At 38.3% G+C, this 72,089-nt stretch overlaps 2 protein-coding genes and 1 long non-coding RNA gene across 6 annotated transcripts; 2 read left to right on the plus strand and 1 right to left on the minus strand.

Moving 5' to 3' along the window:
* The first annotated feature begins 5,731 nt into the window (after positions 1 to 5,731).
* Positions 5,732 to 35,849, plus strand: LOC140503334 (sulfotransferase 2A1-like). Of its 4 annotated transcripts, XM_072607217.1 has the most exons (7): positions 5,732 to 6,058; positions 8,265 to 8,494; positions 12,944 to 13,070; positions 14,715 to 14,809; positions 18,225 to 18,405; positions 29,825 to 29,905; positions 35,179 to 35,847. In XM_072607217.1, the coding sequence occupies exons 1-7, from the start codon at positions 5,926 to 5,928 to the stop codon at positions 35,193 to 35,195; spliced, it is 864 nt and encodes a 287-aa protein (XP_072463318.1). In that variant the 5' UTR covers positions 5,732 to 5,925; the 3' UTR covers positions 35,196 to 35,847. The 4 variants fall into 4 exon arrangements, with proteins under 4 accessions (XP_072463318.1, XP_072463321.1, XP_072463317.1 ...); XM_072607220.1 differs by lacking the exon at positions 29,825 to 29,905 and having other exon boundaries at positions 35,179 to 35,849; XM_072607216.1 differs by lacking the exon at positions 35,179 to 35,847 and having other exon boundaries at positions 29,825 to 32,233.
* A 136-nt stretch (positions 35,850 to 35,985) lies between these two features.
* Positions 35,986 to 55,706, plus strand: LOC140503335 (uncharacterized). The gene is made up of 3 exons (XR_011966775.1): positions 35,986 to 37,845; positions 41,706 to 41,773; positions 55,363 to 55,706. It is a non-coding gene; the product is annotated as an uncharacterized lncRNA (long non-coding RNA).
* Positions 55,707 to 67,766: 12,060 nt separating this feature from the next.
* Positions 67,767 to 71,388, minus strand: LOC140507326 (binder of sperm protein homolog 2-like). Its single transcript, XM_072615440.1, has 5 exons — positions 71,319 to 71,388; positions 71,180 to 71,215; positions 69,939 to 70,079; positions 68,951 to 69,114; positions 67,767 to 67,922 (listed from the first exon to the last, which is right to left on the minus strand). The coding sequence occupies exons 1-5, from the start codon at positions 71,386 to 71,388 to the stop codon at positions 67,767 to 67,769; spliced, it is 567 nt and encodes a 188-aa protein (XP_072471541.1).
* Positions 71,389 to 72,089: the final 701 nt, after the last annotated feature.

The raw sequence follows: 72,089 nt of genomic DNA on the forward strand, positions 1-72,089 counted from the left end.
AGACCATAGTGTATACAAAGTTTTATAACCCATTGGGCATAGTTCTACATTGCTTTCCAGAGTGTAGGGATCAGTTCACAGCTACACCAAGAATTATTCTGATGATTCTTGAACGTACCTATCCTGACCCAAGCTCTCTGTTAACCTTTAATCTTGCATCTCCAAGTGTCTGTCTGATATCTTTAAAAACAAGTGTAATAAGTATCTTAGAACTGTATTTAACAGAGAACTAATTCTCTTTCTTTCTACAATATTACTGTAGAGGACAATACCATTGGTTCAGTCTCTTAGACCCTCAACCTAAGTATCAGCCTGGATTCCTCACTGTCTCTCACAGCACCCATGTGAAGTTTGCATATTTCCTGACGTTTTCACCTTTGCAACATCTTTTCTCTCCATGTCCTTCTCTCCTCTGACACACCCACCACCCTGGTGTAGATCCTCTTCACCACATGATTAAATTATTGCAGTAGCTTTCTATTGAGTCTACTTGTCTCAAAACCCTCATCACACCTTCAATTAAGCCAATAAAGTTTCTTAAAAAAAGAAAAAAAAGAAAGAATTGTAGAAACTTTCTCCTAAAGTGCATGTCCAATAGCGTCACATATGCTGTGTCCCCCATCCAACCCTAGAAGACACCAGTGGTTTCCTATTTCCTGGAATAAAAAAAATTCAGTTCTCTCTTTGCCATTTAAAGTCCTTCATAACCTCACTCGTTTTTACCTTTCCAGTGTTCTTTCACTTTATTCCCCAACATGTCCTCTTCAATCCAGTGACACTAAATAGGTCATTGCATCTTAGTTCCAGGAATTTTCTCTGGCTTTCTCCCATGTCTACTCTGTTCTGACTTCCTTTCAGTCTTAACTTAAATCTTATTTGCTACAAAAAACCTTCTTTAATCCAGCTCAATAGTCTTCTTTCTGTGAAATATCTCCTATTTTTCTGATATTTACCTTGATTTTTTTTTATTTGTTTGCATGTTGTCTTCCCTATTAGATCACAAACTTCTTGAGGGAAAGGCCTGTCTTTTCTTTCTTTTTGTATCCCCATTGCTTATTACAATGTCTGAGCCATAACTGATGCTAAAGAATTTTTTATTGATCAATTAATTGCGTGAATGAATCACAGAAGTAGGAGAGAGAGAGAAGGTGAGGTGACATGAGGTGTGGGGTGAAACATCTGACACTCATGGTAACCTTTGACTAACTCATCATCAGAAATGTGGATTATTGGTGTTGAAGATGGAAAGTGTTTTTCCTAGACCCAGGAAGGGAACAAAACTAATGAAAAAACATACACATGCTTGATGTTCATCAAACACTATGCTCTTCTCTGGGGATAAAAACAATGAGTCAGTCTCTGCCCTTAACTAGCTTATGTGTTAATTAGTGAAGAAACCACTTAGAGGGCTGAGGTGGTCAAGGAGGAGTACTTTGTTCAGGGAAGTCACAGGGATGATGAATGGAGTCAGACAGCAACAGATTTCCAGGTACTCACTTACCTCAGCTATATAGGTAGCACAGAGATTGAAAATGTGGGCCTAGACTGAGGATGATGAGTTCAAATTTAGCCTCCGACACTTCTTAGGTATGTAACGGGATGTTGCTGCACCACTCTTTTCCTCAGCTTTTTTTCAACTATAAGATGCAGAGAAAACAGTAGCTACTTCTTAGGATTGGCGTTTGCTTCAAATGAGATAATATTTGTAAAATGTTTAAGCTTCTCTTGAATACTCACTAGGCACTTCAGTGAGATTTATTCTCTTTTACTTCCCTCCTTTTACCTGGTCTGTTTTACCTATTTAAAACATGTCTTCTTAAAAGTCCAAGGTGGTAAAAAAAACCAAAAAACCAAAAACAAAAACAAAAGTGTTGATAACAATCAGCCTGGGGAATGGGTAAAAAAAATTAAAGAATGAATGGAATGGTAGGTGATGGGCCCATAAAAAATGAGGAACAGAAGGATTAAGATAAATGTAGACAGAGGAGAAAGAGGACTCCCCCTTTTCCTCCTTAATGTGAAGTGTTTTTTTCGCACGTATATTAAGAATTCCATTCTGGTGATCTTTTCAGAATTATGCTCAGTTTGGCATAGTAAATCATCCTTAGTTGGAAGCCTAGATATTTGTTCTTTTAGAATATTATATTCCATGATCTTTGCTAATTTATGACAAAAGATACCAGGTCTTTTCAGATCTTTCTTGTCTTTCCATGCTACCTGAGCTTCTTCTTTCTTTATGTTTGTAGTACTTTTTCTAACATTACGGGAATTTTTATACTCTGGCCATCACATCCCTCAGACTTCTCCTTTTGAGGTTCCATTCAAAAGATAATCGCTACTGTATAATTCCTTATTTTCCTCTTTTTTTTAAAAATAAGTCTCTTCAGTTTCAACTTAGGATTCTTTCAAAAACAGTATTTAGTATTTGAAACCAAAATCATGAAATTCAGGGTGTCCAATGATTCTCAAATTCTTTCTCCACGATCTGTATTAAAGGTGAATTTCTTTTTTAAATCAGTTTTTTTGAGAGGTCCAGAATCACTTGAATCAAGCATATGTATCTCTCGCTTAGTTCAGGGGGAAAAATTTGCACCCTGAAATTTAGAGAAAGTACAGGGAAATCGAAATGAACAGACATGGCTTCTGACTGTCTGACATAATAAGCACATACACCATATCTCAACAGACAGATCCAACTATCCAAGCATTACAAACCTTCATAGTTATCAAAGAGAGAAGCACTAATATCTGGGTTTTTAAAGCCAGTGAGTTGCTTAGCAGCTTCCTAGAATCTCATCTGGCACACAAACCTTCTTCCAAAACTTAGCACCAAGGTAAAATCTCACCCTCAGAGTATTTATACATATGTTTTAGAGCCAGAGGGCATCACGACCCTTGAGAAGCAGTGACTCATTAGAAAATTAACAAAAGGTGTGGGCCTTCCTACAAATCTTCCCAGGCCCATTACTGCATATGGGATATCTTTTTTAACCACCTGAATATAATTAATAATAAATATGTACACATGTCTATCTATCTATATCTATCCACACATATATATGTATACATACTGTTTTTAGTTAAAGAAATGCTTGTTTCCGTACTTTACTCCTAGACAAGACTCTTGCTTGATAAAGGTAGGACTCAATCAGAGATGCTTGATTATACTAAAACAAAAACAGTAAAAGATCCTACTTTGCTCACCATTACAACCCAACCTTCCAGGATTCTTGGTTTTACAATCCAAATGGCCCATGGATCCTGTAACAAAGAGAGGCATTACACACTGAGATCCCAAACACAGGTGATTTAACCCGGCCACGTGGGCAATTTGTATCTGAATAGGCTTTAGCATCTCTTTAGTAAAGACAACATTGTTCCCACAAAGTAATTACATTTGCAGAATATATAATATAACATCATTCTCTGAGCGTGAATCTTTGGGGAGCGAGTAACCAGCTCTTCCTTCCTCAATTCAAAAGAAAATATCCAAATAAAGTCCTCTTAGAACTGTGTCCTCCCCACCTTGCCATTTGATAATATTTAATATAAATGTTAGACTTTAATAAGGGTCAAAGTTTGAATTAAGAAGAGCCTGGACCTAATAGTCTCCTTTGTTTAACTTAGAGGATACCTTTTGATGTCAAGCAAACAAATGGGACTTCCTTACCAGACCCTTCTTCTGGCATCTTAGTGATAAGGCCTGGCTTGTAACTCCAGCTTTTGTTAAACTCTGTTAAGATAAACAACTTCAAAGGCCTGTTTAGGACAGGATGTCTGTTATCTGGGTGATGGGACCTTTTCCTTATCCTAAAATCACAGGGACATGCTACAGGAAGAAGATGCCCAGAGCTTGGGATCATAAAACCCAACTGACACCACTTTGTTTGCAGTGTGTTTATCTAAGAGAACTCCTTCCTCATGACAAAATGTACTTAAGACAGTCAATTTCTGTACTGTCAGCCAGTTCTGATCCTGGCTCCATAGCGCTATGTAAACCGTTTTCTTTATGGGGAATTGATTAATTAATTAAATCATAAAATGTATGCATTTAGCCTGTTGCCTTTTCTTAACAAAGTTTTCAGGTCAACACATTGCAGGTACTCTCAGGTATAGGCTCTAATGAGCCAAGTCCCACACTTAATAATGCTCCAGCCCTGACTTAGAAGTCCTGAGGGGCAGCTGTGCAACAAAGCCATCAAGGTGGAGTCCTAGGGAGTACAGGGCACTTCCCCCCAACCATTGGCAACCGCACTCCATGGGTCCCAAACTGTCCCAGAAGAATGCTTTAATAAAGTACACTCAGTCCCTTGCTTCACAGTAACAATCTTGCCCCAGGGCTGGACTCTGAACTCCTGGGGACCTCTTCCTCCAGCAGGAGCCAAAGTGGGCAGGCAGATCTCCACTCCAACTTCCACTCTGGTTCTACCACTCACCTTTCCAAGGTTGGCAAACTCCTAGTTCTCTACTTCTGCTCTCACCTCACCTAGGTCAAGACACAGGCAGTTCTCTGCTTCTGCTGGGCCATCACCACCTCCTGTGGCTCCAAAGAACAATAGCTGCCACTTCTAGGAAAGAACAGACAATTATCCTAGTTCCCCAAACCCCATACTTTTGTTTAAATTTACTCAGATCACATCCTCGTCCCCATAATGCAATAGTAATTACCAGACATACATGGGCATTCTGCTATCACAGGTTCTTTGAATGGCTTTTCTAAAAGTAAACCAACTTGAAGAGTCAGCAATCACTTTAATCGAGCACATGAATCATTCACTTTGTTCAATACCCTGAACTTCAGAGAAAATAGGAAGAAATATAGATTAACATACATGGCTTCCAATTGTCTGACATAAGCAATACATACATCATAAATTAACAGATAGCTCCAACTGTCTAACCATAAATACATAGTTACCAGAGAGAGAAGCACTAACATCTGGGTATACCAAGCCAGTGGGTCTCATCTGGCACACAAACCTTCTAAAACTAAACCCTTCAAATCAGAATTTTTTACACTTGCATTTATTTCAAAATGTTTTGAATTCTTTTTAGTATTTTTTTTGCTGACTTACGGACTTATTGAATTCTATTTTGTAATTCTGTCTTGTGAAATTTTACTATCTAGTGTCATGCAAATTTCAGGAGGAATTCAAAATGGGATAGGTCAGAATGCCTTATTCATATACACAGCCAAATGCACCATAATAGAGGAACAACTATTCAATTAGGGCAAAAGTTGAATATGGCCTCCATTGCCTCCCTCCACCCCATCTCATCGGAAGATGATAAGTATGATGCCCTCTGTCACTGAAAAGCTTCACTTTTTTAAATATACATCATCTCTCTCTAGTTGACTTTCCCTACAAGTTATATCCATTTTTCTTCTGAACCCCTTAAAACCTACTGACCCCCACTTTTGGCTAGATATTATACTAAGCTCATGCTTCCTCTCCTTACTCACAAATTTTAGGCAGGAGTGTTCATTTCTTCCCTTTGTTTTCATTATTTCCTCCATAGCAAACTATTCCTCTTAGTGCAAATTAAATGCAGGTGAGAGTGTCACCTTATTTGTTCCTCTACATTTTCTAAGATGAAATTATCTCTACAGAAATTAAAGGAAGTTTTCTACCTTGGAATATGTCAGTATATTAAACTATTTACCTAATCTTGTCCATCCCTTCCTTGGAAAATTTCCCAGACATTCAGTTCCTGGTACTTTCATTGCTCTTACAATCTCAATTTTAGACAGTTTCTGTCGTGTGCATCTCATCCTGGTTGCATGAAGACAGCGTGTTTTGAAGGGTGTCAGACACTGGAGCACCCTTGATAGGGAGTTGAGGACAAAAGTCCCAGCAGGTTGGATTCAGGTGAGATTACAAAGAAGAAAGTACAGAAACCTCATCTTACTCATACTACAACGACATGTCATCAAAATACATAAATTTTGAGGGAATCAAATTCCCCTGGCTTTCCAGTATAAAGTCCCTCAGCTTTTCTAAGGATGAGTTTGTGGTGAAGAATAATGATGTCATTGTAGTGACTTACCCCAAGTCAGGTAAGTAACAAGGATGGGTCCAAGGGAAGGTGTTTGGGGAGAAAATCTCATAATGGCTCTCCTGTAGTGTTTTGACTTTTTCTTTCTACTAATTAATATATTTTTAGCTTTTACCATCCTCTTCCACAAGATTTTGAGTTCCAAATTTTCTCCCCATCTCTCCCCCCTCCTCCTCAAGATGATGTGTATTCTGATTATCCCTTTCCCCAATCTTCGCTCTCTTCTATTACCACTCCCCCCATTCTGTTATGCTGTTTCCTTCTCTTTTCTTGTAGGGCAAGACACATTTCTATACTCCACTGCCTGTATCTTTTTTCTTTTTTGCATGTAAAAACAATTTTTAACATTCATTTTTCAAACTTTGGGTTCCATATTCTATCCCTTCCTCCCTTGTCACATACCTTCATTGAGAAGGTAGCAAATTTGATGTAGGTTATACATGTGTAGTCATGCAAAATATTTCCACAATAATCATGCTCTGAAATACTAACTATATTTCACTCCATCTTATCCTGCTCCCCATTTATTTTATTCTCTCTTTTCACCCTGTCCCTCCTCAAAACTGTATGCTTCTGGTTATCCCCTCATCCCATATGTCCTCTATTCTATTTCTCCTCTTCTATTATTCCCCTCCCTCCTCCTTTCCTATAGGGAAAGATAGATTTTCATACCCAAGTGAGTGTGTATGTTATTATCACCTTCTGCTAAATGCTATGAGCATAAGGTTGACTCATTCCAACTTACGTTTTCCCTCTTCCCCTCTACTGTTAAAGTCTTTTCTTGCTTTTTTTTGTGTGAGATGACTTTACCCATTTTACCTCTTCTTCCCCTTCTCCTCTCTCTCATCCCTTAATTTCATTTTTTATATATCTTCATAAATTTGTTCATCCTTCCTTTCTTTTGAGCTGTTTCAATTCTGCTTGGATCATAGAGAACAGCACTTTCTCTAATGTGGCCACACCATGCTAAACAATCCTGTGTCAGTATTCCCCATGTCACAAAGGAGTTCCAAAGTTCTTAAGAGAGAGCTTGAGAGCATCCTTGCATTGCTTCTTCTGACCACCATGTGAACATTTGCCCTCTGTAAATTCTTCATAAAATGGTCTTTTGGGCATCTGTATATTTTGCATTCCAACAACTTGGTCAGTCCATTGGAGTTACACTCTCTGAAGCATAATGTGAATGCTGGAGAGTATGATCTTCAGTTTTCTCTTTTAAAATGTCAAAGAAATCATTGAGGTCCATTTTGACCTCTCCTATCATGATCCTTCCTGCTGAACTTTGTGAATTTGTGTATGAACTCATGAAGTCATGTACTTTACTGATAATTCTTATCTTGGGTTTTGTATCCTCTAGATTTATGGCTATTTCAGGTACTATGTTTCTCTAATGCTACTTCTGTAACATTTAGCTTAAGGGGTACGGAGAAAAAATCTTTTTCCTCTTTTCCCATCTTCTTTATTATAAAGTCTTTTAAACTATATTCATGAGACTCCTAGAAAGTCCATTCTTACTCCCTGTGTTTAGATATACTCTATCTTTGGAGAGTAGTCTATTAACCCTATGTTATAGACTGTGATCCAGAAAGCCAAATTTTATTCTTCTAAGATAGAAATTCATTTCACAAGTTACTTTTTCTCATTAGGATCTCTTAACTTCAATATTCAATACAAAAGGAAGGACAGTCAGTACTCCTATGATCTTTATATTCATGCTTAAGATGTCCTAACAATTGGGCATCTTGTTTAGGTTCTTTCTGGCAGAATTGGCCAATTTCACCTGAACTGCCATCACTGAGTAGTTGCCATCCATTGGATAAGTCTGGGGATGTTCTCTGTCATGGTTCTGCATATGTGACCCAGGCAGTTACTCTTTGATTTTGTTTTCAGTTTTCCAAACAGGTGCTTCACCATATCTGAGCAGAGAATCCACAACTTTTATTAATCTTCTCTTCTTCCTCTCCCCCTTTGCAAATTAGTTCAGATATCCTGTGGCTTTCTGATGACAATATTGGAAGACAAGAACTTTTTTCTTCCATTGAACATCTAGTTCTCTCTTCAGGAATAAGCTCTAGTTCATTATTTTCCCTCTTCCTTCTTTCTTCCTACTTTTCTCCATCTCCCATTGAAAATTGCTTCTGGGCTTAGATATCACATGCAAAAGAGCCCTTATTAACATACTTTCTCTTTTCTTCTCTCTCCTTTAGGAAGCAATTGGGTCATTGAGATAATCAGCCTGATTTACTGTAAAGGGGACACCACCTGGGTTCAATCTGTCCCTCCCTGGGATCGATTCCCATGGATAGAAACAGAAGTGGGCCAGAAGCTGTTTTTCAAGGAGTCATCTGGCAAAAATGAAGTAAATGGACCCCGGTTTTATAGCAGCCACCTCCCCATCCAGTTGTTCCCCAAATCCTATTTCCACAGCAAAGCCAAGGTGAGCAAAGTGGTCTTCTACTCAGGGAGCTGGATACTGGTATGCTAATATCTAGAAGGCTAGAAGGTGAATGCCTGACATATCTCTTTCAATGACTGAAAGCAAGTGGAGGCCACATCAGGGGAGAAACCAAATTCATTTTCTTACCCCACCTTTCCATCTATCACATATCAACATAGCCCTTTAATTATGTTGGCCCTTTATTTTATTCCTCTTTGTATCTCCTCACGGCTTATGGCTTACAATCATTAATGGCTTCATACCATTGCCTGCAGAATTATCCACAATTTGCTTTTAAGCTTTGAATGCCACATTAACTCTCTCTACTCACTACCATTCATTAATTCAGCATTCTAGAAATCATTCCAAATGGCTTTCCAGAATGGCTTGAGGAACTCATAGTTTCATTGGCAATGCATGAATGTACCTGATTTCCTAGACCTCTCTAATATTTTTCATCTTCTAGGAAAATTAAACTATTTCCAATGTATCCTTACATATCTTGTTTGTGCACAGCTGCACTTTATTTGTATAATTGCCATGTTGAAGAAAAAAGCCAGAAAAAGAATGTGAATAAAGTGCTTCAATCTACATTCAGATTCTATCTCTTCTTTACACAGATTTGGATAAAAATTTTCATCCCTAGTCCATGGGAATTGTCTTGGATCAATGTGTTGATTTGAATAACTAAGCCACTCACAGTTGATCATTACATAAACTTGCTGTTACTGTATAAAATGTTCTCCTGGTTCTGCTCACTTCACTTTGAATCAGTTCATATAAGTCTCTAAAGGTTTTTCTGAAACTATCCTGCTCATCATTTCTTATGGCATAATAATATTCCATTGCACTCATCTACCACAACTAGTTCAGTCATTCCAAAATTGATAGGCATCTTCTCAACTTGCCACATCTCTGAGACTACAAGAAAGAACTGCTATAAATTTTTGTACGTATTCTTTTTTTGATTTGATCTCTTTGGCATAAACACAGTATAGTGGTATTGCTGTCTCAAAAGTTATGCACACTTTTATTTTCCTTTGGTCATTATTTCAATTTGCTTTCTAAATTGGTTGAATCTGTTCACAACTCCAATAGTATGTCAGTTTCCCACATCCTTTGAAACATGTTATTTTTCTTTTCTGTCATATTTTCTAGCCTGATACGTATGAATTGGTGTGAAAGATTTGTTCTAATTTTCATTTTTCTAATCAATACTGATTTGCAGTGTTTTCTTTGACTATTTATAGCTTTGATATCTTCTTTATGAAAACTGCTTGTTCCTATCCTGTGAACATTTGTTACCTGGGGAATGAGTTGTATTCTTACAAATTTGACTTAGTTCTCTATATACTTAAGAAATAAGGCACTATTTTCAGAAACAACATCATTTCCCCCTCCTCCATTTTTCTGTGTCCTAATATTGGCTGCATTGGTTTGGTGTGTGTAAAACCTTTTTAATTTTAATAAAATCAAAATATTTCTTTTGTAGCCTGCATTGTTGTCTAAGCCTTGTTTTGTCTATTGACTTATTCATTCATATAATAGGCAAAATTTTCCATGTTTTTCTAATTGGCTGATGTCTAAATTTCATACCCATTTTGACCTTATCTTGGTATGCAGTGTGTAACATTCATCTATACCTGCTTTCTGCGAAATGCTTTCTTGTTTCTCCAGTAGTTGTGGACTGATATTGAGTTCTTGTCACAGAAACTTGGATTTTTGTGTTTATCAATGTATTATTGGATTTGTATTTTGTATTTAATAAAGACCATATTACTAAGTTCATTTATTATTATGTGCCTAATCTGCTACATTGTTGCACCAATCTATTTCTTAACCAGTAACAGATTGTTTCGATGATTCCCACTTTTTAATACACTTTGTTATTTGGTAGTGCTAAACTACTGACCTTCCCATTTTTTTTCACTGATTCCCTGGACATTCTTGACCTTTTGTTCTTCCAGATTAATTTTGCTCTGAATTTTTCTAGCTATATAAAATATTTTTTGTACATTTATTTGTCTGACACTAAATATATAAGTTAATTGAGGTAGAATTATCATTTTTGTTACATTGACAGCTTGCCCATGAGCAATTAATATTTTTCCAATTTCTGTATTTGACTTTATTTATGTGAAAAATGTTTTGTATTTGCTTACATAATGCCTGGGGTTTTCTTGACATGTAGCCTTCCAACTATTTTATCTTTTCTTCAATTATTTTTAGAGGAATTTTGCTTTCTATCTCATCATGCTTGATTTTCTTGGTAATATGCAGACATTCTGATGATATTTAAATGTATATTTTATATCGTGCAACTTTGCTGAGCTTGTTTATTGTTTCAGCTAGTTTTTCAATTGATTCTCTAAGTTGTAGTATAGTCTACAAAGTGTAATAGTTTAATTCCTTTTTGCCTATTCTAATTCCCTCAGTTTATTTGTCTTTTATTGCAACAGCTAGAATTTCTACTGTAATATTAGATAATAGTGTTGATGAAGGGTATCCTTGCTTTATTCCTGATCATATTGGGTAGGCTTCTAACTTGTCCTCATTACAGGTAATCTTGCTGATAATTTTAGTTTTTTTCTGTTGGTACTGTTTTTGTTCAGTCAATTTAAGTCATGTTTGTGACTCTTTGTGACAGCATTTAAAATTTTCTTGGTAAAGAAAATGGAGTGTTTTGCCATTTCCTTCTCTAGTTCATTTTACATATGAGGAAGTGAAGTAAGCAGGTTAAGTGACAACATATAACCTACAATTTTTTCAACACTAAGTCGATCAGTTGTCCCATTTTTGGTTCTGCTGCTTCTTGGTCTCATTCCAATTTCTTGGTAGACAAATAAGATGTTTTGTACTCCCTTCTCTTTGAAGGGCTTGCTACATTTTGTTGTGATTAACACAATGAAAGATTTTTTTTATAGTCAATAAAACAGAGGTAGATGTTTTCTAAAGCTCCTTTACTTTCTCTAAATTAAGTGAACACTGGTTCCAAAGAGAGTAAAAAACAAAAAAATTGGAAATACCCTATACATACAAAAAGATTTATAGGAGCTCTTTTGTGGTTGCAAATAATTGGAAATGTAAGGGATGTCCATTAATTGGGGTATCGCTAAATAAGTTATGGCATGTGATTGTGATGGAATACTATTATGTTATAAGATATAATTGGCAGGATGCTCTCAAAACTAAAATGAAAGACTTACATGAACTGTGGCAAAGTGAAATGAGCAGAACCAGGAAAACATTTTACACAACTACAGCCATATTGTATGATGATCCGTGTTAATGACATAGCTCTTTCCAGGAATACAATGAAACAAAACAATTCTTGAAGACTTAACTGTGAAAAATACTATTCATTTCCATGGAAAGAACTGATGGAGTCTGGATGCTCATGGAAGCATGCCTTTCTACACTTCTTTTTTCTTTTTTTGATCTCTGATTTCTTTCACAACATAACTAACATGGAAATATGTTTGTCTTCTCTGCACATGTTAAAAACTGTATCAAACTGCTTGCCTTCTCAAGAAATAGGGAGGGAAATGAGGAGGTTACAGTTTTTCAGCTTCAAGCATTTGACCTAGAATATTGGTCCTGCATTTCTTCAACTGCATTTATTGACTGCCTATATCTTTTTAGCTCTCATGCCTAATTGAGGGCAGGGAGTGACTTAGCCATTCAAATCAATCTTTGTTTCTTAATCTAATCAAAGAGTTTCAAACATCATAAAGCGATATAAGGGAGTAAACCATTGCCTACATACATCTTATGTACAACCGGTGATTGATTTATTTGAAATTTCTGATCTATTAGTGATTGAATGAATTGAGGTGAGGTAATACCAGGCTTATACTTATGCATGAAAGTGTTCATGTTTATTGTTGTTTGCCAAATTCATAATAATAGAAAGGAAATTTTAAATGTAAAATGAAAAAAGGTAAGTTCAAGGCCAACTGAATACTGAAAGATTCAACTTCTGGGATGATGTCAAACACAACATCAAATGTATGGGCCTAGAGTTATCAGAAAAGTCACCAATTCCTTAAGAGAAGAAAGATATAAGGAGAGATAAGAAGAATGGGTAGAAACAGGAAGCCAGGAGAAGAGAAGGTGCTGTAGGTGGGATCCTGGTGAAAATAAGTGGAGAAGGAGGAGAGACCAGCAGATGGTCAAGATGAGGCCACTGGCCACCCCATAAGGAGAGGGGCAATTCTGCACCAGAGAAAGAATTAAATGTAGTACACTGTACCAGGACTTAGGGTAGGAATGTATGCATGACAAGTGCAGACAGAGATTGTACCATTTCTATTGGAAGAGACTGGTAGTGACCAGAAAGAAGGTGTTAAGTAAACAATTACAAGGAGCCAAATTGGCTTTAAAAAATTGGGTGTTGTGAGAAGGTAAAATTGCCTTGGCTGTCTATAATAACCCTTATTTCTATTTCAGATAATTTATGTCATGCGGAATCCTAGAGATGTGGTCGTTTCTTTTTATTATTTCACAAGAATGGCAAAATTTTATGAGCATATAGAAAGTTTTTCTGAACTGTTGGAGATGTTCTCTCAAGGAAATGGTGAGCACATCAAGAGCTAGAAGCTTTATTCCTCTTTAGAATAAAAGCCATGTTTGTTTCTAGAAGGTGTATGTCAAGATAACAGATGAGGGAGGCAACTACAAGACTAGCCCCATTTTCCTCATATATAAGCAGACCCACAGGTTCATTTCTCCTGCTTTAAGTTGTGAGAGATTCCTTTGTATGGATCTCCCTTTTTTCCCCAACACACGCTGCCTCAGGTTTTCCTTCTATGTATGCCTCTGATGTATCTCCCACCGTCAGAGTTTGGAGGGACCTTTAAGTCCAAGTTACTCATTTTTCATATGAAGAGCCCATGGTCTAGAAATAGGAAGTGATCTTCCAAACTTGGCAAGCATTTATTAAAAGCTTACTATGTGCCAGGCACTATACTTAGTACTGGAAATACTGAGAAACGCAAAAAAAAAAAAAAATTATAATGATCCTTGTTTTCAAGAGTCTTACAATCAAATGAGGAAGAAAACACAAAAGCACCCATGTACAAGTAAACTATAGATAAGGTAAATTAGAGATGATCAACAGAGAAAAGGTACTGTCCCCTTAAGGAGGATCAGGAAAGTCTTCTTGTAGAGGGTGGTATTTCATCTGGGAACTCATGGAAACGAGCAAATTCAGGAGGAAGGGTTGAGAAGAAGAATTGCTAGCCTTGGGGACAAAATTCTAAAAAGTCATGGAATAGGGAGATGGAAGGTCTTCTCTGTGGAACAGCAAGGAAGCCAGTGTCGTTGGATCACAGAATATGTCAGAGTAAGTAAGTCAGAAAGGAGGAAGAGGCTAGGTTATGAAGCCAAACAGAGGGTTTTATGTTTAATTCTAGAGGAAATCATAAGGAGCCATTGGTGTTGAATGGGATGGCATGAGGGAGGATGATGAACTGTGGAAAACTCGACCTGATGAGACTTCTGCGTCAAAAAGAGACATTTCATAACATTTTAATGTTCGTTGCCTGTTCAAAGACACTTAAATATTGAAGAACTGGGCAAGTTCCTTGTCTCATGATTTAAATCCAGGGCTCTTTCTCCTAAAATATGACAAACTTCAAGTTCTAACCCCTGCTCTAGATATTAAAAGTCACCCTCTCCAGGAAACTTTCAATGATGCTCTTTCCTTTAAGTAGAAGTCTTCATATAATTAATGTGATCTCTCACATTATTAATTCTATGCCTCTCTTGTGGAAATCCTCAATGATTTTTTTATTGTAGTTCCATGTATCCTGACTCTGTTCTGCCCCTATTTCCAGATTCAAGAGGGTAGGTTCTCCATTTTTTTCTTTGCATTTTCACAAATTTAACATGATATATAAAAATGACTACTTTAGTCATCCATATGCCATTTTTTTGACTCTGAAAACCTGGACAAATAATTTTACCTACCTGTCCCTCAGTTTCCTAATCTATAAAACATGGCTAGACTGTATGTCTTTAGAGAGCCTTTTCAGTTCTAGAGAAATGTTCTCATCTTTATATTTTTGTCACAAAAACCTGATCAGTGGCAGACTCAAACAAAACTTTGCCACTGAGTAGAACCTGAGTCAATATTTAGTGAATGAATGCAATATTATTGAATGTGTAAATGAAGGAACATTCCTGGTTAAGGGGCCTCTCTTTTCTTCTGCCTCCACAGTCCCATTTGGATCTTGGTTTGACCACATCCGTGGCTGGCTGTCCCTGAAAGACAATGAAAACTTCCTAATCTTGACTTACGAGGAACTTCTGCATGTAAGTGCTCGATCTTCCCTTTCCTTCCCCTCATTTTTATCTTCCTTTGCTCTTGTCAGCTTTTTTCTTCTACCCTTTCTTTCAACTGTTTGATCCACTCTCCTTAGACACTATCCTTTACTTTCATGTCTATCTTACCTTTTGTCTCCATCTCATTTCTCTGATCTACCTTTGACTTGTAAAACACAAGAGTAGAGAAAATTTTGGTGCTGTGAGTACTGTTTCTGTTTTCCAGAAATCCAATGAAGTGGAAGAAAGGAGGTGGAATATTTGTCCTTTTGACTACAATTTCATAAATATAACATACTTTAAAAAGAAACATAGTAAACACACAGACTAATGAGAAGCAGAACATAGTTAATTTTTAAAAATCATTATAGAGTAAGAATTAAAGAAATATAATCACCTAGCTACAATTTGATAGATTTCTCACTAACAGTCCAACTTTTCTCAATCAAAGAGAATACTATCTAATTCATTCAGGACATCTCTTGAAGATAGACCCTCCTGAGCAACCTCAGGACATCTCTTGAAGATAGACCCTCCTGAGCAACCAACATTCATTTTGCATATATATATATATATATATATATATATATATATATATATATATATATATATATATACATATACTTTTATGTACATATGTATACACATAATCACAATACATATATACACACATACATATACATATATATACACATATACAGACACACATAAACATACACACAGATAGATATATAGAGATATATACATTAGTTGTCAGTATCTTCTCCTGGAGGTCAGAAATTTCCAGTTCACTCTGTCTAAGCTTTTAAAGATTGTTGCAGGTAAGTTCACTTCATCTTCTCAGCACTTCTGATCAGTAAAAAGCCCTTTTTGCCTCTCCTGGACACCTTTGATCTTGTACTTTCCTTTCTTTCTGAAACTACTCATCTTTCACATTTTCTTATCTCCATTTCTTTTACCTCTCCTTCTTTTGAAATTATGATTTCCCCTCCTTCCTTTCTCCCTTCTCAAATCCTTTTATTCTCCCAAAATGTCTTATCATAGTACCTCTTGCTATGCATCATTCCTTCTGAATCAAATGTCCCCCTTTGCTGTGACCTTAATTCTTTCATTCTATACGAACTCTTTGAGGTCATGAGTCTTGCTCTTGTTTTTGTTTCTGCTCCTCCATATGCTGCTTATCATTAACAAGTTGACATTACATTGTCCTCTACTCTTAAATCCCATGAGCCCTCTTCCTGTTGTCATTTATGGATTGCCAGACACATAGCCATTATTTGCCTCCTATACGTTCATGGTATCTAATCTCAGCTCATCTCTCACTACAGCATCACAATTCTTTTATTCTTTCATAACTGATTCTTTAGGGCACTCCTTACAGAGAATTCTCACTTGAAGCTTTTCACTAATCTCTTTCTCTCAAGCAAGAGACTTGGTTTCATACTTTACCGGAAAAATGCAAGCCATTTGACATAAGATTTCCTTTTTTCCCTCCTCTACATCTCAAGAAACCCTTGGTATCAGCCTCCCCTTTACTTTGATCTCAGATGAAAAAGTGGCATTTGTTCTTATGAAGCATTTCAGCTAGGTGGTGCAGTGGATAGAGCACCAGTGCAGGAGTCAGGAGGACCTGAGTTCAAATCTCACCTCAGACCCTTGACACTCACTAGCTGTGTGATCTTGGGCAAGTCACTTAACCTCAATTGCCTCATCCTGGATCATCTCTAGTCATCCTGATGAATATCTGGTCACTGGATTCAGATGGCTCTGGAGGAGAAGTGAGGCTGCTGACCTGCACAGCCCTCCCTCACTCAAAACAAAGTCAAGTGCAAGTCATGTCATCATTTCTCTGATGGCATGGTCTTCTTTGGCAATGAAGGACAAAAACACACACACATTTCCTCACTTATACAGTTGGTCTAATCGTCTTCAACAGATAGCATTTCTCATCTTAATTCTCCCTACCTACTATTTCATTCTTTGCTTCCTACATTTATCCAGTCATTTAACCCTGTTACCCACAGTTTCCTCATGTGTAAAATAAACTGGGAAGGAAATGGCAAACCACTTTAGTAGCTTTGTTAGGAAAACTCCAAATGGGGTCATGAAGAGTCAGGCAAACTGGAAATTTTTTGTAATTGTTATTCTCTCCTGAAGCCAAATTTGACGAAAGCAAAGTTCACTTATTCCCTCTCACCTTCCCCTCCATTGTAAAAGTTCTTTCTTACCTCTTTTCTGTGAAATGATTTACTACATTTTTCCTCTCCCTTTCTCTTTCTCCTAGTACATTACTCTCAACACTTAATTTTCTCTTTTGGATGTCACTCCTTCATAATCAGCTCACCCTGTGCCCTCTGTGTCTATCTGTCTCTGTGTGCCTCACTGTCTCTGTCTTAGTCTGTATGCACACACACACACACACACACACACACACACACACACACACACATTTGAGTAATTTTTAAAGGTGTTTTTGAGGGTCTTGGCTGATGAGCTCTACCAGGGTGAGAAGCTTCTACTCCACCATTTTGGCTCTGCCTCAAGCGTACTGCTTTTGAAGAAAATTGCATTTATCAGGATTCTTTCCCTTATTTTGAAACTGGTCTGGCAGGTCAGGAAGAGATACTTGGTGGTTTTGAATTTCAGTGCCCAGAAGCACTCAAAGTTCTTACCTTTATGTTCTTAACAAACTGTTTTTAATTTTTCCTTCCCGAATATGTTTCATTATTGAGGGAATGTCCTGATTTCAGATTTTGTTATAACACTCTCAAAATTTTTCTATAATTCTCTATCTCGCAGTCAGGCTCCTAGAAAAAGTTGTCTAACTTTGTCTCCTGCATTTCTTCTACCATTATGCACAATGCCCTCTCATAAGGGAGACCCTTCCTGATGTCCCCAACTGGTAATATGTCCTCTTCTAAATTATTTTTTATTTTGTTTTTAATTTGTATGCTAAAATGCATACACAGTGTCATACTGATGTCCCTCAGCATGTAAGTTCCTTCATATTAAGAACTGTTTCTGTTTTCATTGTATTCCCAGTCCTGAACACAATAGAAGCATAATCAATCCTTGACAATCCATTATCTCCTTTTCTTTCTTTTTAACTCTTCTATTCTCCTTCTACTTCAGCGGCTCTTCCTCTTTCTTTTCTTCTTCTCATCCTTCCTCTTCAGTAGCTCCTCTTACTTTTTTTCCTCTGCCCCTTTCCATCTAATTCCCTTTCCTATCCCTTTCTCTTTCCTATTTATTTCTATTTCCTGGGCTCATCCTCCTCTTCCCCTATACCTTTTCTCACCCCTCTCATAGTCTTAACCCCTCGATTCCTCCTCACTTTGATTCTTCCCTGTTAATTGTTGGGTTTTTCTGTCACTTCTTTCTCTCACATTGAGGTGTCTTTCCACAGGATATGCTGAGAAATGTGGATAAGATTTGTCATTTCTTGGGAACAAAGCTCAAGGAGGAAGAAATAAACTTAGTGATAAAGAATGTTTCCTTCTCTATCATGAAAGAAAGGAAAATGGCCAACTATTCAACTGCACTTGACTGTTTCATGGATCACAGCCAAGGAAGCATGTTAAGAAAGGGTGAGTAGGAGCCCTAAAGATAAAGAAGCAAAGAGTGTGGGCATCTTTTCATATTTTTGCTGAAGTCAGAAAAGAGGGTCTGAATTCAATAGCACAGGTTGAAAGAAAAAGTGATAAAGATGTTTCTTACATCTATACTACATATTAGAGAGCACAAGAATCTACCCATGGATGGGAGGCAAGGGTGATTCAGGAACCTATCATGTATTTACTCTTTTAGTAGACCTGTTCTTTTTGGGGAAACTTTCCCAAAAGTCTGAGCAGAGCATCCCAAGTGTCACTGCTGCCCCAGTATTTATTATGATTGGATGCAGTCATTTATATAATAAATGGTGAATGGCTGAAAATGAAATGTCCTCTGATCACCTAATTCTTGGTCCCTGCAGATTCAAAGTGTCTCATCCTCCTTCAGCCTTTCCCTGAACTCCTGAGGTGGAATCTATTGAATCCAGGACAGTCTGTCAATTGACTTTCTTGTCACATTCCTGTGGGAATGTCCTGAAGTAAAAATTTGTAACATCCATAGCTGAGCTCTTTCTCCATCCATCATTCTTATCTTGAACTTCCTCATTGTCATCAATTGAGATAACTGATTGACTGTCATTGCTTATTAATCAGGCACAAGTGTCTGGATCAATTGCTATAATTCTCTAACAAACTGGTCACTTGGGTCAATCAGTCACTTTTCCTTTGACTAGCATTCTGTTTAATGGAAGATGTTCCAAGTATTCCATGACTTCATTATCTAGGAGAGTTGTAAAAAATTGAAGAAAAGATTCCTGCTCATTTGACCCCAGCCTTTTCCTGAAAATTGCATATCCTTCCTATGTAAATTTTCCAACATGGGTATCAGAATGTTGGTGTGTTGGTGCAAGTTGGTGAGGGCAAATCCAACATCTTGGAGGCTTTCCAGGAAAATTCTAATTCTCTACCTTTGTTCCCTCTACTTCTCTATTACTTCAGTTGCACATACCAGCCAAGAATCAAAAGGTTCATCCTTTAGAGTATGGAGACAAGTTTCTGAAGAAAACTCCTTTTAGCAATGACTTTTTATAGACTTCTCAGTGTTATTAACAGGCATTTTGACAGTTTACATAAATTACCTAACTATTATAGCTACAAATGATGCCTCTCTCTATCTCTGTCTCTCTGTCTCTGTCTCCATCTCTGTATCTGTCTCTCTGCCAGAAGACTATGGCAGACTCTGTTTGGATGTAATGGATGTGTTCTGGCTAGAAGCAGTCCTATTCCCAATGCCCACTTTCATCTTTTCCTTCCTAATTGGCCACTGAACTTTCAATCCCATTCTTACAAGAGGGCATCTAGAACTCACAATTCTTTCAAATCAAGTACTATATCACCGTCACGATGTTCCCCTGGGTCAGTGTTCCTATTACATCTTAAGGACTGCTGGTCCTTGCCATTAGTGCTGAATCTGAACCATTAAGACAAGCAATTCTTTTCATGTGATGAGCCCTAATATCTCTGTTTTTTTCCCCAGTGAGAGGATGAATTCCTTGAGAAGAGTAGTCACTGCTGAAATATGTACTATACAATATCTAATCTCCTGCAAAGTCAAAGGAAAAACTTCAATTTTACTTTGTAATTTACAGTCAGCTTTGTAGCATGGTTAATAAGGGATTTGGCAGGGTCAGAATTTATTGAATATCAAGTGCTTCCTTGAAACAAGAAAAACAATAAAAGATCTTTAACAATTGCTTGTATTGCTACAACACATAACTTAGTTAGACCAAATTCTCCAAATAGTAAATGAAAGGGAGGATGGAAGAAAGGAAGGAAGGAAAAGAGGAAAAAAATGATCTCAGATGTTTGCCCAGCAGGTGGCATCGATTTCCCAAAACCCTATTCATGAAATCAATTTTGTAGGGTAGGAATTGCATGGCAAGTTCATCTATTTGAAACCCAGACTGTTGAACTTCCATTAAAAAACTCACTTTCTTACTGAATTTCTTCATTATTTGAGGTTTTTTTCATAATATTTTCATTTATTTCATTAAATATTTCACAAATAAATGAAAAACTTATCACTCATCTTTTAAACACTGAATTAAAAATTGTCTCCTTCTCATTCATTCTTGACCTCTTCCTTCATAAGGCAAAGAGTTTTATAGAGATTACATATGTGAAATCATGCAAGACATTGGCCCATATTGTATATTTCCTTTTTAAAAAAAGAAAGCATTCCCAAAACACCCAAGAAAAATAAAGTAAAAAAAAAGTTTTCTTTGATCTCTACTCAGAGTTCATCACTTCTTTCTGAGAAGTTACATAGATTTTTTCCTTATGTCATTTAGTAGTGTCTTGTAAAACTGTATTGGTCATAACAGCTATCATGCACAGTCGATCATCATGCAATGTTGATGTTATTTTGTGCAATACACTCCTAGTTCTGCTTATTTTCCTTTGAATGAGTTCATATAAGGCTTCCAGATTTTTCTTTAACTATCCTGGACTTCATTTTTTATAGCACAATGATATTACATCATATTCATTTACCGCCACTTGTTGAGCTATTCCCCAAATGGAGGGATATTCCCTCCATTTCCAATACTTTGTCACCACAAAAAGAGAACTATCTGTACTTGTGTACATATACATCCTTGTCTTCAATCTCCTTGGGATGTAGACCTAGTAGTATTTCTGGATCAAAGGCTATACATCCACAGTTCATAGCCCTCTGGCCATATTTTCAAATTGCTTTCTAGAATGGTTGGATCAATTCATAACACAACCAACAGTGCAATAGTGTTCCAATTTTTCAGTGTCTTCTTTAATTGTTGTCAATTCCCCCTTTTTTCATTTTAGTCTATCTAACTGTGGGGTGATACCCCACAGTTTCTTTATTTGAATTTCTTTAATTAATTGTGATGTGGAGTATTTCTCATATTAAAATGGATAGTATTGATTTCTTCATCTGAACACTTCCTGTTTATTTCCTTAGAATATTTAGCAACTGGGGAATGTTGGGTGTTCTTAGCAATTTGGCAAAATTGTTTAATTATTTGAAAAAGGAGGTTTTTATCAGAAAAAAAAACGCTGCAAAATTTTTATTAAGTTTACTGCTTTCCTTCTAATCTTGGCTGCATTGATTTTGTTTCTGGGAAAAAATTAACTTTCATGTAATAAACTTTCTCCATTATATGCTCTCTGTCTCTTGTTTGATCATAAATTCTTCCTTTGTCCTCAAACATGGGAGGTAAAATTTTACATCCTTTTCTAATTGGATTGTATCACCCTTCATGTTTAAATCACATACCCATTTTGACCTTATTTTGGAATTCTTTGTGAAATGTTGGTCTATACCTACTTTCTACCAAACTGCTATCTAGTATTTTTCAGCAGTTATTTGAAAATAATAAGTTCTTGTTTAAAAAAATGGACCTTTGTATTTATAAAACACCAAATTACTATGGTCATATAAAACTGTGAATTGTGGACCTAATCTATTCCACAGATCAGCCCATCTCTTCTTAGCCATAAGCAGATGTAATAAAATTTGAGAGCTGGTATGACTAGGTCACATTCACTCACATTTTATTTTTAGATTCCCTTCATATTCTTGACATTTTTTCTTCCAGACAAATTTTTTATTACAATTTTTATCAGCTCCAGAAAATAATTTTCTGTAGTTTGATACAACTGACACAGAATAAATAAAGGAATTCTGGCTGAATTTTCATTTTTTATTATTTTCACTGATTCTACCCATGCACAATTACTGTTTCTCCATTTGTTACATCCTACTTTGTGTGAATATTATTTTATTATTGAGTTTGTATAGTTTCTCAGTTTGTCTTGATAGCTAGACTCTACTCATTTCATCTTGTCCACAGTTACAATAAATGGCATTTTTCTTGATGTCACTTACTTCTTGACTTGGTTTTCAATAAGTAGAAATGCTGATGATTTGTATAGGTTTGTTTCATGTCCTCAAAGTAGTTGTTTATAATTTTAGCTTGTTTGTTTTTAGATGAGTCTTTAAATATACTATCATATCATCTGCCAGGTGACTGGTTTTGTTTCCTCATTGCCTGTTCTCATTTCTTCCATTACTTTTTCTTCTACTGTTGCTATAGCCAGCATGTCCATTACATATAGTATACTTGTATGAATAATAGGGATGATAATGTGCATTATTTTTACTAACTAATATATTTGTTTTCAGTTTTCTACAATTGCTTCCATAAATCTTGGATTTTCTTCCCCTCCCTCCTTTCTCCTTCACACTTCCTCCCTCCTTCTCTACCCAAGATGGCATGCAATCTTATATGGATTCTACACATATATTCTTACTAACTACATTTTCACCTTAGTCATGTTGCATGGAAGAATTATGAGGAATGCAAAAAAGCATGAGAAAAACCAAAATAAAACAAAACAGAAGAGAAAATAGTCTGCTTCATTCTGCAAACCATTTCCATAGTTCTTTCTCTGGATGTGGATGGCATTTTGCCTGAAGATTCTATTGGGAATTTTTTAGGTCCTTGCAATGCTGTGAAGGGTTAAGTCTATGAGAAAAATTCCTCTCACACGGTGGTTGTTGATTTGTATAAAGTTCTCCTAGTTCTGCTCCTTTCACTCAGCATCAGTTCATCTAAGTCCTTCCATACATCTCTGTAGTCTTCCTGTTCATCATTTCTTGTAGCACAACAGTATTTCATTACATTCATATACCACGACTTGTTCAGCCATTCCCCAATTGATGGGCATTCCCCTGATTTCCAGTTCTTGGCCACCACAAAGAGAGCTGCTATAAATATTTTTGTGCCTGTGGAACCCTTTCCCATTTTTATGATCTCTTTGGGATACAGTCCTAGAAGTGATATTGTTGGGTCAAAGATTATGAACATTTTTGTAGCCCTTTTGAAATAATTCCATATTGCTCTCCAGAATGGTTGAATCAGCTCACAGCTCCATCAACAATGAATTAGTGTTCCCACTTTCCCACATCTTCTCTAGCATTTGTCATCTTCCTGTTTTGTCATGTTAGCCAATTTGATAGGTGTGATATGGTACCTCAGAGTTGTTTTGATTTGCATTTCTCTAATCAATAGTGATTTAGAGCATTTTTTTATGTAACTATAGATAGTTTTAATTTCTTCTTCTGAAAACTGCCTGTTCTTATCCTTTGACCATTTATCAATTGGGGAATGACTTATATTCTTGTACATTTGACTCAGTTCTGTATATATTTTAGAAATGAGGCCTTTACCACAAACACTAGTTGCACAAATTCTTTCCCAGTTTTCTGCTTCCTTCCTAATCTTGGTTACATTGGGTTTCTTTGTGTAAAACTTTTCAATTTAATGTAATCAAAGTTATCCGTTTTGCACTTCATAATGTTCTCTTTCTCTTGTTTGGTCAAAAATTTCTCCATTCTCCCTAAACTTGACAAATACATTATTCTTTGCTCCCCTAATTTGTTTAAAGCATCAATATTTATACCTGAATCATGTATTCATTTGCACTTTATTCTTCTGTATGGTGTCAGGCCTTGGTCTATGCCCAGTTTCCACCACACTGCTCTCCTGTTTTCTCAGCAGTTTTTGTCAAACAGTGAGTTCTTATCCCAAAAGGTGGTATCTATGGTTTATCAAACACAAATTTCTATATTTATTGACTATTGCATTTTGAGTACATAACCTATTTCTTAGCCAGTACTAAATGGTTTTGATGATTGCTGCTTTATAATACAATCTGAGATCTGGTAGGCCTAGGCCACTTTCCCTAGCATTTCTTTTCATTAGTTCCCTGGATATTCTGTACCTTTTGTTGTTCCAGGTGAATTTTGTTATTATTTTTTCTAGCTCTAGAAAATAATTTTTTGATAGTTTGATTGGTATGGCACTGAATAAGTAAATTGATTTAGGTAGAATTGTCATTTTTAGTAAATTAGCTGGGCCTACTCATGAGGAACTGATGTTCTTCCTCTTACTTAGATTTAAATTTGTGTGAAAAGAGTTTTGTAATTGGGTTCATAATGTCTCTGGGTTTGTACTGGCAGGTAGAGTCACAGATATTTTATAGTGTCTACCATAGCTTTAAATGGGATTCTCTTTTTATCTCTTACTGTTGGGCTTTATTAATAATATATAGAAAGGTTGATGATTTCTCTGGGTTTATTTTGTGACCTGCAGCTTTGCCAAAGTTGTTTATTATTTCAAGTAGTTTTTTGCTTAATTCTCAGAGATTCTCTAAGCATATCATCCTATCATCTAAAAAGAATGATAGCTTGGTTTCTTCTTTGCCTATTCTAATTCCTTCATTTCTTTTTCTTCTCTTCTTGCTAAAGTTAACATTTCTAGTACCATATTGAATAACAGTGGTGATAATGGACATCCTTGCTTCACCCCTGATCTTATTGGAAATGAATCTATCTTATTCGCATTAGATACAATACTTGCTTTATATGGTTTTTGATGGGTACTGCTTATTATTTTATGGTAGGTTCCATTTATTACTATACTCTCCAGAGTTTTTAATAGTTTTGTCCAAAACTTTTTATGCAGCTATTGAGATAATCATATGTTTTCTGTTAGTTTTGTTGTTGATATGATCAATAATGTTGATACTTTTCTTAATATTGAACCAATTCTGCATTCCTCATATATATCCTAGCTGATCATAATGTATTGTTGTGAGAAGTTGCTGTATTCTTTTTGCTAATATCTTTTTTAAAGCTTGTGCATCTATACTCATTAGAGAAATTGGTCTGTAATTTTCTTTCTCTGTTTTGGCTCTTACTGGCTTAGGTATCAGAACCATATTTCTACCATAAAAAGAATTTGGTAGGACTCCACGAATTTTCCCAAATACTCTATATGTTATTGAAATTAACTGTTTTTTAAATGTTTGATAAAATACACTTGTAAATCTATCTGGCCCTGAACATTTTTTTTCCTAGGGAGTTCATTGATGGCTTGCACAATTTCTTTTCCCGAGATGGAGATAAGCATTCAATTTCCTCTTCTTTGATTCTGGGAAATTTATATTTTTTAAAATGTTCATCCATCTCACTTACATTGTCAAATTTATGAGCATACAGTTGGGCAAAGTAAATTCTAATTATTGTTTTAATTTCCTCCTTGTTGTAGGTGAGTTCACCATTTTCACTTTTGGTATTGGTAATTTTGTTTTCTTCTTTCTTTTTTTTTTAAATCTAATTGACCAAAGGTTTATCAATTTTATTTGTTTTTCATAAAACCAACTCTTAGTTTTATTTATTAATTCAATAGTTTTCTTAATTTCAATATTAATAATCTCTCCTTTCATTTTCAGTATTTCTAATTTGCTGTTTACTTGGAGATTGTCAATTTTTCATTTTCTAGCTTTTTCAGCTGCATGCCTAATTCATTGATCTCCTCTTTCTCTATTATTCATGTAGGTGTTCAATTATATACTACTTTCCCTAAGAACTGCCTTCGCAGTATTCCATAATTTTTTGGAGGATATCTCATTATTGTCATTCTCTTGAAAGTAGTTATTCATTGTTTCTATGATTTGTTGTTTAACCCACTCATTATGGTTAGATTATTTAGTTTCCAATTAATTTTTGATCTATCTTTCGATGACCTTTTATTACATGTAATTTTTATTGCATTATGATCTGGGAAGGATGCCTTGATTATCTCTGCCTTTCTGCACTGAATTGTGAAGTTATTATGCCCTACTACATGGTCAATTTTTGCATATGTGCCATGTCCCGCTGAGGAAAAGGTATATTCCTTTTTATCCTCATTCAGTTTTCTCCAGAGATCTATTAAATCTACCTAATCCAGAGTTTTATTCACCTCCTTAATTTCTTTAATGTTTATTTTGAGGTTAGATCTATCAGTTTCACAGAATGAGATGCTGAGGTTCCCCACTAGTGTAGCTCTGCTGTCTATTTCTTCCTGTAAGTCCCTTAATTTCTCCTTTAAGAATTTGGATGCTATATCACTTGGAGCATATATACTTAGCAATGATATTGCTTCATTGTCTATGGTGCCTTTTAGTAGGATATAGCTTGTTTCATCATCTCTTTTGATTAGATCTATTTTTGCTTTGCTTTGTCTGAGATTAGGACTGCTCCCTCAGCTTTTTTCCATTGGCTGAAGATTAATATATTCTGCTCAAACCTTTTACCTTTACTCTGTATGTATCCCGCTTTTTCAAATGTGTTTCTTGTAAACAACATATTGTTGGATTATGGTTTTTAATCCACTTTGCTATCTGCCTTATGAATTTTCAAATGAGAGTACTGTCTCAATGCTGACCTCTTCAGTAATCATGTTTTGCTCCTTGTCCCCATAGTAAGATTATATGGGCCTTTCATTTCTATTTTGCTTCCTGCTCATGATGATTGCCTTTTTCTTGACTTTTAAAATGCATCTCTGTTTCTAGTGCACAGGGGGCTCTGTTCCATGGTTATTGTACTTGGAACTTGAGTCTTTGGGTACTGTGGCCTTTGGTTCTCTCAGCTATAAGCTAAAATGCTGCTTCAGATTTCCTCGCGCTGAGCTGGCTGATGTGCCAAAGCAGAGGTTAGGTGAAGTTTTTCTGAGTTTCCCTGGAGTTACCCTGGGGCTCTCTGGGCTGTGTGAGGTGTGGGGAGGGAGTGCTCTGGCCACAAGAAGTGTTCTCTCCTGAGCTAGAACACAGGTGGGCTAAGAAGTTGGTCAACCCTGTCTGAGATAGTGACTTCCCCATTCTCTTGGCTATGCTGAAGCATCTCTAGGGTCCTAGTGTTAGCACTTATGGGGCTCCCACCCCTGGGACTCAGGACCTCTTCCTAGTTCATGATGTGAGGCTTTCTGGGACAGCTCAGGTGCTGCAATGCCCTCTTCAGCCACAGCAAGAGGGACCCCCCACTTTGCAATTGTCCTAGCCACATGGTCTAAGAGACTGTTTACCCCTTCAGCTGATCTCACTATTCCAGGATTTTTCCTGGGAAAAATTCTCTGGATTTTTCAAGGTGAACAAGGGGAGTGGGATAGCATTTACTGATCACTCTGCCATCTCAGTTCCCAGAAGTTGAAGTAAGTGACTTACAGACATTCAACCTGTGGGTTAATAGTCTCAAGAGCGGCTGTTGCTGTTATATTGGGTTCTGCGCTTCTCAGTTCCACTGGACTCCCATCCTAGGCTGATATGTTTGAGAATTCACAGTGCTTCAGACAGCCTGGTGCATCCTGCTCAGCTTTGCTACGGTGGGGTCTGCACTCTTACAGCCTCTGCACTCTGTGCTCCTCTACCCTCATACAACAGATCCTTCCCATCGACCTTCCCAGCTATGTTGTGCTGGAAATCTGTCACCCACTGTCTCTCATTGGATTCTGCCTCTAAAATTGGTTCAGATTCTCTTTTTAGAACTATCTGAAGGAGTTTGTCTTAGAGCTTAGGTGACTACTTGCTCTTATTGCACCATCTTGTAATTTATCTCTCTATGAACATTTGTCGAATGTAATTTTTATTGTACCATGATTTGGAAAGCATGCATATAATGTTTTTCTTTTTTCTCACTTAGTTGTGAGGATTCTGTGTTCTGATACATGGTCAGTTACTGTGATAGTGCCATGTATTGCTGAGGGAAATGTGTATTTATTTCTTTTTCCATTCAGGTTTCTACAGAGGTCTAGCATATCTAACTTTTTCTAAAATTTTCTTCATCTTCTCAAATTTTTGATTTATTTATGGTTAAATTTATCTAGTGTTAGAGAAAACTTAGGAAAATTAAGGCCACCCATTATGGTTTTGCTGTCTATTTCCTCCTCTAATTCACTAAACTTTTCCTTTAAGAATTTGGATGCTATGCCATTTGACACATATATGTGTTTAGTGTTGACTGTTTATGATGCCATTCATATTCATTGCCTATGCTACTTTTCAGTGAAATGTAGTTTTCCTTTTAGGACAGCTTGGTGTTGCAGGAGATAGAGCATTGGGCTTGCAAAAGGAAGACATATTCATGAGTTCAAATCTGGCCTCAGATACTTACTGGCTGTGTGACCCTGGACAATTCAATTCACCCTTTTTGCCTCAGTTTCCTCATCCATAAAATCAGCTGGAGAAGGAAATGGCAAATTGCTCCAGTATCTTTATGACCCCAAATGGGGTCACAAATAGTTTTACGTGACTGAAACAACTGAACAATCTATCTTTTAATTAGGCATATTTTTGCTTTTACTTTGTCTGAGATTATGACTGCTGCTCATGCCTTTTTTTTGAACCTCATTTGAAACAAAATAGATTTTCTTCCAGCCGTCTAATTTGACTATGTCTGTGTCTCTTGGTTTCAAGTATCTTTTTTCTGTAAACAACATATTGTTGGATTCTGTTTTCAATACATTGTACTCTCCACCACAGTTTTCCCTGTTTCTCCATCTCTCTGTGTCTCTTTTTGTCTCTATCTATGGTTTTCTGGCTCTGTCTCCCTCTGTGTCTCTGTGTCTGTCTGTCTGTCTGTCTCTGTCTCTGTCTCTCTTTCTCTGTGTCTGTCTCTCTGTCCCTGTCTCTGTCTCTGTCTCTCTGTCTCTGTCTCTGTCTCTCTCTCTCTCTCTCATGGTGTTTCCCATCAAAAGTCTTTTAGATTTCTAATGACTGCCTTCCAGACTCCTCTTAATTCTGCTTTCTCAAAATTTCTCTTCCTTTTTTTCTAAGCTGTTTTATCTAACATAAAATTCAATCTTAATCTTTTCTCACTTTTTTTCTCTATATCTCTTATATGATTTTAAAAATCCTTTCTGAAATCTTCCAGAAATTCTTCTTGGGTTTTTGTCTAGTTCATACTTTTTATTTGAGGTTTTCTTATAGGTGTTTTCACATCACTGGTTTCTGAATTTGTGTCTTGATCTTCTCTGCCAGTATAGTAACCTTTTATGGTTAGGTTTTATTTTTGTTCTTCATACATCTTTATCCATCTGTTTCTTGACTTTAGCCAGGTTCAACCACCCAATCTCCATTCAATATATGTTTCTTTCAAACATTGAAAGTTGTCTTGGGATGAAAAATGGCTCTGCAGCTCTTGAATTAGAGTTGCATTATTTTATGGGATGTCTGATAACAATGCTCATTTGTCATTTCCTTATGACCTCCATAATAAAGGTCAATCCCCCAAGTCCCCATCCATGGACTTTTTCCCTTAATGAGGAAAGAGATAAAAACTCTCCAGGTGTGTATGTTGTTGTTTGTCCTTTCCCTTCAAGTGCACAATGATATCAGAAAGGTGATGCCATGACTTGCAAATGAATGGGATTTAAGTTAAGGAGGGCCGTGCAAAATCACCAGCCTTACTTTATCCTATGGAGTCATCTGGGCCCATTGGCAAGTTATAGATCAGCATGACTGGAAATGGCCCCTCTAGGAGTGGAATGAGTCTGTCTGAAAGTACCTCCTAACTCTTTCTCTCCATGTCTGGCAGGAATCGCTGGAGACTGGAAAAACCACTTCACAGTAGCTCAGAGTGAAGACTTTGATAATCTTTTCCAGGAGAGGATGGCAGGTCTGGATCAAAAACTGTTCCCCTGGGAGCAGTGTTAAGGAGCTGACAACTTGATGTTACCTTTAATTCTACATGTGATAGGTGGCTGGGAAACTTAATCTAATCCTGTTTCTAAACACTAGATTAACTGGATGCACAGAACAATGATCAATAGCTACTTGTTTCAGTAATGAGACCAAAATTAAGGCTCCCCATTCATTACATTAATTCACTACAAATAACTTCCAAACCTGAGGAAAAGACAATGATTTTCTTTCCACCACCCCCTGGCCCTTTCATATCTCACATCTAGTGTGCATTAAAGGAAGAACTGGCAAGATCATTGAAGACCATGATTAAATTAGAGTCAGTTCTGGGAGGTGCACATCACTGGCCTTGAATATTATTACCTCTTCTCCAGTCTGTGCTTTGGTTGCCTGACACCTGGTGACCATGTATGTTGTTGTGGTTGTTGTTCAATCATTTAAGTTGTGAATCAATTTTCAGGATCCCATTTGGGATTTTCTTTGGAAAGGGACTGGAATGGTTTATCATTTTTTTTTCTAGCTTGTCTTAGAGATGAGGAAAATGAGACAGTGTTAAGCAAATTGCCTCTATCACATGGCCAGGAAGTATTGGCTGTCAGATCTGAATTCAGGTCTTCCTGACTCAAAACAAGGTGTTGTATCCACTGCACCACTTGGTAGCCCATGTGTCCTTCAAGAAAGGAGACTTTTTTTCAAATTACTTCCTGTTTAGTTCTATATTTGAGATTCTCCTGTGTGTCTACCCCAGGGGTTAAATCTAGAAAATCACATGCTTTGGAACAGGAAAAATTGTTCAACAAAGTCATCTCAGCAGATCTCTCTTCCCTGCAACAGTCTTTAGATGTTTGAAGGAAATGGTAATGACCCTCTGGTTCGAGAATCTCTTTCTCTTTGCAAAAATGTTCATTTTCTCCACAGAATCAAGTGAATGTATTACCTGTCTTCCACCTCTTATATTCTCCCCCTTATGCTTCAAGATGAGTAATTTGTGAGGGCTCTGAGCTGGATGTTTAGTAGGAAAGGGGGAGAGGTAAGAAGACACATAAGGAAGAAAGTAAGGAGATCAGGGGCAATGGGGATTACTGGCTGAGATGAGAGAAGTGTGACCACAAGGGAAATAGGAGAAAAGACAGTAAGAAAAGCAAGGGTCTTAGGGAAAGGACGGATATTGGGATAAGTTCGGAGAATATGAAATGAATGGAGAAAGTAAGAATGGAATGAGAATTAGTTGGTTGATTGTTTGGTTGATTGTTGTCCATCTTTGAAGAGGACCAAAATGACGTCACCATGATAAAGTGTAATTTCAGTGTGTCTGACTGTGACTGATCAGACCAATATGAAGTTGGAATGCTCTACAAGTTGGGCACAAATACTCCATGTGAATATTTGGAGTGGATATCCCAAACTGGTGCATCCTGCATTTACTTTGTGCTGCCTCAATTCTGCTTTGATCAAACAGCACAGCATCCTTTCTGATGTGGGCATACCATGCTGAGCAGTCCTGTGTCAGTGTCACTCATGTTGCACAGTCAAATTCAAAGTTCTTGAGAGAGACGTTGGGAGCGTCCTTGTATCATTTATTCCTGCCACTATGTGATCACGTGTCCCATGCAAGTTCTCCACAAAATAGTCTTTTTGGCAAATGGACATTTTGCATTCAAACAACGTGGCCAGATCATCAGAGTTGCGCTCTCTGAAGCATAGTTTGAATACTTGACAGTTCAGTTGAAGCAAGGACTTCAGTGTCTGGTACCTTATCCTGCCAGGTGATCCTCAGAATCTTCCTAAGACAGTTCAAATGGAAGCGATTCAGTTTCTTGGCATGGCACTGGTAGCTTCACAAGCATATAACAATGAGGTCAGCACAATGGCTGTGTAGATCTTCAGTTTGGTAGTCAGTCCAATACCTCTTCTCTCCCACACTTTTCTTCAGAGCCTTCCTAACACTGAGTTAGCTCTAGTAATGTGTGCATCAACCTCATAGTCAATGTGTACATCCCTGGAAAGTATACTACTAAGGGAAGTGAAGTTATCCACAGCATTCAAAGCTTCTCCATTTGTTGTAATTGATGGTTCCATGTATGGATGATGTAGTGGTGGCTGATAGAGTACCTGTGTTTTCTTGGTGTTAATTATTAGGCCAAAATTAGCACAGGCAGCACAGAAGTGATCCACACTTTGTTGTGTCTCAGCTTCAGAGACTGTGAGTGCATGATCATCTGCAAACAGAAAATCATGCACCAACACTCCCTCCACTTTGCTCTTGGCTTGTAGCCTTTTCAGATTAAAAAACTTACCATCAGTACAGTAGTTGACCTTGAAGCTGTGTTCATCCTCATTGAAAGCGTTTGTCAACATGACTGAAACCATCATACTAAAATCATGGGAGCAAGCACACAGCCCTGTTTCACTCCATTAGTGACTGGGAAGGCACAAGAGCATTGTTCATTATCCAGAACCCAGGCAAACATGCCATTATGAAATTGATGTACAATACTGATGAAATTCTCCATGCAACCAAAATTTTGACATAATTTTCCATAAGCCCTCATGACTAACAATGTCAAAGGCCGTGGTTAGATCTACGAACATTGTATGCAGACCTCTGTTCAGCTCCAGGTATTTCTCCTGGAGTTGTTGGGCAGCAAACACCATATCAACTGTTTCTTGGCTCTTTCTGAAGCCACACCAGCTCTCAGGTACATGACCATCTTCCAAGTGAAGGATCAGCCTATTAAGGAGGATTGTAGCAAGAACTTTGCCAAGAATGACTAAGAGGGAGAAACAGTTTACCAGGGTGTGACTGCTGCACATGCTGCACCTCCTTGGAGCCACAAGTAAGAGTTAGGTGGAACAGGTGGACACCAAAGGTGGAAAAAGCCCCCCAAAATGCTCAGCAGCCATTACTCCAAAGGTGCTGATCCTCCCTGAGCACACCCTACACCCCAGAATGAGAATTAGAGGATAGTGTTGGAGAGCAAGAATGGGAGCATGCCTGAGGAAAGTTATAAAAAAAAGTATTATGATATCAGTGTGTAGAGATAGGAGAAAGAAGAAAGAATAGGCCTTAAAGAGTAGGTGAGAATATGCAGAATGTTGAGAGCATGGAGAACAGAATGTCTAGAGTAGGGATACTCAAAGAAAAGAAAATACAAGAGAAGAGGCAAAAGATGTTTGTGAAGGAAAGTGAGTAAGAATAGGGAGGGGATTGGACAAGCTAAGGATAGTATAGGCTGTGTGGAAAGAGGAATGAAGAGATTAAATACTTAAAAGAGATCAGGAGACTGCGATGGGAATGAACATGGAGGAGATAACAAGAAGTTAGAAATAGAAATATCATATGGGAGTAGAGAGGCTGAGGGAATGGAGGAGTTGAGAAAGAGTGAGGCAAGTGAGAGGTGGACAGAGTGAGGAGAGAGTTAGAGTGAACAGAACTAGTAGAGATTTGGGAGTTAGGGGATAGAGCATAATGGACACAAAGGAGGATGAATAGAGGGAGAGTGGGCTTATTGAGAACTAGTAACTGCAGGGCAATGGCAAGAAGTACAGCAATGAAAGTGATGGTTGTGGCAGAATCAAGTGAATGGAAAGAGTAGGAAATAGTCAAAGAAAAAGAATAAGGAAGAAGTAGAATGAGAATATATGAGGCAGCCTAGAGAAAAATGGAAACACTTTGAAGTATAAGATCTATCAATAAAGATGAAAGAGTGAAGTGAGTGAGGAGAACACCATAATTCTCCCACTGTTTTCTACTCATGTGAAGTACCTTCTTTCACATTTCAGGGACATCTAACTTATCAGACTTTTTGTTCCCTTTCAGATTTTGTTAGAAGTGTTTATTTCCCTCATAAGTCATCAACTTCCCTTTTAAATAATTGGTTTAGGAGGTACAAAAATTCGCTTAAGAAAGTAATCCCTTAATAATTAGAATTGGGTAAATGAAAGCTAATGATACCATGAGATTTTTAGAAGGAATAAAAGAAAATCCAAAGAATGAAAATTTGAAGAAAATGTGAAATAGGTCACTGTAAAGACAACTGATGTAGAAAACAGTGCAGAGATGATTTAGGAAGTATTGGGCTATCTGAAAGATTTGATTAAACAAATAAAAAGAATAGACATCCAATTGCATGAAATTATCAAGGAAAACTGCCACAATATTTTAGAAACAAAGGATAAAGTAAAAATTGAAGAAAAAAAAACTACTGATCACCTCCTGAAAGAGATCTCACAATGAAACCTCCTAGAAAGATTATAACCAATTTCCAGAGCTCCCAGTTCAAAGGGAAAATATCGTAAACAACCAGAAAAAACAATTCGAAGGTAATAGTCACAGTCAAAATAAGACAAAGTTTAGCAACTTCTATATTAAATAATCAGAGGGTTTGAAATGTCACTCTGGAGAGAAAAAAGCTAGTATTACAACCAAGAATTAACTTTCCTGCAAAACTAAATATAATCCTTTCAGGGAAATGGTGGATATTTAATTAAATAGAGAACTTTCATGCATTCCTGATAAAAAGACCACAACTGAATAGAAAATAGGATTTCCAAATGCAGGACTCAAGAAAAGCATAAAAAGGAAATGGGAAACAGAAAGCAAAAAGTGTTCAATAAGGTTAACCTGCTTACATTCCTACATAGGAGGGAAAAGTTTTATCATTATTAGGAGAGTTAGAAGGAATATTCACAGAAAAAGCATAGGTGTGATGTGGCTATGATCAATTGATATCCAAAAAATAAAATAAAATTAAGGAGTGAGACAGATGTCTGGACAACATGTAATGGAAATACAAGGTGGTTTATGTGTGGTATAGGGTGTGGTTGAGTTCAGTAATCAACTTTTTTTTTTGTACTTTCATATCCATGGTGAAACAAGTTAACAAATCAATTCCATTTTATTGTTTCTTTTCTCCAAAGTATGTCAATGCTTGTCTCATTGTTTGTAAGATGGCCTTCTCTATACCCAAAACAATGAAAAAAGAGGACACTAGAAACATAAGAATTCATACAGAGTGAAGTGAGTGAAACCAGGAGAATAATTTATATAATGATCAAAATAATTTTGTGAGAAGGGAAAAACTCGAAACCCTTCCCAGCTCTCATGGATGTAGTGACTAGTGGGGTGAGGCGAATGCTGCCAACCTCTTGGCAGAGAGAAGATTGGCTACAGCTGCAGGAGACATACATTGACAGTCACAGTTCACATGTTGTTGGTTCTTTTTTTTTGGTTAACTCTACCAATAGTCTGGAGAGTCTACTGAGATGAAGAACTCAGTGAGTGATGAAGAGGATGTACAGAAAATAGAGGAAAAGAAAGAAAAGAGCATTAATTAGACATTTGAAAATGAAAGGAGAAGGATGTTCAATAAAGGACCACAACAAATATGGCAGTTTAGTTACATATTCACTTTGTAAAAAACAAAAACAAAAACAAAAAACTTTACTTGATAAAAGTTTAGTTTCTTTGATTTCTTTTTAATTTTGAAGTTAAGAACAATAAAAACGTTCATCACCAAACATACTATGGAACATAGAGGATTGATTATGAAACTGTGAATCTCCATTTCACACAGCTTGTTTAAAAAAATAGGGCTTGAAATTACCAACTAGCTTTAGTGCTGAGCCAAGACACAAACCCAGAGCTCCCAAAGACTTGGTCCCATACTGGAGATAGATTCGATGAACACTAAGGTGGTCTTTGTCCTGCCTGTGAATACTCAAGAGGCAAGCAGATGGTCCACTCACTCTGCTCCTTTCTACACCTTGAGACAAAGGCAATACACACTGTCTGAGACAGAGAATTTGTGACCCCAATGTCTTATTTTCTTTAGGGACTCAAATTTGCACTATCAGAGCATCCTGGTACTCATGAGATACCAGATACCTAGAGGTTCTTTCCCCAGACATAAGTTTCTCTTCACTTCTACTACTTGTAGATCTCCAAAATGGACTTCTAAGCAAACATAATACCAAGGGGGAGGGAGATGGGGTTGGGGATGGGAATGGGATTAGGAGTGTGATTTTCTTAGGGTAAGGAATAATGTTAGGCATATAGATATATCTAACATTCAACCAATGATGTTATTTTTCTCTTGAGCCTTAGTTTCCCCTGCCATACAACCCAGTACAGAGATGTGATTGTCTCTAACATGCCTTCTCAACCTAAATTTGCCAACCATATAGGTACAATTAAGCAATCTCTGAGGGTAAGCAGGACAGGATAAGAGGAAAGGAGAGCAGAAGGAAAGCCATAGCATCACCCAGCAAGAAAAGAGTCAGAGGGAAGACACCAGAGTGCAGGGTTCCTCTACTTAGTGGAGTATTCACAGAATGCATGAGACAGTATTTCCCCTAATGCTAGGGGAACTGGGAGTCTGTGTTACTTAAAGGAGACCAACAGTGGGTGGCTGGGGGGAGCTCCATGAATACATCATTATAAGAGGAGGGGCCAACATCTTCCAGGAAAGCAGGTTGTGGCAGAAGGTTCTCCTCTTCACAGACAAAAAGGGAGAAGAGATTGGGAGTCATAAGCTTACTCTGGGTGTACCTATGTCTCTCCAGCCAAGTCTGGGCCCAATTTATGACTTCCATCCCAGAGGCTGGTGCTCTACTCCTCTCTAAGCATCTTTGGGATGACAGAATCATAGATCATACTACTGGGAGATGAAAATGGAAAGGAACATTGAGATCTTTTTATTTAACTCCATTTTACAAGTGAGGAAACCGAGGGTGAAAGACAGAGCTAAACAACCTCTGAGTTAGATCAGATAGTGTAATCAAAGTATCCATCTCATTTTCAAGGATCATGGATTCAGGGCTGAAAGAGACTTTGAAGGTGATTGTATCTAACTCCTTCATTTGACAAATGCAGAAACTGAAGGATGAGGAGATTAAATGACTTACTTGGAAGGAAATAAACTAGTAAGTTTCTGAGGCAGGATTTGAACTTGATTCTTCCTGCCTCCAAGTCCAGTACTTTCTACATCTAATCATGATGACTTTGAGAAAATAGCTGAATCTTAGAGGGGAAGACAATTTCAGTGGGCTGGTTTGTGGCAGAGATGAAACCAAGTCCAGTTCTCCTGGCTCCTAGTCCCACAGGTCCTTCTACTCAGACACACTGCTGCTTGGTGCCCCTTAGCCTCTCCTCCCTTAGACTAAAAACTTATGTCTGTGCATGGGAGTGGTTTAAGTGAGAGATGCCATAAGGTGCCTAGAATATTCTCTTTGGTCTGCTCATTGTGAAAGCCCAATTCAAATGCCAACTACTCCAATAGATCTTCCTGCCAATGAGGAATGCCTCTTCTTAGATCATGAATTCCTTGTGAGAGGGGACAGCCTCCCTTTTTTACCTCTAGCTCTAGCTCTCAGCATGGAACTTGGAACCCAGTTAGTGCTTAATAAATGTCCTTTCTTCTTTTTATCCTGATCCCTCTCCCTTTTCCTCTCTGCCCCACTCCCTTCCTCCTTTTCCCTGTCTATTTTTTCCCTCACTCCATTTTCTTCTCTCTCTCTCCCTCTTTCTTTCTCTCTCTCCCCTCACTCTCTCATTTACTCTTTAGATCAGAAGTCTCCTGTCCCTTTCCTCCCTCATCATTGGGTGAGCAGGGTTTCCACAGCTCTTTCATGTTGTAGCTGTGTGTCAGGGCACACTAGGTCTTGCCCAGCATATACCCATCCATTGTGCAGTCACAATGCAGTTTCGTCTCAACGAGGAATGGAAAATTGCATATTAGGGGCTCTGTGAAGGCCCTGAGAGTTGGCATGGAGTGAGAACAGCCTCAGATGAGCTCTGTGGACCAAAGGCTCCTTGATTCAGAGAATAATGAGGCCACCTACTGGAGCATGCACCTTTGTACATCTCCCCTCTCAAAGTGGTCAGGTAGCCTTTGCTCCAAGACCTCTAGAGATGTGAGTACCTGATTTCCTCTGTGGTTGATTTAGTTTCTAATTTTTATGATATGCTTCTTTGCTTCTCCACTCAAGCCCTTCTTCCCCAGTGTCCATCATTGTGCTCTCCAGGACCAAGAAGAACAAGTATAATTGCTCTTCCACCCAACAGCCCTTCAAATACTTGAAGACAAAAATCCCCCCGTCCCAAAATCTCTTCTTTGGGCTAAATGTTCTCAGTTCTTCATATGAGACAGACTCAAGACCTTCTCCAGATTGTCACAGAGCTTCTTAAAGTTTGAGTGTTGGATGAGGGCTGTGCTGTAATTGCACTTAATACCAACAACATAGCCTGAGCAGATAAAGGACAGAGGGACTGTCACCCACCTTTTTTCTAATCAACACTTTTTTCTTGCAGCTGAGTATGGAATTGACCTTCTCTGGGACATCAGCATCTCACATTACAACCAAGTATTGGGCTTTCTGTCCACTAAGATCCCTACATTGTTCTCTTAGGGCACAGATTGTTCGCTTGGGGCACGCATTCCCCAAAGCTACTTTGCAATTGTTTTATTAAAACCCAAGTAGAAAATATATAATTACAGAATTCTCCCAGTCCCAGATAAATGATAGCTCTGTTCTGGAAATACATAGTAAGGGGAATTGTGGAGGGGTGGCAGAGGATCTTTGGATGATGGCACAGTGACTCACCTGTACTAATACTGCAGGACCACTTCTCATTTAAGATGGATTCCACTGAGCACCAAGCATAGCCACTATTCACTGCTGTGCAATGCTCATATATCACATTCTCAAAGATGAATGGAAAGCACATGGCTTAAGGAACTTTTCTGGAGAATGGATCTATGCTGGTTGAAATGGGGGAAAGTGAGGGGAACAGGCCAAGAGCCAAAGGCATCTGGTTTTCAATTATCCATTTCCACAAAGTTCTTCAGTCCACTTTCTTTTCATACTTCATACTATAAACAAATTCAAGGGCAGCAGAAGTCGCAAAATGATAGACTGAAGCAAGTTTCCAGCTCAAGACAATCTGAGAGATCAACAGTAACAATCTATCCCACCAAGCTGGGAGTGGAGCACAGTTTGGCATGGGCCATGCCAGCATAGACAGACTCCAAGCAGGCCTTAGGGGACTGAATCACTGCCATGTTAACTCAATCTTGAATGTGTACACACTCAGAAATGGTCCAAGTGTAACAGGATCTGAGAGCTTTAGTGAAGTGAAGAAAGTATGTAAAATTTGGTGGGGCTGACCTTTAAAGCTGTCTTTAGCCTTTGAGGGTTGAGAAGTTAGGACTCCACAGCAGCCACCAGTGATTCAGTCCCCTAAGGCCTGCTTGGAGTCCTATAAAAATAGGGCCCTGGAAGTTGAGGCACACCTCAGGTCTTGAGGAAGATCATAAGTCCTCTTCATTAGAAAAGACTATGTACCATTTAATAAAGTGCCAGTGGCTCAGAACTCTGGATCAGTTTCACTTATTGTAGACTGGATACTTTTTATCACTACATCGTTCTTCAGCATATCCCATGTCTCCTTAGTTGATTGTCATTATAATCCATTGAATCCTCTCCATCTTTATTTGAACCTCTCAAAACCTACTGACCCCAAATTTTAACTGGATGCACACCAAGTGCACATTACCCCTCCTCCCTCACAAACTTCAGGTAGCAGTGTTGATTTCTCCCCTTTGCTTTCATTATTACTTTTCCAGTAATTAGTTCCTCTTAATGTGACTTGAACTCAGGAGAGAGAGTCCTCTCATTGTTTCCTCTACATTTTGAAGGATGAATTTATCTGTATAGCAAATCAAGAAGTTATTCAAAGAAGAAGTTTGTGTACTATTCACCTAACCTTATCCATCATTCTCTTGCAAAAATTTCCTGGGTACTCAAAGTTCATGGTCTTTTGCTGCTCTGACAAACTCAGTTTTGAGTCACCTTGCTAAGACACACTGAAAATAAGACATTATGTTTTCTGCCTTGTGGATCCAATACTGGTTGGATGAAGACAGTGTGTTTCCACAGGTTGTCAGAGACTGGGCCACCCTTAATGAGAAACTGAGTACAGAAGTCTCAGCAGGTAGGATTCAGGTGAGAATATGAAGAAGAAATTTCTCAAATATCAAACGTCACCCTGCCAAGACATGTCATGAGAATACGTAAAGTTTAAGGGTCTTGGGATTACAATTGCCCAATCTGCAAGAAAAACCACAGAGGCATAGCTCTGAATGAACAGCTCTTTATTTAAAGATTCATTGTGCCCTCTAATGAAGTGGTCCTCAGATCTTCCTCATGATCTCTGATGCCCTCTTTTTCCACTATTTTGATACTCAGATTTGCAAAAGAATCATGGTAAAGTACAGAATCTCATTGGGTGATAGACCTTACTCTTGTGGGTCAAAAATCACATATACACAGGATGGGTCATAGGTTGGGTGAAGCATAGGGCATCTCCACTGACTAAGTGATCATAAGATGGTAATAAGATGGTCTCCTGCTCATGTTGGAAAAGAAAGGATGATCTAGAGGTACAAAAATAAGTTGGGAGATTTTTGAAAGAATCAAGACAATCCACACATGCTAGCTTTGTACATGGAATTTCAGCAAAACTGGATGGAGATATCTTTCTCAGCATTCTGTTGGTTGTGGAAGTGAGCCTCATAACTTGGTATACAAGTAGTGAACATAATATTCAAATTTGAGGCCCATTATAAAAGCCTTCTCTAAGAATCTATCTTATATAATTCTCCCTACATATGTTATATATCTGTAAAATATCCAAATGATTAATATTACTTTGAATAGAATGGGGGTTCAAATGAATCATTTCTCAGAAGGCAATATTATTTCCCATTAGATTCAGTATAAAGCACCTCAAATCTTGTCTGGATGAGTTTGTGGTGAAGAATAATGATTTCATTGTAATGACCTACTCCAAGTCAGGCAAGAAATGAGAATACATTAAGGAGAAGCAATTTGGGAGAAAAACCCATAATGGCTGTCTTGCAGTGTTAATCTATGTTGCGAAATGTCAGAATAGGGAGAGATCTTGAAGACGATTTATCCTAGGTGGTGTATTTTCTCATCTTGGATTTTGGAAAGCTCTACATGTTTCCTTTTTTTTTCTGCACTATTTTATGCCATTTGCCATCCATTCTTGTTCCCTTATTCAGATCCTCACAGCGACAAGTATCTACTCCCAAAAGTCCTCTGATTATCTTCATTATCTTTGTAGTGATCCTTTCAATTTTTTCAGTTGTGTCCTGTTAAGGTACAAGCTCAGTTTTCAGGAGAACAGTCTCGGGTCAGGTAAAGGTGAGGGCTTCTTGAAACCACCGACCTCTCACAAGGCCCCCCAGAGAACAGCTGGGAATTGAGGGAATGAGACATGAGTTATCTTGTTTTCCACCTCTTCTCAGTGGAAACTTGCTGGGGAGAGCATCCCACCCTTGAGATTGGTCTGTGGTCTGAGCACACCTTTTGTTAATTGACTGAGGGGCTGAGAGCATGCATGGTCCAAGAGTGAACTATGCAGCTGGGAGAGCTTAAATGGGAATAGGAAAGCCTGAGAGGGGGTTGTTATTTTTTCCTTACTCCTCGGGAAGGAAAGGGAGCTCCCAAGGGGAGAACTCGCCCTGCATGCTGATATGTAGTTTGTATCCAGAATAAAGCCTACACCTTTGTTTGACTCTGGAGGTCTCTTCTCTCATATGTTTATCCAGCTGGCCACCGAAGACCTGAGATAGGTAAGAGGACCCGGCAGCCCATGGCGTTAGGCCAGATGGTGTCCAACCTTTTATGATGCTATTTGTGATTTTCTTGGTACAGATGTTTGCCATTTCTTTTTCTTCCTTTTACAGATGAAGAAACTTAGGGAAACAAGGTGAAGTGAATTTTCCCAGGGCCACAGAGCTACTAAGTGTTTGAGGTAAGATTTGAACTCAGGAAAATAAGTCTTCCTGACTCCAGTCCAGTTTTTCATCCACTGTCCACATAGCTGCTCATGCTTATCTTAACTCTCAATACCCTTTAAAAATTTAAGATTCTGTAGGGGCATTTCTCCCTATATCTTCACACACCTACTTTCAAATGTTCAAATAAATTTCTGTATTTCTCTGGTCTATTGTAGTTTTCTTCCAATGGTTCTACCTAGCTCTGGACTTTCTATTAGAAATGCATGAAAGATCTTTATTTCATTAAAGATCACTTTTTTCTTCTCAGATTCTACTCAGCTTGAACAAGAAGATTATTCGTTTTTTGTAAAGCATTTATTAGATACTACCAGGTGATTGCTAGGTCTGGGCTGCAAAAAGGAGCTAAGCCAGTGTCCACCCTAAAAGAGTGAGAAGACGAACTTGAAAATGACTAGGTATATACGACACATATGGTGGGATTGCCTGGCCTTACTTTTCTTGATTGAGATCAGCTGATATTCTTCTTCAGCATTCTAGGTGTACCGTCTAGGGATCCACGTTATCCTTTATCATTATCTGCTTGTAAGCTCCACTCTGGGGTCCCCCCGCCATCATTAGCCACAAGTCTTTGGTGCCCCAGTCCCATTTAATCAAAATCAATTAGCTTTTACAAAGAGATATTGACCGCACTTCGGATTCTCTGATCTTTTTTCATCATGTTCCATCAGCTTTCTCAGCCTGAAAAATAACTTTGACCTTGCAGCCCCTTCCTCTGATTGGTCCTTTCTTCCTGGTACTTTCCTTTCAAGGATGTGCCTAAGGCAGTCATGTTCATTTCCTCATTTCTTTCTGAGTTCCACTCCTGATTCCCCAAAAGACTTTTCTGCCTCAGGCCCCTGGGGAGCAGCCTTCTACCCTCCCCCCACCCCAGTTTTTTGGCAGAGGAGATTATTCCTGATTGAAAGTCTATATCTTTGTCTTTTGAAATATCGTATCCCATGATCTCCTCTTATTTTTATAGAAGCTACCAGATATTTTCTCACTGGGACTGTTGTTTGATACATGAACTCTTTCCTGGACATTAGCAGTCGTATTTTTCTAACATCATGTGGGCTCCAAATTTTTGCTTTTGACATTCCTGAAACTTTAATTTTTTAACTTTTATTCCAATCAGGAAAAGATCAGCCTCTCATTATCCTGCCCTTTTGGCATCTTTGATGGATTCCACCTCTTCTTGTCTCCATCTCTCTCTTTATGCTTTGCTAATGCTTCCTTTCTATGGACTGCCAACTCTGAACATGCAATGAAAACCGTAAGGTTATCCCATTCAGGAATTCAGTGATTAGAAATAATCACTGCAAGAGACCTTACAGATGATGGAATATAATGTCTGTAGTTTTGAGGTGGAGAAATGAGGAAACAGAAGGCAGAGAGAGGGGAAATGATTAATATAGGGTGGTTTCAAAAGCAGACCTAGGGCTCGGACCCACATCCTCTAATAGAAATCCTGTGCTCTTCCTAGAACAGCAGGCAGATGTTAAGTTTTACTAGGTGTCCATGACCTTTGAAAACCAAATATTTACATAATTAAGCAAATATTGGCATTTCTTCTTGTGCTCAGAAATTTCATTACATTTAAATAGCCAGGACTTACTACACTCAGTACAATGAATATTATGGAATATGTTCTATCTTTACCTCTTGGAAACTCTGAGGATAATAGGAAGAGATGAGACAGGAATATGAGTGCCCTTATATAATGCCTATGATATATACTGAGTGGCCGAGAGAAGATGATAAAGAATGCCCAGGGAAGTGTTTGCTTTGGGTTGATTCTGATTCCAAAGACAGGTCTCTTTCTCCTTAATGACATTTCTCATAATCCCATTTTGGATTGATTTCTGGTCTGATTTTGCCTTGAGGCAGACTCTGAGCTCTGCTCTTCTTCTGAGGAATGGAGAATTGAACTGGGCAGTGATACTGTTGAAAGAAGGCAAAAATCACACATCTGTTCTGAATGATCCCTCCAATTCAATGTGACATAATAAAAGTGGACTTTGCTGTGATGAAACCACTTATACCTCCCTTACCAACTCATTATACCCCTCTCCAGAGAGTCTTTCAAATTTTTTCATTTTTCCTCTATCTCTGATGGCTTTCCCTTCCCTCAATCTCTCAGCTAATAATTCTGCCTCATTCTGAATAAAAAAAATAATTGAAGCCATTTGCTGTGAACTCTCTTCCAGCCCCTTCCTTTCCTCCTGTTATTCAACTGGCTTCTCTTACTATCTCCTCTATCACCCTTGTCTCACGTGATAAAGTGTGAGACTCCTTAACAAGGATAACTTGTCTTCTTCTTGAAGGAATCTCATTCTATCACTTCTCCATGATGCAATTGTCCCCTTTGTTTCATTTTCAATTTCATCTTCTTTGTTTCATTCATTACTGTCTGCAAACATACCTGTGTCCAAGGTCTACTGAAAAAGCTTCACTCAGTATTTTAATCCTTGCTGTCATCCTATGTCACTTCTTCCCTCTGTAGCCAAAGTCGTTGATGAGATCATATATAAGACTCATACACACACACACACACATATGTATATATAAGTTCATTACTCTTAAACTCTTCTTAACCCTTACAGTTTGCCATCCAATCGTGTTGCACCCAACCTCTCTCTAAATTGACTCATGATCTCTCAATTGTTAAATTCAATGGTCTTTTCTCAGTCCTCATTCTGTTCAGCCTCACTACAGCCTTGACACTGTGGATCACTCTTTCTCCTTGATCCTCTCTTTTCTCTTGCATCTCAGGAAAGCAGTTTCTCCTGGTTCTTCCCCTTCCTATCAGGTCCCTCTTTCTCAGTCTTCTTTTCAGGATCTTCTTTCAGATCACACCATCTAACAATTGGTGTACCTCAGCCTTTTGTCCTGAGTTCTCTGCTCTTCTCCTTCTATACTGTTGGACTTGATGATCTCATCAGTTCTCAAATATTTAATTAATTGTCTCTATTCTGATGATTCCCATTTTAGTTAAATTAACTTTGTTTTAAATAGAATTATTTTTAAAATTTATTTTTACTTTTAATCATATTTTCAAATTACACATAAAGATAATTTTAATCTTCCTTTTAAAAAATGAATTCTAAATTTTTCTCCTCCCCTTCCTCCTCTGCCTCTTCCATAAAACAGTGAACAATTGGATATAGATTATATCTATTTCCATTTTAGTGATACTGTGAATGAAGAAAAAGACTAAGAGTGAAAAACCAGATACAAAAAATGAGGAAAATGTCAGTAAAATGCTTCAGTCTTCATTTAGATTCCATCAGTTCTTTCTCTGGATGTGGATTGCATGTTCATTTGAGAGGCCTTTGTAATTGTCATATCATTATATTGCAGAGAAAAGCTAAGTTATGCATAGTCAATCATGACACAATATTGCAGTTACTTTGTAAAATGTTCTGGTTCTGTTCATCTCATGTTGCTCCAGTTCATATAAGTCTTTCCAGGTTTTTCTGAAATCTGCCTGCTCATCACTTCTTACAGCACAATAGTATTCCATTATATTTGTATGCCACAACTTATTTAGACATCCTCCAATTGATGGTCATCCCCTCAATTTCCAATTCTTTGGCCCCATAAAAAGAGCTACTATAAATATTTCTGTAAATGTGGGTCCTTTCTCCTTTTTTTATAATCTCTTTGGGATATGGATCCAGAAGTGATATTGCTGCATCAAAGATTATACAAAGTTTTATAGCCCTTTTGGCATAGTTCCACATTTCTCTTCAGAGTGAAAGGATTGCTTCACAATTCTACCACCAATTATGCTGGTGATTCTCAAATTTATCTATTGTGCTGCTGCAAGCACTCCAATTTTGCATCTCCAACTGCCTGTTAGATATCTTATACAAGAAGTACAGTAGGCATCTTAAAAATATATCCAAAAGAGAACTAATTCTCTTTCCCTCTACAATATTACTGTAGAGGACAACACCATTGGCCAAATGTCTCAGACATCCAACTTAACCATCAGCTTACATTCTTCACTGCCTCTCACCCCACTCATATGACATTTTCATATGGCCTGAAGTTTTCACCTTTGTAACATCTTTTCTATACATCCCCTTCTCTCCTTTGATACAGCAAACATTCTGGTATATTCCCTCATCACCTTGCGGTTATATTATTGCAATAGCTTTTTGTTGAGTCTGCTTTCCTCAAGTCTCTCACCACGTCAATTTATCCTCAATTTAACCACTAAATTGACTACCCTAAAGTGGAAGTCAAATCATTTCATATAAGTTGAGTCCCCCACCCAATCCCAGGAAACCACAGTGGTTTCCCTATATCCTTGAATCAAGAAATATAATGTTCTGTTTGTCATTTAAAGCTCTTGAAAACCTTGTTCCCATTTACCTTTCCAGTCTTCCTTCACATTACTCTCCAAAACATCCTCTTCAATCCAGTGACACTAAATAAGCCATTGCATCTTGGCTGCAGACATTTACTCAGCTCTGACTTCCTTTCAGTCTCTATTCAAATCTTACTTGCTATGAAAAACTTTCACCAATCTAGCTTAATTGCCTTTCCTCTGTGAAATATCTCCTATTTATCTGATATATACCTTGAATTTTTTTTTATTTCTGTACATGTTGTTTTCCTCAGTAGATTGTCAGGTTATTGAGGAAAAAGACTCTTTTTTTCTCTTTTGCCTCCCCATTGCTTATCACCATGTCTGGCCCATAAATGGACTTAACAGTTTTTTATTTATCAATTAAGTGAGTGAGTGAGGGGGGCCACAGAAGGAGGAGAGTTATGGAGAAGGTGATATCACATGTGGTGTGAGGTGAAACACTGTACAATAGCAGGTCACCTTTGACTAAGCCATCATCAGGCAAGTGGATTAATTGGGATTAAAGATGGAAAATGCTTTTCCTAGACCCAGGAAAGCAACAAAGCTAATGAAAAAAAAAACATTTACATGTTTCCTGTCCACCAAACACTATGCAAACCCCTAGGAATAAAAAAAGAAGTGACTCAGTTTCTGCCCTGAAGTAGCTTATGTATTAAGGAGTAAAGACAATACATAGTGCGCCACGGTGGTCAGGGAGGAGGATTTCTCTCAGCAAAGTCAGGTGATGAATGGAGTCCAAGTCCTCTAATCTCTTCATAGAGAAGGTGTTAAATCTCGTACCACCCTGATTGTGCTTTCACAATGCTTGATTTTTTTTTTATTTATGACTGCTTCCAATATTTTCTCCTTGACCTGGGAACTCTGGAATTTGACTACAATATTCCTAGTAGTTATGCTTTGGGGAATTCTTTCAGGAGACTATCAATAGATCCTTTCAATTTCTATTTGCCCCTCTGGGTCAAGAATATCAGGGCAATTTTCCTTGATCATTTCAAGAAAGATGGTGTCTAGGCTCTTTTATTGATCATGGCTTTCAGGTAGTCCAATAATTTTTAAATTATGTCTCCTGGATCTATTTTCCAGGTTAGTTGTATTTCTAATGAAACATTTCACATTGTGTTCTATTTTTTTCCTTCCTTTGAATTTGTTTTATAATCTCCTGACTTGTCATAAGGTCATTAGCCTTTATTTTCTCTATTTTAATTTTTAAAGGATTTTTTCTTCAGTGTGCTCCTGGACCTTCTTTTCCATTTGGCCAGTTCTGTTTCTTAAGCCATTCTTCTCCTCTTTGGTTTTATGGACCACTTCAGCCATTTGGGTTAGTCTCCTTTTAAGGTGTTATTTTCTTCTGCATTTTTTGGATCTCCTTTAATAAGCTGTAGTCTCATTTTTCATGATTTTCTCATCACTCTGATTTCTCTTCCTAATTTTTCTTCTCCTTCTGTTACCTGCTTTTCAAAATCCTTTTATAGCACTTTCATGACCTGTAATCGATTCATATTTTTCATGGAGGTTTTGTACGTAGGACCTTTGACCTGTTTGTCTCCTCTGGTTGTATGTTCTGATCTTCCTTGTCACCTAAGTAAGATTCTTCGTTTGATTCCCCAATTATGTGTAAAGATAGCTTTCAAATTTCATTTTTGTAAGATTTTGAGTTCTTAATTGAGTTCTCCCTCTTTCCCTTCCCTCCTTCATCTCCAAGACAGCAAGCATTCTGAAAGACCTTCAACATGTACAATCATGTCTGCATTAGTCATGTTGTTAAAGAAGATTCAGAGCAAAAGAGAAAAATCATGAGAAAGAAAAAAAAAAGAACCCTGAAAATAATATACTTAGGTCTGTATTCAGACTTCACAATTCTTTCTCTAGATGTGGTTAGCATTTTCTATCACAAGTGTTTTGCAATTATCTTGGTCTAGCTAATTCTATCATAGTTGATCATCACACAAAGTTATTACCTGGTATAGTGTTCTTCTGTTCTATTCACCTTACTCAGCATCAGTTCATGTAATTCTTTCCTTGTTTCTCTGAAAAACACCTCCTCATTATTTCTTATGGAATATGTATTGAATTTTTATGGAATAGTATTCCTTTCATTCATATACCATAACTTGTTCAGGCATTCCCCAGTTGATGGGCATCCCCTCGATTTCCAATTCTTGTACACCACAAAAAGAGCTGATATAAAATTTTTTATTCATGTAGATCCTTTTTACTTTTTATGTGACCTATTTAGGATATAGACCTAGTAGTGGTAAAAGCAGATCAATGGATATACAGTTTTATAGTCCTTTGGGAATGATTCCAAATTGCTCTCATGAATGGTTGGATTAGGGCACAACTCCACTAGTTGAGTGAAGTATGGGGCATCTCCAGTCCAAAGTGATCATCAAAAGTTCATAAGATGGTCACCTGCTCATGTTGGACAAGAGAGAATGATCTAGAAGTACAAAAATAAGTTAGGAGACTTTCCCGAATCTTAAGGCAGCCCATCCATACTGGATTTGGATATAAACTTTGAGCAAAACAGGATGAAGATATGTTAGAATTCTTATGGCTGTTGAAGTGAGCCTCATAACTTGGTGAACAAGTAGCAAACATAACATTCAAGTCTGAGGTCGATTATAAAGGCCTACTGTAAGAATCAGTCTTTTCTAATTATCCCTATTTTTGTATATTATCTAACTTATTAATCCCAATTCAGATAGAACAGGGGTCCAAATGAATCATTTCTCACAAGGGAAACTTATTTCCCATTAGTTTCAGTATGAAAGACATCAGATTTTTCAGGATGAGTTTGTGGTGATAAACAATGTTTCCATTGTTGTGACCTATTTCAAGTCAGGTAAGAAACAAGGATAGGTCAAGGGGAAGTGTTTTGGGAGAAAAGTCAGTAATAGCTGCCCTGCAGTGTTAATCTATGTTGCAAAATGTCAGAGTTGGAAGAGATCTTGGAGACTATTGGTTGCAAGTGATCAATTTTCCCAGAAGTGAACTGTTCGAAGGTAGAAGTTGATATGAAATGAGGAGGCAATGTATTCAATTTAACAAGTAATTTGTAAGGACTGACTATATTCCTGCTACTGTGTTAGGTTCTACAGTTTCTAAAAAGTCTAAGAAGACTTGCATGATCTGATAAAGTGTGAAGTGAGCAGAGTCAGAAGAATAGCTTATACAGAATTGAAATATTGCAAGTTCAAACAACTTTGAAAGATGTAAGAAAGCTGTTGAATACAGCAAGCAACCATCATCCAAGACTTCTAATTGTAAACTTAGCTACCTACCTCCTTTCAGAGGTGGTAGACAAATGATCTATTCATTTGTGGGCAAGAATTGTGTGGGAATTTGTTGAATGTGATTATGCATATGTCATAAGGGTTTTCTTTGCTTTTGTTTTTAAGTGGGGGCTATGGGAGGGTTGAGGGAGAAAAAGAAAATTCTCAATAATTTAAAAAATATCTCCAGAGTGAAATATAAAATCCTTTATATAACCCTCAAAACCCTTCATAACCCTGCCTCCTCCTACCTTTTCAGTCTTTTTACCACACTCTATCCTTCTCCACCCCAATCACTCTTCCCCTACTCTGGTTTAGCACTTTTCAATCCAGAACACTGGCCTCCTTGACAATCATTTAACAAGACCCTCCATTTGTCACCCCTGATGTAATCTATCTTTGGAAACCTCTGCAACCCCATCTCTTCCCTAACTTCTTTCCAATTTTAGCTAAAAGCTTCTTTTCTTCACTCCACTTTTGACATCGTGGGAAATAAAAGCTTCACAGAAAAAAACAGCTTGCTGCAAAGAATTTTCCAAATAACCTCTTTGCCTCCTAAATAGAACTACATTCGATTTGTTTGTGTAAACTCTTTTAATTTTATAATTTGAACTGTTTGATTTGATTTTTGTGACCCGGTCTGTCATTTGTTTAGTCCTGGTTTCTTTCCCTAGCCATACATCTAGGAGGTAATTTCTTCCTTGTTCTTTCATTTACTTTTGATTCTACCTTTTCGGTGTACCTCATGTATCCATTTGGAATTCATCTTTGTATTTGCTTTTAGATGTAGTTCTTAGTCTAATTTTTGCCTTGTTCTTTGGGGTCTTTCTACCCCTCTTTTTGCTTTATGCCTCAGAACTAGTCTTGAGTCTCTTGGTTGCCCATGAACTGGACTCTCACTTTGGTCACTCTCCAGTCACTGGCCTCTGAGGTCACCCAAACATGACCTTTTGCCAGAAACCTCTGGAGCTACTCCTGGGCTCTACCTTCCCTGAGGGATGCGGGTAGCTTTGCCTTGTTCTCCTGGCTTGTCTATGAGATTTCTGCAGGATTTGGCTGTCTTTTTGAATCTTGTGCTGAGGGGTAAAGTCTATTAGTCATTCTCTTTACTCTCTTCTGGAACCAAGATAACTCAGACTTGACTGATTCCTGATACTCACTGCCTTGATTCCATCTTACTTATTTGTCCCCTCTTTTGATCCACCATAATTATGAGAAATAGAAAGTTCTATACATTTATTTTTCTTTTCTACACTATTGTATTCCATTTGAAGTCCATTGTCATTCATTATTCAGATCCTCAGAACATCAGCTCTCTGCTCCAAAAATCCTGTGGTCGTTAGCCATTCCATTTTTCAGTTGTGTCCAACTTTTTATGTTCCAATTTGGGGTTTTCTTGGCATAGATATGGGAGGGGTTATCATTTTCTTTTCCTCCTCATTTTACAGAGAAGGAAACTGAGGCAAACTGGGTTAAATAGATACTAAATGTCTCAGATGCCATTTTTATGAGATTTTTTAAATTTTAACTTTTCCTACCCAATTTATTTTAGAATCACTTCATTATGCACTTTGCACCAACTTTTCTTTCAAAGTACTTTAGAAATGATAACAGTTTTAAAAATACTATTACTAATAATTACTAATATTTATAACCTGTTTATTTTGTACAGGAAAACACTTTCACCTTAATCAGTGTTTTATAATTGATCTTTTTTGATTTCCTTATTTTTCTTCTGGCTCTTTTATTTAGAATTTCTCATTGAGATCTGCCTTTTTTATATGCAAGTACTTGAAAATCTTTCACTTCATTGAATGTCCGTTTTTTTTTCATTCAGGATTAGTGAGAGAGGGATATTTGTATGGAATGTCTATAGGAAAAGATGACTCACAAGTCTTTTTTACTTAAAAATATATTTCCCCAATTACCTGTAAAGATAGCTTTCAACTTTCATTTTTTGCAAGATTTTTATTTTTAAATTTTCTCCTTCCCTTTCCTTTTCCCACCCCAAGATAGCAAACAATCTGAAATATGTTACATGTGTACAATCATGTTAAACACATTTCCACGTTAGTCATATTATGAGACAAAATTTAGAAGAAAAGGGAAAAACTAAGAAAAAGAAAACAACTAAAGAATGTGAAAATAATATACTTTGCTCTGCATTCATATGCCACATTTCCTTCTCTGGATGGGGTCTGCATGATCCATCACAAGTCTTTTGCAATAATCTTGATCTAGCTCAGTCTCCCATAGTTACTCATCACAGAATGTTGCAGTTAGTGTGTACGTTGTTTTACTAGTTCTATTTACTTTCCTCAGTATCAGCTTATGTAAGTCTTTCCAGGTTTTTCTGAAAACCACCTGCTCATTATTTCTTATAGAAATAATTACACTCATATTACCACAACTTGTTCAGCCATTCACCAGTTGATGATCATCCCCTCACTTTGCATTTCTCTGCCACCACAAAAAGAGCTGCTATAAATATTTTTGTGCTTGTGGGTCCTTTTTTATCATCTCTTTGGTATACAGAACTAGTAGCGGTACTACTGGATCAAAGAATATGCTGTATTAAAAGTCCACTGGGCCTGGTTCTAAATTCTTTTTCAGAATGATTGGAATGGTCCAGTTCAGAACTCCACCAAAATTGCATTAGTTTTCCACTTTTCCTAATCTCCAAATTTTATCATTTTCCTTTTCTGTCATATTAGCCAAACTAACAGGTGTGTGATGGTACCTCAGGGTTTTTTTAATTTGCACTTCTGTACTCAGTGATGATGAGAGCAATTTTTTTATATGACTAGAGATAGTTTTAATATCTTTAGTTGAAATCTACCTGTTCATATCATTTGACCATTTATCAATAGGGAAATGACTTTTAATGATTCAGTTCTCTCTATATTTTGGACATGAAACCTTTATCAGAAATGCTTGCTAAAAAAAAATTGTTTCCCAACTTTCTGCTTTCGTTCTAATCTCTGTTGCTTTGGTTTTGTTGGTACAAAACCTTTTTCATTTAATGTAATTGAAATTATCCATTTTTCATTTTATAATTTTCTCTGTCTCTTGTTAGGTCATAAATTCTTCCCTTCTCCATAGGTCTGATATGTAATCTATTACTTGCTCTCCTAATTTGATTATGGCATCACTCGTTATGTTTATATCATGTACCCATTATAACTTTATATTTCTATAGTGTGAGATGTTCGTCTGTACCTAGTTTCTGGCATGCTATTTTCCAGTTCTCCCAGCAGAATTTTTCAAATAGTAGAACTCACAAATTTGACACTGGCGGTCTGTATTGTCTTTTGTACACTTCTTTTATAGTTCCCTTCAAAGGTAGTTCTCTGCTTGGTTCCAAAGATCAGTACCTTTAGAGAGTCCTGAATTAGTCTGTGATGTAGAGGGCAGAGATCCTTCAGCTGTCTTTCTGACGACAACATTTACTCCAAGCCAGAGTCATTGTTTTCTACTGTTGCATGCTATTAGTTCCCACTGGGATACATTACTTGCTACTGTTCTAATGTCTGATGAAATTGTCAGTAGAGGTGGGTGGGAGGAGAAAGAATGAGGTAGAAATTCTAGTGCCACATACTCCTTTTAAGAATAATTTCTTTTGGTGACTGAGCTAACTAAGATCATAGAAAAAAGGCAGGGATTGATCTGAGCTTTCCCAGATTTCTGTCCAAATTTTTTTTTTAAATAACCCTTGAAAACAAACCAACAAAAGAACAGAGTGAAACAATGTTCCTGCCTAAGAAACCTTAAAGGGTTAGCAGGAACAGACTATCTGACAAATTTGAGAGTAAACCACAGTCCTGAATAGGTAACACCACAGCAAGAGAGCAGTGGGCTGATCCTCAGCAACCTAAGAGCAGATCTTGGGGGAAACTCAATCATCAGCAGTGGCTGTCAGAGCTCTTAGCCCACAGATGTTAAAAGTGTTGAATAGATAGACAGAAGGAAATTCTAAGATTCCCTTTGATGAAACTGGATGCAAGACTCTGTTGCATTGATTATAAGGTGTTGGTGTTATCCTCGGTTTTTGGTGAAAATACATACCTTCCTACTTGGGAAGATGATATTGCAATTCCTAAGAATTTTATCATTTTAGGGCAGTTACACTGAGTATAGATAGACTGATGTCATTAGTGTGAGTTGAATATTACGGGATACCTTAAAAAATAAAATTAAACTTTGAGAAAGAGAAATACCCTGGGAGAAGGGGGAAGAGGGAAGTAAAAACTGGATTAATTTTCTCACATAGTAGTGGTACAAAATATCTTCTCTAGTGGAAGAAACGGTGCTCTGAAATGTGGGATGAGGGCTAGTGTTTGAAATTTACCCTCATCAGATTTGGCTCAAAGAGGGAATAACACACTCAGTTGTGTATAGAAATCTAATTGCCTTATTAGAAAGTTTGAAAGAAAGGAAATTATTTAAGAAGGGTGCTGATAGAAAAGGGATGGATTGAGCAAGGTATTTTGTGGGCTGTGGGGGAAGAACTAGATTATATTTGTCTTTCTACTTCACCATCTTGACTCTGCCCCTAAAAATGAAATTTTAAATGTAAAATGAAAAAAGCCAAGTTCAAGGCAAACTGAATACTGAGAGATTCAACTTCTGGGACAATGTCAAACCCAGCACCCAATGAATGGGCCTAGGATGTTATAAGAAAAGTCACCAATTTCTTCAGAGAAGAAAGAAACTTGGGGAAATAAGAAAAGGATGGGTAGAGCCAGGAATCCAGGAGGAGAGAAGATGCTGTAGGTGGGGTTATGGTGAAAAATAAGTGGAGAAGATGGAAAGACCAGTGTAAGGGAAAGATTAGGTCATTGTCCACTCCATTAGGAGAGGGACAATTCTGTACCAGAGAAATAATTAAAGGTAGTCCCCTGCACCAGGACTTAGGGTAGGAATGCAGGCATGAGAAGTGGAGACAGAGATAGTAGAGTTCCTTTTGGAAGAGACTAGTAGTGACTAGAAGGAAGGTGTTAAGTAAGCAGTTAAAAGTTAAATTGGCTTTTAAAAAAAATAGGTGGTATGAGAAGGTGCAATTGCCTTGGCTGCCTATAATAATCTTGATTTCTATTTCTGATAGTTTATGTAATGCAGAATCCTAGAGATGTGGTTGTCTCTCTTTATAATTACTCAAGAGTGTTAAAAATTATATGAGCATATAGAAAGTTTTTCCACAATGTTACAGGTGTTCTCTCAAGGAAATGGTGAGCCAATCAATAGATCTTTGGAGTAAGAAGATTGTTGTTTCTAGAGGGTTTTTATCAAGACAACACAATGGGGGAGGCAACTACATGACTAACCTCATTTTCTTGATGAGTAAGCAGACCCAGAAGTTCATTTCTCCCTCTTTAAGTTGTGAGAGGCTCCTTTGTATGGATTTTTTCCCCAGAACACTCTACCTCATGTTATTCATGTTATGCTTCTATGTATGCCCCAACCAGAAGTAGCCTAGTATATCTTTCCATTGATCGCCCCTAGGGATTTTTATACTAATGAACCACTAGGACTAAGGAGGTCTCATACTGGAAATGATCTAGAATGTACACGGACCACATTTCTGGCTAAAAGATCATAGTCAATAGCCCTTAAAGATGAAAAGTTTCCTGTAGTTGGAATCATCAATTCACTTAACTTTACTTAAAAGAAAAGTATGGTCCAGAGAAGGGGTGGGGGAGAGACAGGGACTTAGAACCACAGAACCTCAGCATTGGGAAAGATCTTCAAGGCCAAGTCATTCATTTTTCATATGAAGAGACCATGGTCTAGAGATCAAAAGAGATCTTCCAAACTTAGCAAGCATTTATTAAATGCTTACTATGTGCCAGGCACTGTACTTAGCACTGAAAATACTGAGAAAAGCAAAAAGAAAATAATCCTTGTTTTCCAGACTCTTACAATCAAATGAGGGAGATAACGTGCAAACACCTACAGACAAGTAAGCTATAAAGAAGCTAAATGGGAGATGATCAACAGACAGAAGGCACTGTCCCCTTAAGGAGGATCTGGAAAAGCTTTCTGTAGAAGCTGGTATTTCAGCTGGGACCTGATGGAAGCCAGCAAATCCAGGAGGCAAGGATGAGAAGGGGGAGAATTTCAAGCCTTGTGGACAGAGTCTAAAATGGCATGGAGTAAGGAGATGGAAGATCTTGCCTGTGGAACAGCAAGGAGGCCTTTGTCATTGGACCACTAAATATATGTGTGGAAGTAAGCCATAAATAACCTGGGAAAAGAGGAAGGGACTAGTTTATGAAGTCAAACAGAAGGTTTTATATTTGATCCTAGAGGAAATCATAAGGAGCCACTGGAGTTGAATGGAGTGGTGTTAGGTAGGATGATGGACTGTGGAAAACTTAACCTAATCAGACTTCTGCTTTAAAAAGAGATATTTGGTAGCTTTTCAATATTTTTCCCTTCCAAAGACACTTAAGCATGACAGAACTGGGGAATCAGTCCCATGTCTCATGACTCTTAAATTCAGGGTTCTTATTCCTAAAACATGGCAAACTTCAATTTGTAACCCCTGCTCTAGACATCAAAAGTCAACCTCTCCAGGAAAATTTCAGTGATGTTCTTTCCCTTAAGTAGAAGTGATCACATACTGAATGTGATCTCCCACATTATTAATTCTATGCCTCTCTTGTGGAAGTCTTCAATGGTTTTTTTTTATTGTAGCTACATATCTCATCACTCATTGCTGCCCCCATCTCCAACTCAGATCCATGAGGGTAGGCTCTCCCTTATTTTTCTTTCCATTTCCCCAAATTTAACATGACACAAAAATATCTACTCTGGTCATGTCTATGTCATTTATTGACTCTGAAATCTTGGACGAATAATTTTACCTATCTGTTCCTCAGTTTCCTAATCTATAAAATAAGGCTAGACTGTATGGCTTTGGAGATCCTTCTCAGCACTAAAGATATGTTCTTATCTTTATGTTTTGTCACAAAAACCTGATCAGTGCCAGACTTAAGCAAAACTTTGTGTCTGAGTAATCCCTGAGTCAATATTTGGTGACTAATGAGCTATTATTGAATGTATAAATGAAAGAAAATGCATGCTCAGGGGGCCTCTCTTTTCTTCTGCCTCCTCAGTCCCATTTGGATCTTGGTTTGATCACATCTATGGCTGACTGTCCTTGAGAGAGGATGAAAACTTCCTAATCTTGACTTATGAGGAACTTCTGCAAATAAGTGCTCAGGCTTCCCTTTCCTTCCCCTCATCTTCATCTTTCCTTCCCCTCCACTTCATCTTCCTTGCCCTTGTCAGCCTTTTTCTTTTACCATTCCCTTCAGTTGGTTGGTTCACTCTCCTTAGACTCTGCCCTCTTCTTTACACATCTACCCTACTTTCTGTCTCCATCACACTTCTCTTACATATCTTTGACTAGTAAAACCCAAGAATAGAGAAATTTTTGTTAAAGTTCTCTGTGTATTTCCCACAGATCCAAGGAATTGCAAGAAAGGATGTAGAATGTTTTAGCTTCTGGCTATAATTCCATAAATATAAAATGTTGGGATTGGAAGCTCAATTCCGTGTGGACGGCCTCAGGCGGGTAAAAGTGGGACTTCTAAATCTTAGAGTCTTACGAGGCCCTCCATGAACAGCGGGGGTTCGAGAAGGTCAGACTGAGCTAGCTTGGCTAGCTCGGGTATTTCCGCCTCTCCCCAGGAGGTACGTGATGGGTGGAGTCTCCCTGCCCTCGAGGTCGTCCCGGATTGGAGCACACCTAGTTACCTAACAGCACGGTATTTAGATGCAAACTATGCTGCTGAAGGTTAAGTAGGATTGAGGAAGCGTGAAAGCTCTCTTAGCATGTAAGGAGCCAAGAGGACAGTAGGCTCCGCTTCTCTTCTCTTCTCTCTCCCCTCCCCCTCTCTCCCCGCTTGTACTTCTACTTCCAATCCCTTAAGCTTAGCCTCCTTAGGAAATCTCCCCCTCTTCCTCCTAAGGAAGACCCCCCTGCACTTATAACTAGACCCTGTAATAAAGCTCAACCCCTGTTCGACTCTGGAACGTCCTTTCTTTCATACGTTTATCCAGTTTGGCCAACCGAAGACCTGGGACAGGTAAGAAAGACTCGGGTAGCCCAATACAGAAGAGAAGAGAAGCGGAGCCTACTGTCCTCTTGGCTCCTTACGTGCTAAGAGAGCTTTCACGCTTCCTCAATCCTACTTAACCTTCAGCAACATAGTTTGCATCTAAATACCGTGCTGTTAGGTAACTAGGTGTGCTCCAATCCGGGACGACCTCGAGGGCAGGGAGACTCCACCCATCACGTACCTCCTGGGGAGAGGCGGAAATACCCGAGCTAGCCAAGCTAGCTCAGTCTGACCTTCTCGAACCCCCGCTGTTCATGGAGGGCCTGGTAAGACTCTAAGATTTAGAAGTCCCACTTTTACCCGCCCGAGACCGTACACACGGAATTGAGCTTCCAATCCCAACAATAAAATACTTTTAAAAGAAATATAATAAACACACAGCCTAATGAGAAGCAGAATATAGTTAATTTTTAAAATTTCTTTCTAGAGTAAAAACTAAAGAAATACAATCACCTAGGTATAAGTTGATAGCTTTGTCACTAAAAATCAACTTTGTCAATCAAATGTAATGCTAATTAATTCAAGACTTTTCAGGAAGATAGACCCTCCTGGGGTTGACCAACATGCCTAATATATATTATATATTAATTGTCAGTAACTTCTCCTACAGGCCAGAAATTGCCAGTTCTTTCTCCTTAATTTTTAATCATTGTTGCAGGTAAGTTTACTCGGTTTTCCCATCATTCCTGATCAGTAAAAACCCCTTTCTGCCTCTCCTAGACATTTTGGTCTTTTACTATCCTTTCTTTCTGGAACTCATCATCTTTCAAATTTTCTTTATTTTCTCCATTTCCTTTTTCTCTTTCTTTGGAAATTATACGTTTTCCCCTCCTCACTTTCTCCCTTCTTCCTTCTCTTCTCAAGTCCCTTTATTCACCCAAAATGTCCTATCATAATATCTCTCACTATGCCTCATTCTTTCTAAATCTATTGTCACTCTTTACTATGATCTTAAGTCTTTCCACCTATGAGAACTCCTTGAGGTCATCAGTCTTGCTCTAGTTCATATTTCTGCTCTTCCATATACTAAACTTATCTTAACCAGTTGGATTGTCCTCTACTCTCAGATCTCATGAGCCCTCATCCTGTTGTCATTTACAGGTTGCTGGACACAAACCCAGATTCATTCCTATCATTTGTCTCCTACACATTCATGGTATCTAATCTCAGCTCATCTCCCACTACAGCATCACAATTCTTTTATTCTTTCATAACTGATTCTTTAGGGCATTCCTCATGGGACTTCTCTCCTCAAACTTTCCACCCTTTACTTTAATCTCAGATGAAGAAGTGGTGTTTCTTCTTACCATGTACTTCCTCATTTATGCCCTTGTCCTCATCCTCTTCAACAGATAGCCTTTCTCATCTTAATTCTCCCTACATTTTCATTCATTCTTTGCTTCCTACAGTTAGCCAGTCATTTAACTCTATTAGCCTCAGTTTCCTCATGTGTAAAATAATCTGGTAAAGGAAATGGCAAGCCGCTCTAGCATCTTTGGTAATAAAACTCTAAATGGGGTCAAGAAGAGTCAGATACAGCTGAACCACCTGAACCACCAATAATGCTTCCTACAAACACTTTAGGGATTTTCCATTAGTAAAAAAAATGATTTGATCCTACTATGCCATTGTTGGAATTTTGCTGTGTCAGTCTGAGTAACCCCATGGTTAGCAATCTTGCTTGCCTTCAGAACTGTACACCAGCCAGAACTTCCAAAAGGACAATCAGGTGCCTTTTAATCTCATTATTTTATCTCTAATCTCATTTTCCTATAATGAGGCAATAACTGGGAAGATGTGTCTAAGCAAGCCCATCTCACTTATTTTTTATTCATAAATATGTACCTTTTTTCTTTTTAAAATTTATTTATCTTCAGTTTTTAACATTCCCTTCCACATAACTTTGAATTTCAAATTTTCTCCCCATCTCCCCCCTCACACCACCCAAGGATAGAATGTATTTTGAGTAGGCTTTCCTCCAATTTGCCCTCCTTTCCATCACACCCTTCTCCTCTTGTCACCTTCCCTTCTATTTTCCTCTAGGGCAAGATAAATTTCTATTCCACATTGCCTGCATATCTTATTTCCTCATTGCATGTAAAAACAGCCTCTAGCATTCATTTTAAAAACTTGTCACTTTTCCACGTTAGAATGTAAACTGTTCAACTTCAATAAATCCCTTGTGGTTTCTCTTTTCTGTTTACCTTTTCATGCTTCTCTTGATTCTTGTATTTGAAAGTCAAATTTTGTATTCACCTCTTGTATTTTGATCAAGAATACTAGGGAAATCCTCTATTTCATAGAAATTCCATTTTTTCCCCTGAAGTGTTATACTCACTTTTGCTGGTAAAGTAATTCTTGATTTTAATACTACCTTCTTTTACCTCTGAAATATCATATCCCAAGTCCTCTGATCTCTTAGTGCAGAAGCTGCTAAATTCTGTGTTATCCTTATTGTGTTCCCACAATACTTTGGAATGTCTTTCAGAAGGGGATTAGTGGATTCTTTCCATTTCTACTTTACTCTCTGGTTCTAGAATATCAGGACAGTTTTCCTCGATAATTTCTTGAAAGATGATGTTGAGGCTCTTTTTATTATGCATTTCTGGTAGTTCAATAATTTTAAAATTATCTCACCTGGATCCATTTTCCAGGTCAGTTGCTTGTCCAATGAAATATTTTACATTGTCTTCCATTTTTTTCTCGTTCTTTTGTTTTTTTTTTTTAATACTTTCTTAACTTCTCATAAAGTCATTAGATTCCATTTGGTCCATTCTAATTTTTAGGGTATTCTTTTCCTCATTGGTTTTGAGACCTTTTTTGCCATATGGGTTAATCGAACTTTTCGAACTCAACTAACAAGCTGTCAAACTGTGCTTCAGAGAGTTCAGCTCTGATAGACTGATGACATTGTTCTTCCCAAAAAGACTATTTTATGGAGAACTCACATGGGGCAGGCGATCACATGGTGGTCAGAAGAAGCGATACAGGAATACTCTCAAGGTCTCTCTAAAGAACTTTGGATTTGATTGTGTGACATGGGAGACACTGGGACAGGAGTGCTCAGCATGGCATGCCCACATCAGAAAGGGTGCTGTGCTCTATGAGCAAAACAGAATTGAGACAGCACAAAGTAAATATAGGATTTGCAGATTTGTAGTATCCACCCCAAATGTTCACAGAGACTATTTGTACCCAATCTGTGGTAGAGCATTCCGAGCTTGTATTGGTCTGATCAGCCACAGTCAGACACATTGAAACTTGAGTTTATCATGGTGATGTCATTTTGGTCCTCTTCAAGACCAGATAACCACAACCACGACTAGCCTGATTTTAAAGGTATTATTTTCTTCAGCACATGGGGGTGGTGGTGGTGGTGGTGTTAGCAAGCTGCTGACTCTTTTTTCATGATTTTCTTGAATCATTCTCATTTCTCTTCTGAGTTTCTCCTATTATTCTCTTATTTAATCTTCAAAATCTTTTTTGAGCTCTTCTATGGCCTGAAAAAATTCATGCTTTCTTGGAGGTTTTGGATGCAGGAGATTTGAGTTTCTGATCTTCTTCTAGTTGTATGTTTTGATCTTCCTTGTCACTTTACTTACACAAGGATGTAAGAAAATTCTTCACTGAGAAAGTACAAATCTGTAGTCTATTTCTTTTTCCCCCTTTTGTTCATTTTATCATCAAATTACTTGACTTTGTGCTTTTTGTTAATTGAGGGGTTCCAGAAGCAGCCTACTCTTCTGCATTGGCTGCTACAGACCTGTGGCTGGATCAGAGGTGGGTGCTGGGGCTGGGACTGAGGCCAGGGCTGAATCACACTTCCCTTTCAGGCAGGTGAGAGACCCTTCCTACTGACTTTAGAAGCTGTTTTGTGTTTATCTGTTGACGTTTCGGATTCTCTTGGGTTGGAAATTTGCTTCAGTCTGTCATTTTGTGGCTCCTGCTGCTCTAGAATTTGTTTAGAGTTATTTTTACATGTTTTTTGAGGAGTCTGGGTGAAGAGCTCTAGCAGGTCCCTGCTACTACTCCACCATCTTGGCACTGCCTCTAGCCCATCCCTTTTAAAGAAAAGTGCACCTATAACGATTGTCTTTCCCCTATTTTGAAATTGGTCTGGCAGTGAAGGGATGAGGAGTTGGCAGTTTTGAATTTCAGTGCCCAGAAGCTCTGAAATTTCTTAACTTTATGTACTTAACAAATTCTTTTTAATTTTTCCTTCCTGAATGTGCTTCATTATTGAGAGAAAGTCCTGAACACAGATTTTCTTTTAACATCCTCAAATGTTTTGCTATAATTCTTCTCTATCTCACAGTCAGGCTTCTAGAAAAACTTGTCTAATCTTGTTTTCTCCATTTTTTCTACTATCATGCACAATGCCCTCTCATAGAGGAGAAACTTCCTGATTTCCCCAATTGTTCATGTGTGGTTTTGAAAATGATTTTTTATTTTGTTTATAGTTTGTATACTAAAATGTGTACACAATGTCATACTGGGCCACTTGGCATGTAAGTTCCACCATATTAAGGAATGTTTCTTTTTTCATTGTATTCCCAGTGCTGAACAAAATAGATGCCTAATCAATCCTTGCTGATCCATTACCTCCTTTTCTTCCTTCCCCCAGCTTATTTTAACTCTTCTCATCTTCTTCCACTTCATCTGCTCTTCCTCTTTCTTTTCTTCCTCTCATCCTTCCCTTTAAGTAGCCCCATGGACTCTTCTTTCTTTGTCCCTTTCTTTCTAGTTCTATCTCCTGTCCTTCTTCCTTTCTTATTTATTTCTATTTCCTGGGCTCATCCTCCTCTTCCCCCTTTCTCTGTTCTCACCTCGCTCACAGTCTTATCCCCCAATTCCTCCTCATTTTGATTCTTCTCTGTTAATTGTTGGGTTTTTCCATCACTTCTTTCTCTTATATTGAGAGACCTTTCCACAGGATATGTGGAGAAATGTAAATAAGATTTGTCACTTCCTGAGAACAAAGCTGAAGGAGGACAAAATAAACTTAGTGATCAAGAATGCTTCCTTCTCTGCCATGAAAGATAACAAAATGTCCAACCATTCAATCTTACCTGACTGTATAATGGATCACAGCCAAGGAAGCATAATAGGAAAGGGTGAGTAGGAGCCTTAGAGATAAAGGAGCAAAAATAGTGGGTGTCTTTCCAGAATTTTGCTGAACACAGCAAGCCAAAAAAGCATCTCTGAATCCAATAGAATAAGATGAAAGAAAAAGTGATAAAGATTGTTATTATATCTATACCACATATTAGAGAGAAGAATAATCCACCCATGGATGGGAGGCAAGGGTAATCTAGGAAACTTTCATGTATTTAGTATTTTAAGGGGGCCTTTTCTTTCTGAGGAACTTTAGTTCCCAAAAGTCTGAGCAGAGCATCCCAAGTATCACTACTGCCCCAGTATTACTATGTTTGGATACAGGTATATATATAACAAATGGCAAATGACTGAAAATGAAATGATCTCTGGTCACATAATTCTTGGTCCTAGCACATTCAAAGTGTATCATCCTCCTTCAGGTTTGCTCTGAACTCCAGAGGTGGAATCTAATGAATTCAGGATAATCTGTCAATTGGATTTGCTATAGCACATTCCTGCAGAAATGTTCTGAAGTCAAAATTTGTTACATTCATACCTGAGCTTTTTGTCCATCCATCATTCTTTTCTTGAACTTCCTCACTTTCATCAGCTGTGATAATAACTGATAGACTGTCCTTGATTAATAATCGGTCACAAGTGTCTGGATCAATTGTTATTCTCCAATCAACTGCCCATTTGGGTAAAGCACTCAGTGTTCCTTTCACTAGCATTCTGTTTAATGGAAAATGTTCCAAGTATTGCATGACATTATTACCTAAGACGGTTTTAAGGAATTGGACAAAAGATTCCTGTTCATTTGACCTAAGACTTTTGCTGAAAATTGCATTTCCTTCCTATGTACACTTTCCAACATGGATGTCAGAATATTGAATTTTCAGCAAGTTGGTAAGGTCAAACCCAAGATCACAGAGGCTTTCCAGGAAACTTCTGATTCTGTCCCTTGGTTCCCTCTACTCCTCTATTAGTTTAGTTGCACATCCCATCCAAGAGTCCAAGGGTTCCACCTTTAGAGGATGAAGATAACTTCCTGAAAAGAACTCTATGTAGCACTCTTTTTCTATAGAGATCTCAGTGTTAACTGGCATTTTGAGAGTTTACATACAGGAAATAACTACTGTAGCAACAAATGATGCATCTCTGTCTCTGTCTATCTCTGTCATTGAGGTTTAGGGAGTTTGAGTAATGTGTATGTTTGTCTCAACTTGCCCCCCATCAAGATTTAGGGAATACTGTGGGAATTGGTGCTCCCATTCTCACCAGTCCCTGTGAGAAGAACAATAATGGGATCCCATGGGAGCTGTTTCTCCAATTATCAGTAACCATTTCAGAATAATAAAGAAATTAACCACAATCATGTTTCTGCTGCTATCCTTCTGGCTGCCTGGATCATGAGTGAACCTGCTAGAGGCTGGAGCCTGAAACTTCCTGTCTTACGCACTCTTATAAAAGGCTCTAACCCATCCTACCCCCCCACTTTTCCCACCTCTCTAGAAATTCAAAAGTCTTCTAAACCACTCCAGATCTGTTGAGATGAGAATAAGTTTCCAACATTACTAGCCCTCACCTGCTCCTTCTGTATTAGTTCTTTCTTTCATGTCCCCCTTTATGAGAAAAGAACTCCTTTTTGCTTTTTCCTACCTAGTTTTGATTTTTAGAATCACCCCATCATATGCAACTCAGCCACAACCATGCTTTAAAACTACTTTAGCAATGATGATGGCTTTAAGAATGCTGATAACATTTTCACATATTTTAAGTAAATAGTTTGACCTTAATCAGTGCCTCATAATTAGTCTTTAATGATTTCTTTATATTTCCTCTGGATCTTTCATACTGAATTTTCCATTGAGTTCTGGTCTTTTTGCTAGGAGTACCTAAAAGTCTTTCAGTTCATCAAATGTCCTTTTTTAAAGATTCAGGATTATCCCAAACTTTGCTAAGTAAGTTATTTTTGGATGCAACACCAGCTCCTTTGCCCTTTGAAATATAAAGTTCTAAGATCTACAGTCTTTTAATGTAAAAGCTGCAAGATCTTATGAAATCCTGTTTCTCCACAGTATTTAAACTCTTTTTTTCTTGCTGCTTGCAATATCTTCTACTTGGAATTTTGAAACTTCACTGGTACATTCCTGTAAGTTCTCTTTGTGGGATTTCTTTCATGATAGATTTTATTGTCTATTTCAACTTTAGTCTCCTGTTCTAGAGCTTCAAGACAATTGCCTTAATTTCTTCTAATATTGTATTCAGATTATTTTTACCACAAATTTCAGTTAGTCCAAGAATTTTTTTATATTGTCTCTCCTTGATCTGTTCTGCAGATCAGTTGTTTTTCTAATGAGATGTTTCAGATTTTCTTCTATTTTTCCTACTTTTGTTATTTCTTTGTATCTTTTAATATCACTTGATTCTACTTGCCCAAATCTAATTTTCAAGGAATTATTTTCTTCCTTAAGATTTTACAACTCTTTTTAAAATTGGTTAACTTTCTTTTCACAATTTTCTGTAATTGCTTTTATTTTTTCCTATTTTTTTCCTCATTAGGTCTTATTTCATTTTTCAATTTCTTTTTAAGTTCTTCCAAGAGTTCTTTTTGGAACTGTGAACATTTGATATTGCTCTTTGGGGTAGGAGTGTCTTTATAATAACAATAACTGCTGGGGATGGAAGCTCAATTCCATGTGGACAGTCTCAGGCGGGTAAAGGTGGGAACTTCTAAATCTTAGAGTTCTCATGAGGCCCCCCCATAAAACACCAGGGAATCGAGGAGTGAGACCGAGCAATCTCGTGTATTTCCACCTCTTCCCATGAGAAACGTGATGGGAGGAGCATCCCCCTCGAGACTGTCCCGGATCTGGGCACACCTATTGTTATCTAACAGGCACGGTATTCAGGTGCAAACTACGCGGCTGGAGAGCTTAATTAGGATCAGGAAAGCCTGAAAGCTCTCTTAGCTCGGGAGGGGCCCTTACAGGACAGAGGGCTCCGTTTTTCCTCTCTTCGCTCTCCCCTCCCCCTCTCTCCCCACTTACACTTCTACTTCCAATCTCTTACCGTAAGATCTTTGCCTCCTTGGGAGATTTCTCTCTCCCTCCTAAGGAAGAGCTCCCCCTGCACATGTAATCAGGACCCTGAATAAAGCCTAACCCTTGTTCGACTCCGGAAAGTCTCTTCTCTCATACGTTTATCCGGTTTGGCCAACCAAAGACCTGGGACAGGTAAGGTAAGACTCGGGTAGCCCTCAGGCCTCTAGGCCTGGCAAATAACAATAATAAACAATTATATAGACCCTACTATGTGCCAGACACTGTGCTAAGTGTTTTACTAATACTATGTCCTTTGATCCTCACAACCCTGAGAAATAAATGCTATTTTGATGCCCATTTCATAATAAAGGAAACTGAGAAAGACAGGGTAAATATTATTTTCCCAGGCTCATGAAGCTAATATAGGAAGCTGAATTTGAACTCAGATCTTTCTGACTCTAGGCCCAGCACTCTGTCTTGCACAACCTAGCTGCCAAAGGATGGAGAGAAAAGGTGGAATGGCATAGTGTCTGATTGAATTCCATACTTCTGTATCCATGATGAAAGAAGTTAACAAGTCAATTCCATTTCATAACTGTTGTGTTGGGTTTTTTAAGCATGTTAGTGCTTGCCTTGTTGTTTGTGAAAAGGTCTTCTCAAAACCCCAAACAATAATAGAGAAAAGTGAAAAATGAAGAGACATAGATAAGCTAGAACTGATACAGAGTGAAAGTAGGAAAGCCAGGAGAATAATTTATGGAAGGATCATAATAATTATGTAAAGGGAGAAAAAAACCAAAGACCTTCCCAACTCTCATATATGCAGTGACAAAAGGTGTGGGAGGGATGGTGCCCACTTCTTGGCAAAAACAAGATGGGCCAGGAGTGCAGGAGACTTACATTGACAGTCACAGCTCACATATTGTTGGCTCATTTTTTGGAGGGTTGACTCTACCAATAGGTTGGGGCTTCTATTGCGATATAGAAGTCAGTGAGTGATGAGAAGAATGTACAAAAAATAGAAGAAAGAAAAGAGCATTAATTAGACATTTTAAGATGAAAGGAGAAGGAAGTTCAGTAAAGGACCACAATAGATATGACAGTTTTCTTATTTTTATGCTATGTATACACTTTGCAAAAAATAAACTATACATGATAGAAGTTTAATTTCTTTATTTTTTTTAATTTTGAAGTTAAGAACAATAAAAATGTGCATCACCACACATACTGTGGAATATAGAAGATTGATTATGAAACTGTGAATCTCTATTTCTGTCAACTTGCTTTAAAAAAATAAGGTATGTAATTCTCAATTAGCTTTAACTCTGAGCCAGGACTCAAATCCAGAGATCCCAAGGGCTTGATCCTCTAGTGGAGGTAGGTCTCCTGACCACTAAGGTCATCTTTCTCCAGGCTGTGAATACTCAAGAAGGGGGTAGGGGTACCCTCACACTACTTGCTTTCACATCTTGCAGTAAAGCCAACAAATACAGTCCTAGACACAAAGTTCTGGGCCCCAATGTCCTACTTTCCTTAGGGATTCAAAGTCCCAAGTTATCAGGGCATCCTAGTCCTCATGAGGTACCAGATACCTACAGGTCCTTTCCCCAAACCTAAGTGTCTCCTCCCCTCTGCTGCTTGTAGATCTCAAAAAGGGAATTCTAAACAGAAATAAAATCAAATGGGAGGGAGATGGGGTTAGGCATGGGAATGGGATTAGGGAGTTGGATTTTTTTAGGATAAGGAGTAATGTTAGGGACATATATAGGTCTAACATGCAACCCATGATGGTATTTTTCTCTACAGCCTTACTTTCCCCTGCCATAAAACCCAGTACAGAGATGTGGGAGTCCCTAAGGTCCCTTATTAACCTAAATTTGCTGACCCTGTAGGTACAATCAAAGAATTGCTGAGGGTACACAGGACAGGATAAGAGAAAAGGAGAGCAGAAGGAAAACCGTAGCACGACCAGGCAAGAAAAGAGCCAGAGGAAGGACACCAAAGTGCAGGATTCCTCTACCTAGTGGAATATTCACAGAATGCATGCGCTAGAATTTCCCCTGATGCTCGAGGGAGTAGGAGTCTGGGCCACTTAAAGGAGACCTACAGTGAGAGACTGGGGGCTCCATGGATGCATTATTATAAGAGGGGGGGCCAAGATCTTCCAGGAAAGCAGTCTGTGGCAGAAGATTCTCTTCACAAATCTATGAGGGAGAAGAGAGTGGGAGTCATAAGCCTATTCTGGGTCTACCTATATCTCTCCAGTCAAGTCTGGGTCCAAATCATGACTTCCCTCCCAGAGGCTGGTTCTCTGCTCCTCTTTAAACATCTTTGGGATGACAGGACCATGGGTCATAACATTGGGAGATGCAAATGGAAAGCAACATTGAGTTATTATTCAACTCTATTTTGCAAATGAGGAAAGCAAGGGTCAGGGACATAGAGCCAAACAAACTCTGAGCTAGATTGAATATTCAAACCAAAGTATCCATCTCATTTTAGAGGATCATGGATTTAGAGCTGAAAGAGACTTTGAAAGCAACTGAGTCTAACTCCATCATTTTACAAATGCAGAAACTAAAGGACAGGAAGATTAAGTGAGTTGCTTAGAGTGGCACAACTAGTAAGTGTCTGAGGCAGGATTTGAACTTGGTTCTTCCTGCTCCAAGTCCAGAACCTTCCACACCTAATCATGTTGAACCTCAGAGGGGAAGACAAGTTTACTGAGGTGTTCTGTGGCACAGATGACACCCAAACTCGGTTCTCTTGGCTCGTTCCCACAGGCCCTTCCACTCAGACACATTGCTGCTTGTCCCCTCAGCCTCTCCTCCCTTAGACAATGTTCATGGATGGGGATGGTTTAGGTGAGAGATGCCCTAGAGTGCTTAGAATGTCCCCTTTGCTCTGCTCATTGTGAAAGCCTAATTCAAATGCCACCTACTCCAAAAAGTCTTCCCTCTAATAAGGAATGCCTCTTCTCAGAATGAAATTCCTTAAGAGAATAGTCAGCCTCCCATTTATACCTTGATCTCCACTTCTCAGTATAGTACTTGGAACTGAGTGCCTATTAAATATTCTTCCTTCTTTTCTTCTTCTTTTTATACTGATCCCTCTCCCTTTTCCTCTCTCCCCACTCCTCTTCTTCCTCCCTCCTTCCCTCTTTCCTTCCTCCTTCTCTCTCTCTCTCTCTCTCTCTTTCTCCAATTTAGTCTTCAGATCAGAAAACTCTCACCCCCTTTTCCACCTTACCATTGGGTGAGCATGGTTTCCACAACCCATTCTTGTTGTAGTTGTGTGTCAGGGCACACCAGGTCCTGCCCAACACATATCCATCTCCTGTGCAGTCATGGTACAGCTTCGTCCCGAAGAAGAATGGAAACTTACATGCTGGGGGATCTGTGAAGGCCCAGAGGATTGGTATGGAGTGAGCACAGCCTCAGGAGAGCTCTGTGGACCAAAGGCTCCTTGAGGCAGGGAATAATGAGGCCAGTATGCACCTTAGTACATCTCCCCTCTCCAAGAGGTCAGGCAACCTAAGCTCTAGTGATGTGGGTATCTGACTCCCTCAATAGAACATTCAGTTTCTAATTTTTAGCATCTGCCTCTTTTCATTTCCACCCAAGCCTCTCTTCTCTGTTGTCCCTTCCTGTGCCCTCTAGGGCCAAGCAGAACAAATGTAATCCTTCTTCTACCTAATAACACTTCAAATACTTGAAAACAAATATCCTCCCCAAATCTTTTCTCCCCTGGGCTAAATATTCCCAGTTCCTCAGATGATATGGATTTAAGACCTTTTGCCACTTGTCAATAAGCTTTCTAAAGTTGGAGGGAGGGGATTAGAACTGAATATAACACCAAAGACATAACCTGACCAGAGCAAAGGATAGAGGGACTGTCACCTTCTTTGTTTCTGAACAGCACTCTTTTCCTGCAGCTGAACATGGAATTGGATTTCTCTGGGACATTCTTATGTCATCCTGGAAACATGTGTTCAGCTTTCAGTCCACTAAGATCCCTGGATTGTTTTCTTGGAAACTACTCTGTAGGCGTACATGCCTCAAATATACTTTGCAGTTGACTTTTCAAAACCCAAGAGAAAAATATTCAATTACAGAATCATCTCAGTTTCAGATAAATGGTGGCTCTGTTCTGGAAATTCATGGTAAGGGGAATTGGAGAGGGGTGGCACAAGACCCTTGGATGGTTCCAGAGTGACTCACCTGTACTAATACAGTAGCGCCACTTCCCATTGAAGGTGGATTCCAGTGAACACCAGGCATAGTCACTATTCACTGTTGTGCAGTGGTGATATTCCACATCCTCATAGGTGAACGGAAAGGCACATGGCTTACGGACATTTTCTGGAGAAAGGATCAGTGCTTGTTGGAATGGGGGAAGGTGAGGGGAACAAGCTAGGGGGCAAAGGCATCTGGTTCTCAATTATCCATGACCAGAAATTCCTCAGCCCTCTTTTTCTTCCTAGCCCACCTGCAGACTATCATGTTAGCTCAGCTTTGAATGTGTACACACTCAGAATCAGTCCAAGTGTGACAGGACCTGAGAGCTGTAGTGAAATGGAGGGAGTATGTAAATTTTGGTGGGGCTAAGTTCTCACTACTTCTTCCCTATAAAGAAAATGAGATCCAAAGAGAAAGGAAGGAACTTAGAACATAGAGAAGTCTCAAGGATTGGGAGTTGCTTCATGTCCCTTGAGTCAGGAGACCCAAGTATGAATCTCACATCTGATATTTACCATGTTTGATTGTGGGCAAATCATTTAACTTTTGTAAGAATGGGGTTGTAACAAAAAGTCCAGTTTAAACCTTAGACCACTCCGTAAGGGGACTATCAGTGCTGGAAGAAGCCTTAGAGAATCTCATCCAATCCAGGATGTCCTGACTCCAAGTTCTGTGCTTTTGTCCCCCCTACATACATATCCCCCTTTCATGACTCCTTTTTTTAGCCCCAATCTCTGCCTCTACAGCTTGAATTCTCTTCAGGACATGGGTGTCCATGGAGGCCAGAAAATTGGGCTAGCACCCTGACACAGACTTTCTCCACTGTAACACCCACAGCTTTCCGAAGGGCAAGTCAGGCTGAACTTGAGGAGGAAGCCCCTTCCCCTCCATGTTCATCCTAATTTGGAAGGGAGCATAGTAGAATTTAATGAATACTGGATTTGGTGTGAGACAACCTGGTTTCAAATGGTGGGTCTTTCTCTTGCTATATGTATAACCTTGAACACATCCCACCCTTTCTATAGACCTTTCTCATCTTTAGCTTTTTCATCTATGAAATAAGGTTGGACTTGATCATCTTGAAGGTCTCTACCAGGTCAAAATATTATGAATTTTTCCGCTGCTCAAATAACTGATCCTACCCAGCTCTACTCACTCCCATATAGGAAAGTGTTGTAGTCCCTTTCCTTTCCCCGGCAGAAAATTCGTGGTTTTCTCCTTACCTGGCTTAGGTCGAATATTTCTATATCTGGTCAAGCCTGAAATGCAACAAAGAAGCAGGTAACTGTATTTCTCAGAGCATTTCTGTACCAATTCATTCACCCACTCACATCTCCTATTTGTCCCCAAAGCCTCCCTCACCTGTTTTGGCCCCATGGAGGCAGAAGAGTAGGCAAACCCAGCCCACCAGCAACCCTCTCTCCAGAATCATTTCTGTCTGAAGCCCTATGAAAGCCAGTCTTCTGTCCTAATCCAGCTCTAAGCTTTATCCCCACAAGCCTGTCCTGTCCCTCCCCCAATCCTCCCACTCCTTATCTCCTCCCCATTAGCATTCATCTCTGTCCCTGTTCCCTAACACCCAGGGGAACCAGTGAAAACAGACTTGCAGTTAAGATCAGGTGACCTGGGCATAGTCCTGCAGCTATATGACATTGAGCAAATCCCAGCTCTCAGTTTTCCCATCTATAAAACAGAAGGATGGGATTAGATTGTCTTTTCCCAGATCTGTCAACTCAGGTGGGTCAATTCTTTGAAAACTTCACTTTCCTCAGCTGTCAAATGAAGGTATTAAATTGATATCTTATTTCTATCTGTAAAGTATAAGCTCTCTGAGGGCAAGAAATAGTTCAATCTATCCCCAAGTGCCTAGCACAGCACCTGACCCATGAAGGGTGCTTAATATGTGCTTCTTTTTGGGTGGATTGGGGACTTCAACTCAGATTCTTTCCAGCTCTAAATCTCATGAAATGTAAAGCCTGAAGGATTCACCTGGCCCCTGAAATGTATATAAAGAGACACATGGTTCTGTTCTCACCCTTCTCATGCTTCAAGGAAGTGAATGTAGAAGAACCAAGCAGAAACCAGCCAGGGATGGGACCTTCTAGGAGGGGGAGAGAGAGGAAGCAGGCAGAC

Source organism: Notamacropus eugenii, chromosome 5 (genome assembly GCF_028372415.1).
Source record: "Notamacropus eugenii isolate mMacEug1 chromosome 5, mMacEug1.pri_v2, whole genome shotgun sequence".
NCBI lineage: Eukaryota > Metazoa > Chordata > Mammalia > Diprotodontia > Macropodidae > Notamacropus > Notamacropus eugenii.

Excerpts from the sequence above, each read along its gene's own strand:
- LOC140503334 (XM_072607216.1), top strand. The coding sequence starts at position 5,926 with ATGTCATCAAAATACATAAATTTTGAGGGAATCAAATTCCCCTGGCTT. Across the intron at positions 8,495-12,943 it reads ATTTCCACAGCAAAGCCAAG|ATAATTTATGTCATGCGGAA; the intron begins GTGAGCAAAGTG and ends TTTCTATTTCAG. Across the intron at positions 13,071-14,714 it reads GATGTTCTCTCAAGGAAATG|TCCCATTTGGATCTTGGTTT; the intron begins GTGAGCACATCA and ends CTGCCTCCACAG.
- LOC140507326 (XM_072615440.1), bottom strand. The coding sequence starts at position 71,388 with ATGATTCTGGAGAGAGGGTTGCTGGTGGGCTGGGTTTGCCTACTCTTC. Across the intron at positions 71,216-71,318 it reads CCTCCATGGGGCCAAAACAG|GCTTGACCAGATATAGAAAT; the intron begins GTGAGGGAGGCT and ends GTTGCATTTCAG. Across the intron at positions 70,080-71,179 it reads AAATATTCGACCTAAGCCAG|AAAATGTCCGTAAGCCATGT; the intron begins GTAAGGAGAAAA and ends TCCTTTCTCCAG.